The sequence below is a fragment of the Phascolarctos cinereus genome, unplaced genomic scaffold, assembly GCF_003287225.1.
Source record: "Phascolarctos cinereus isolate Bilbo 61053 unplaced genomic scaffold, phaCin_HiC Scaffold_9;HRSCAF=440, whole genome shotgun sequence".
Taxonomy (NCBI): domain Eukaryota; kingdom Metazoa; phylum Chordata; class Mammalia; order Diprotodontia; family Phascolarctidae; genus Phascolarctos; species Phascolarctos cinereus.
Genome location: NW_027556402.1, coordinates 248,660,832 through 248,732,920, shown reverse-complemented (window position 1 = coordinate 248,732,920; position 72,089 = coordinate 248,660,832). Strand labels below are relative to the sequence as shown.

The following is a 72,089-nucleotide window of genomic DNA, read 5'->3' as shown; positions in this document are numbered from 1 at the left end:
GAAAACATCTGTCCTCACTTGTTTGAAGATCTGTAACACGGTACCAGGGCTAGCCTTGTTCTGTTTGAATCTGGACGCCAAACAAGGAACAATTGGGGGAAGTTGCTGAGAAGCAGATTTCAGTTTAATTTAAGAGAAGACTTCCTAGCAAGCTGAGCTGTCCCCAAGTGTAGTCAGATATGTCAGGCAGCAGTGAATCATCTGTTACTGTAGCTCTTCAAGTAAAGCTGGATGGCTCCTTGTTAATTCAATAAATTAAATGAAAATTATTAAGCATCTTTTTTGTTCTAGGCACTGTGGGAAGCTCTGGGGAAATGAGGACAAAAAGAAAGCCAGGCACTAAGGGAGTTTATTATATGCCATAGGGGATGTCTGAGAGGATTCCTGCTTAAGTAGGAGTTGAACAAGTTGGTTTCTGAGTCTCCTTCTGACTCTGAGATTCTGTGATTCTGACCATGACTAGGACAGGCTCAGAGAGGCTAGAGGTACCTTCAAGCAGAGTAATAATTCTTAAATGGAGGGATTTGAGAGAGTCTAGTGAAGTCCTCCCACCCCACCTTGCCAAATACAGAGAGGCATTGCAGTATAGAAAGAACACTGGACTTGGAGTGAGGGTCCAGTGTTTGATTTCTGCCTCTGATGCTTCCTCACTGTGTGATTATAGGCAAGTCACAAGCTCTTTGAACCTCAGTTTGCCTATCTCTTAAATGGAAACAGTGCTTGGATTACCTACCTTTCAGGATTGTTGGGAGGATCAGATGAAATAACATATGAAGAGCACTTTTCAAAATTTAACTTGATAAAGCAAAATGGCAAGCATTTGTTAAGTGCCTACTGGTGTTAGACACTGGGTATATATCTATATCTATATGCATGTATATGTATATGTATAGGTATATATATATATATGGAGATGTCCCGAAAGTCTTAGTACACTTTTAGCTTTAATAGGTAGCTACTAAAACTTCACTAAGACTTCTGGGACATCCCATATAAAGGCAAATGGTGGAACAGCCCCTGTCCTCATCAAGGTGCTATGGGAAGAAATAAGATATGAAAAGAAAGGAAATAAGAAGACATAAAAAGTGATTTCTGGGGTGGGGTAGCATTAACAATGTGCGGGAGATAGCACTTTAGCTGGCCTTTGAAGGGAATCAAGGATTCTAAGAAGCAGTAATCAAGTGGAAACTACATTCTAGGCATGAGGGAGTCTGGGCAAAGACACAGAGATGGGGAGATGGAATGTTAAGAATCCTCTAACTATTCTTCCTCACAAAATTGTGACTGGTTCATTTCTGTTCTTGATCATGAATGTTCTTAATTATATCATTTATGCCACTTCCTGTATGTTATGTCATCATTGGTGATATATTTCAGTCTCCTTACGCCAATCTCACATCCCACCATCTTTGAGATCATCTACAACTTTGCTTCTCTTGAGATTGTGGTGTTCCACGATCCACAGTCAGAAGATGTCATCAGAAGAGTACTGGGGTCAAAACAATAAGGCTTGATGGGAGAGGGGCAGCTTGGGATTATTTAGAGTGTCACATAGTTTCCAAAAGGTGGTCCAGATGAATCTGTTTCTCTTCTGCAATTTGAGTCCAGCTCAGGGCTTTGTCCTATATCCTTTTCTGTTCTTCCTCTAAACTACTTTGCTTGGTGATGTCATTAGCTCCTATTCAGTTATTGTCTCTGTGCTCATATCTACTTGTTGTGCCCTATCCTCTCTCCTAGTCTCCAGACTCTCATCTCCAAATGCCTCTTACACATTTTGAATTGGTAGACATCTTAAACTCAAGGGATCCAAAACTGAGCTCATTATCTTTTCCTCAAACCCTTCTGCCTTTTAAACTTCGTATTACTGTTGAGCTCCCAGTTATCCAGGTTTGCAACTTCGGTGTCATCCTCAAATTCTCACTCTTCTTACCATTTATATCCAATCTGTTGCCAAATCCTGTTGATTTTTACCGTCAGAACATCTCTTGTATAGGCCTTTGTCTCTCCTTTAGGCTTCTGGTGGGTCTCTGCCTAAAGTCTTTTCTCATTCCAGTCCATTCTCCGCTCATCTGTCAAAGAGATCTTCCAAAAGAACAAAATGGACCATTCCCTCTTCTATTCAATAAACTCCAGTGGTTTCTTATCCCTTCCTGGATCAAATTTAAAGTCTTCTCTTTGGTGGTCAAAGCCCTTCATAATCTGGTACCCACCTACCTTCTTTCGAGACTTCTTATGTCTTACACCACTCCATGTACTCTATGATCCAGTAATCCTGGCCTCCTTTCTGTTCCTTGCTCAAAACACTCCATCTCTTGACTCAGCATTTTCTTTGACTGTCCTCTATGCCTGGAATGCTCTACCTTCTTACTTCTGCCTCTTAGTTTCTCTGGATTTCTTCAAGTCTCAGCTAAAATCCAACTTTCTACAGCAAGCATTTTGTGATTCCAATTAGGGCTGTGGCTAATGCCTTCCCTCCATTGATTGTTTCCATTTTACCCTGCATTTGATTTGTTTGCATATTTTTGTTTGCATGTTGTTTCCCACTTTGGGCTGTGGGATCCTTAACAGCAGAGACTGTCTTTTGACTTTCTTTAAATCCCCAGTGCTTAGGACAATCCCTAGAACATAATAGTTGCTTCAATAAATGTTGATTAACACTCTTGCTACCGACTTTTGACTCACATATGATTATTTTAAAATCTCTGTGAAATATTTAAGATGATCTACAAACACAGCGAAAGTAGCCTTGGTGAATGTATGAAAAGGGACAATGGTGGATGTGAATCAGTAAGGATTTACTGTTGTTCAGTCTTGCAGTCATGTCCTTCAAAAGGCATCATCTTTAGGTAAAAAAAAAAAAGAGGTAAATAGTAAACTTAGCCAGTGTGGGAAAAAGAATACGAAGCTATCAAGGCCTTCAACTATAAGTGAGTCTTCAGGAGTCTTGGGACATGGATAGAGGACCCAGGGAGATGAGAAGGCTTTGTTTTGATTCTCATTTGCTGGGGATATAAACCATAGAGAAGAGTGCTCACCATCTCAGCCGATTCTTCCTTTAGCTGCATTGCTAACCTACCATTTTGTCCTCTGGCTTTCAGGATGACTGATGGTTTCATCAGGAGAAAGATTCTGAGCAGAGATGGGGGAAGGGCCTAGGTCATCTCACCTCCTATCAGAGCCCAAAGAGAAGGGTTTATAGTCTGGTACCTGGGGCTATCAGGACCTGTCTTACTGTCTGTCACCAGGAAAATAGCTCTCCTCTAAGCATATAAAAATAATCACCCTGTCAGTCCTCAGGAACTTGGACTAAGTCCCATGACTTTGGAAGTTTGGTAAGAGGGGATACCTGTGGGAGGTCCCAGGAAGAGTGAGAAAAAAAAATAGACTGTGGTTATAGAGAAGCCTTGATAGCTGGTAGGTGTTATCTACATGTATTGAATCTGGTTGTACCTACAGGCTAGGGCTGGGGCTGGGAAGAGGGAGTAGCCTCCTCCAGAACTGAAAGGTTTGGCTATATTTGGTTTGCTTGAGTAAAGGCATCTCAAGTGAAAATGGGAATTATTTCTTCCCTCTTTCCTATGGGAGAGGGTTTGATGGGGAAGGTTATTTATAAGCTAATTTCTCACTTTCTTGCTGCCCTCTCAGACCACAAATGATTGCACAAAGAGTATGTTTGTGGATAAACCCTTCTGCCTGGTTGCTAGGTCATCCGGGTTTCCATGGAAACTATAAAACTGACAATGGGCGGGTGGAGGAGGTCCCTAGAAGGATTGGAGGACTCCTCCTATCTATCGAGCTGCTTTTTTTGCTAGCCAATTTCCTTTTTATCTCCCACCTCTTAATTGTGAGCATCCTTTGAGTTTTCCCCAGCACCCTTTTTCTTCTTTTTGCCCCTTGACAGTGTTACTCACTCCCATAGCTTCACTCATCATCTCTGTGCAGATGAGTTCCAAAAGTATATTTGATCTCTCCTCTGAGCTCCAGCTAAGTCTCCATCAACCTGCTGGAAATCACCTGAGTGTCTCAGCGGTGCCTCAGACTCAGTGTGTCTAAAATGGAACTCGTCATTTGCTCTCCTGAATCAGTGTCTCTTTCAGTTTTTCCGATTCTGTCGATGACGTGACTTTTCCCCCCCTTATTAAGGCTTGTTCATTTTCAACTCTTCCCTCTTCCTCATTCCCTATATTCAGTCAGTTTCTAGATGGCACAGTGGATAGAGATCCGGGCCTGGACTCAGAAAGACTCGTCTTCCTGAGTTCAAATCTGGCTTCAGACACTTATTAGTTGTGTGACCCTGGGCAAATCACTTAGTCCTGTTTGCCTCAGTTTCCTCATCTGTAAAATGACCCCGATGAGGAAATGACAAACCATTTCAGTATCCCCAGATGGGGTCCTGAAGATTTGGACATGAGTAAACACCAACAATGAGCTTTTTATTAAGCACTGTCTCATGGTATCTCTACAATCTTTTCTCCATGCATGCCACCACTCGCTTAGGTCAGGACCTTATCATTTTTTGTCTGGACTATTGCAATAGCCAACTAGTTCTCCTGAATCCGTTCTCTTGTCTCTCCAAACCATCCTCCACAAACTGTCAAAATAGTCTACCTAATGTACAAGTTTGCTGTCTCTACTCATGACTCCAATTTCCTCTCCTCTCACTCACTGCTCATCCCTTTGCAATTTGCCTTCTGACTTCATCACTCTGCTAAAACTTCCCTCTCCTAGGTTACCAACGTATCTTAGTTGCTGAATCTGATCTCAGTTGTTATCCTTCTGGACCTTTTTGTAATGTTTGAAACTCTTGATCACCCCCTTCCTCCTGGATAATTTTTCCTCCCTTGATTTTGGGAATGCTCCCCCCAGGTTCTCCTGCGAATTGATGTTCCTTTTCATTCTACTCTGCTAGATCACCATCAATGTCCTGCCCCCTACGCATGCACATCCCCCCAACTTTTGTCCCGAGTCTTCTTATTTTCTCTCTGCACCTCTTCTCTTGGTGAGCACCAGTTCCCATGGATTCCACTATCATTCTGCCAATGATCCCCAGATCCACGTATCTAACTCATCTCTCTTTTAAGTTTTAATCCTATATCACCCCTTGCTTGTTAACACCTACAGTTGAATGTTCCAGAGACATTGGACAAATTCAACATGCTCCAAATGAAATGTATTATCGTCACCCCCCCCAACTACTCCTCTTTGAAGCTATCAGCTTTTCTTGATTCTGAGGAGTCACTCAGTTACCCAGGTTTGATGTATTAGAGTCATCCCATTTCTCCTCTCCCTGAAGAGTCAGGTTCCTAGAGCAAGATGTCTCAGCTCCCCCTTGGGATTTTAAGGGCATCACCGAGGGGTTAGGGGTGTGTGTTTCTTTTGCTAATGCTACAAGCTTGAGCCCTCATTCTTGTATGCTCCTCCACTGTTAATCTGACCACTTAACATAAGTTAGCCTTTACAATGGGATATTTACCGTGAAGATACAGCAAGAACAGAAGTGCTAACAGGTCTCCCTAACTCTCGGGACTGGCAGATGGTATTCTTCACCACCTCCATCCCTGGGGATAGTAGGCAGGAGCTTAAAGCGTAGGATCCTACCACCGAGTTCAGTTCCAAATTCAGCATAGCTGCTGAATGACTCCTTATCTCAGGTACCAGGGGCTGAGTAGCTCAAATCATTCCTTGAGGTCTTGCTGCAGGGTTATGGACTCTGGCTTCAGGCCTCTGGTGGCTTACCATTCTGCCTTATGAAGCTTACAATTAGCTGTCTCCAATATTCCACTTAAAACCAGGAAGAATAGATGTAACCGGGAAAGAAGCTATAGCAAGTCCACGCGCTCACAAGCTCCTTGTCATTAGTGATCACGTTTCTCTTGACACAGAAGTTTGCACCAGTACTTGCCTCCATCTGCTACCACAGCTGGAGAAGAAAGATCCAGACCAGGAGATTCATTCAGCCTGCTTAGTGCCTTCTCAAAGTGCTTCACCAATCTAGAGTCGGGCTCTTCAATTTTGGAGTTGGCAGAATGGAACAAGTTATAGAATGACTCTTTATATTACAAGCTGGGGAACAGGACCCTTCCATTCACAGTATTGTACATTTCCAGAAGCAGGCTCCCCAGCATCCTACATTTCACCAGTCAGTCAAGAAGCATTTATTAAGCAGTTATTATGTGCCTGATGCCAACTCGTGCTAAGTGCATATGATACAAAGAAAAGAAAAAGCCAGTCCCTGCCCTCAAGGAGCCAGGCGGGGTAGACCACATGGAAAACAACTAGGTATAAGCAAGATATGTACAGGAAAAATCGGAACTAGTCTACAGAGGGAAAATACAGAATTGAAAGGGATGGTGAGAAGCTTCCTATAGAAGGTGGGGTTTTAGTTTGGACATGAAGGAAACCAGGGAAGCCAGGAGATGGAAATGGGGAGAAAAAACAACAATCTAGAAAGGCATACCTTCTCACTAGCCAGTCCCCCATCTCCCACACTTATTTTGGGAATCAGTTCCCTGATAGTCATTTTTATTCTGTCATTTCCCCTCTAAAGGCCTTTCTCCTGGGCAGAGAACACAGAAATGCAATGAGTTGAACAGCTCTGAGTTTCCTCTTTTGTTGATTATCCCCATTCTGTTTTACCCAAGTAAAGATCCTGCCCCTTCCTTGATTCTCATCTTTCTCCCAATGTAGCTAAAAGCCTTTTTATCCTCATCTTTTGCTTCTCTCACCAACCTCAACTCCTTAATTTTAGCCTCTGGGCACTATTTCTACAAGACCACGCCCATTCTAATATTCTTCTGGTGTTACCTGGTTTCGGATCCGTTTTCTGTACTTTTAAAGTCAAGTCAAGAAGCATTTATTAAGCACTAAGACCAGACACTGTGCTAAGTAAGTACTGGGAATATGAATACAAGCAGAAAGACAGCTCCTCCCCTCAAGGAGCTTGTATTCGGATGGGGGAAAGCAAAAGATAAAAGGGAGCTGAAAGGAGGAGGGGAAAGGGGAAGATGGAGGTAGCTGGCATGGGGGCATTATAGCTAAAGTCTGAGAGATTCTGGAGTGTAGCCTGGAGAGGGATGAAGGCATGGTTGCCCAAGACTCCTCCCTTAAAATGGAGGTTTGGAGAAGAACAGCCAGATAAGCGGGAGAGGCTACAGGGGCAGAGGGCACTTCCAGTGTGAATTTCAGGGTGAAGAGGTTTCTGGGGGCATTGCAGAGAAAGTCTGAGTCAGTAATGCAGCCTGGAGACAAATGAAAATTTAATTTGATCGGTGTGTTCTCATACATTCATATTGGTCTTTTCAAATAAATTCCAGGGTTGTTTTTTTTTTTTTTGGGGGGGGTGGCTAGGCAATGGGGTTAATGACTTGACCAGGGTCCCACACCTATTAAGGGTCATCTGTCTAGGGCCAGATTTGAGCTCAGGTCCTCCTGACTCCAGGTCTGGTACTCTATCCATTGGACTACCTAGCTGCTGCCCAGTTTTTTTTTTTTTACTTTTTGAAATTCTTTCCCTTTGTGTTTTCAGAATTCCATTCTTGAGTACCTTTCATCCTCCTAGGTTGACTTCCCTGAAGCATGTCAATCCATAGGATCCTCCCTGTGCTTTCTCTGAATCCTTTGAAATCCACTTTACTAAAACTCAAGTTCCATGGCACACTATGCCCAGATTTCCTCTCCTTTTCTATCACAAACTCTAGGTCGGAGCGTTCACTTTTACCTCAGGGTTCCCGTTATACTCTCCCTAGCAGCCAATTCCTCCCTGTTACTGAGAATCAGATTCAGAGCAGAATTTCCTCTTGTTGGTTTTTCAACCTTTTGAAGGATATTTTCACTAAGTGGGGAGGTGAGAGAGAGAGAGAGACAGAGAGAAAGACAGAGAGAGAGACAAGAGACAGAGAGAGAGAGAGAGAGAGAGAGAGAGAGAGAGAGAGAGAGAGAGAGAGAGAGAGAGAGAGAGAGAGAGATGAGAGACAAAGACAGAGACACAGAGACAGACAGATAAAGAGACAGAGCTCCAGAATATTCCTGGATAATTGAAGATCTCTCCCCCTCCCCCCAATCATTACCATATAACATCTCTGTGCTAGATTTGTGACTTGTTTCCAAACTTCTTATCTATTTCCTCTTTTCCGAGGTCTGTTAGAGGAACCTCTGCCCTGGGCCCTCCCCCTCCCCTCCTGATCTTTCTGAGATTGTCTCTCCCTGAGCCCTATCCATGCTTCACTTAGTAGAAAAGAGAGGAGGAGGAAGCAGTGTGCTAGGGAGATGAGCAGAAAATGCCCCGCTGGTCCTGAAACCAGGTACCAGTCAGAACCCAGGATGGGAGTCTGACTCTAGGTAGAAGAGAGAAGGTCAGAGCTGGCAGTAGCATGGCGTGTTTATGGCCAGGATGAATATAATCTGTGATTTGTCTCATTTTGTTCTCCTTGAAATAGCCCCTCAATAATGCCTCAATGATTTAAAGATCGTGTTGATTCCAACAGAATTTTTCTTTTCAGTGTTGATTTGGCTTGGGCTGGCTTTCCAAACCTTGTCCCACTTCATTAGTGTCCACAAAGCTTTTTTATCTTAGGATCATTCCCTGAAAACAGTTAGGCAAAGCTGCCTGCTAGCAACTGTGATTGATGGTGCTAATCACTCTCCATTTTTTGAGGCCTATTTGTTAACAGAAAGGAAGGATGTGTGCTTTCATTTTAATAATCTGGTATCAACATTGTCCATTTCATTTGACCCGAGTTTTGCTGCTTTTCAGTTTTGTCTTCATTGTTATCAGAGTTTATTAACTTTTGCATCATGGATCCAATTGGCAACCTGGTGAAGTATATAGATCCCTTCTCAGAATCATGATCATGTTTTTTAAATGCAAAAGATAAAATGCATAGGCCTACAAAGGAAACAAAATGTATTACAGCACAGTTATTAAAACATATTTGAAAAACGAATTCACAGGTACTAGGTTAAGAATCCTTGGTTTCTATTGTTATAAATATTACTTCTGGTGTCCCTTCGTCTCTGCTTCGAATGAGTGGATGAACATTTTTTAAACATCTATAAAGTGGCAAGCACTGTGCTAGGCACTGGGGTTACAAGCCCCAAAGTGAGATGTTCCTTTCCTGTGAAACAGCTGGGGATTGCGGGCGTTCGGCCTGGGAGTCACATATCGTGAGTGGAGCCATGTCGTTGTTGAGTCATTTCGTGATCCCACGTGGGGTTTTCTTGGAAAAGGTCCTGGAGCAGTTGGCTATTTCCTTCTCCAGCTCATTTTACAGATGAGGAAACTGAGGCAAACAGGATGAAGAGACTTGCCCACAGTCACATAGTTAGTAAGTGTCTGAGGCCCGATTTTAACTCTGGAAGTTGAGTCTTCCTGATTCCAAGCCCAGTACTCTATCTTTTTTGTTTTGTTTTCTTTTTGTTTTGCTTAGGCTATTGGGCTTAAGTGACTTACCGAAGGTCACATAGCTAATAAGTGTCAATTGTTTGAGGCCGGATTTGAACTCAGGTCCTCCTGACTCCAAGGCCAGAGCTCTATCCACTGTATCACCTAGCTGCCCTAGAGTGTAGCTGTTGCATGATGTATTATCCTGCCTTTTTAAGGAGCAACAATATTGTTTGATTACTCTCCCGAAAGCAAGAGCAAAGAGTGGAAAGTATGTTTGTGTTGGGAGTGGGAGAGGCCCTGTGAGGTAGCAGGGATGCCCATTCCAGGTAGGCTCTGATGTCCTGGAGGATGGCTGACTACATTAGGAAGCAAAGTCTAGGGATGGCTGTATAAGTGGGTGAATTAAGTTTTCCCTCATTCTTTCAGTTCTCATTCCACTCTGCCGCAGAGTAATTTTATACAATTCTTTCCACATTTCTTTGAATTCTTCATATTTGTCATTCCATAAAATGCAACCATTTTTTCATTAAAGTAGTCAAACACAATTTATTTGGCTATCACTGGATTCCTGGGTACGTGTTTTTCCTATTACAAATAGTTATGCCATAAATATGTTTGTACATATAGGCTTTTATTTTTTTAAAGTCATCAATGTGCTTGAATATTAAATCATTTGAGGATCGTGTGATTATAAGCAATTTGGGAACTCTGCTTTCAGAATCCCAAATTGTTTTATTGAATAATTGGACAAATGAATAAAGTCCCCAGCAGTGGATGATCATGGTTGCCCCTGGTGGGAAGGATTTTGTCAGCATTTACAAGCTGTTCTTTCAATTCTGTGATTTAGAGAAGCTTAGGACCAAGAACAAAGTGTGGGGAAGATTGTAGGGCAGCCTCTAAGAGTGGATAAGAGCATGAGAAGATTGACCAAAAGCACTGGGAATGTTTAGTCCAGAGAAGAGAAGATGGAGGTGGCATATGGTATTGGCTTTGAAGAGCAGGCATATGGAAACAGCATTAGATTCTACTTGGTCTGAGAAAGAAGAGGGGGGAACAATGGGGGGGGAGCTACATTGGGGTTGGTTCCCTGAAAGCTAGCTAGCCAGAGAAAGCCTTTTTCAGTGCTCACTATGCCCTAGAATATTGTGCTACAAATGTAAACTAGCAGGATATATAAGATATCAAGTGTAATGTGTCCTAAGTGGAACTTATCTTTTCCTGCAAATCTCATCTCATCCTTTCTATTTGAATGTTCCTGTTCCTGTTGGAGGCAGTGAGGTGGCACAGTGGATAGAGCACTGGGTCTAGAGTCAGGAAGACTCATATTCCTGAGTTCAAATCTGGCTTCAGGCACTTACTAGCTATGTGACCCTGGGCGAGTCACATAACCCTGTTTGCCTCAGTTCTTCATCTGTAAAATGAGCTGGAGAAGAAAATGACAAACCACTCCAGTATCTTTGCCAAGAAAACCCCAAAAGGGGTCATGAAGACTTGGACATGATTAAAAAATGACTGGACAAAAGCAGCAACGTGATGGTTGAGGGTGCTACTTTCTTCTCAATCACCCAGGCTCATAACCCTAGTGTGTATCTTTGACTCCTAACTCCCTCCTACCATATCCAATCTATGGTCAAGTTCAGTCAATTTTCTCTTTAAAATATCTTGTTTTATATGCCCCCTTATCCCTCTGATGCTGCCACCACTCTGGCCCAGACCCTCATCATCTAACATCTGAACTACTGAAATAGGCTTCTGGCTGCTCTTCTTGGCCCAAGTCCATCCTCTCCTAACATGCAGGTTTGACCATTTGACCCCTCTGCCTGGCTGCCTAGCTCCTTCCCTCTGCTGTTATCTCTCTGTGTGTGTGATTTCTGTACTGTAATATTCTGCTTCTTTCTTACCTCAAACGTGGCCCTTACTCCAGCTTTGACACTTACTAGTTGTGCTACCTCGGGCAAGTCATTTCACTTCTCTGGGCCTCAGTTTACTCATTTGTAAAGTGAGGTGGTTGATCTTCTACAGTCTAAGCCTATGATGACCTATAAGCTCAGGGCCAGCAAGAGGCAGTGCTGTGTAGTGGAGAGAGCTATGAAGAGATACCTGGGAGACGTCATTACTGGCTCTGATATCAAATGAGTGATCGTGTGTGTCATTTCATTTGCAGTTTCCTCATCTCTAACATGGGCATAATACTGACTATCTGACCCTATTCTTGACCTCTCAGGGCTCTAGGCAAGTTTATAAGACTATAAATTGCTGAAAAGGTGTCAACCTGAATTGGAGGAGGGAGCTTCCTCCTCTGAGTTCCCTGTGCCAATGAAATCACAGACAGAGTTCCTATCCCTGTCCTGACACTTGTACTGCCTGTCTCATAGGGTTGTTGGGAAGTAAACACTTGGTCAACCTTAAAGCACCATAGAATCATCAGTTATTGTTATTATGGGGGGGGGATGGGCTGCATGGGTCATGTCCCACATACTGGATGGTAAAGAAGGTATGAGTTGCTGCCAACAGCAGCTGGGCTCCATGGGGGCCTTCTCCAAGGCCCAGGGGTCCGAGGGCAGAAAGGAATCAGCCTCAGGCAGCCTTCTGTCAGGACATGATTGCCAGCTGCTAAGTGACCTCAGGGACTGCTTTATGTCCAACGACACAATGTCAGCTGCAACCTTTGCCCTGTCTTCACTGTTGGAAGACTGATTGTGTCCTGAAGAGGAAAACATCTTTAAAATAGAAGCTGACCTCCCTCCACCCCCACCCCCAGCCTTTCCTGGTCCTTCCCTTATACTTCTTCCTGTGCCTTCAAGGATCTGAGATGGGACTGGTATTTTTCCTCTGCTGGGATCTCTCTGGAGCATGCCTGATCTAGCTGAGCTAAAAAAGGGACTAGGTGAAAGATTTTGCAAATGGAAACTGTAGGGTCAAATTTTGTAATACTGTTGATGATATTAATGATAACAGCAGCTCACACTTTTTCACATTATTCTGAAATACATTTTTATTACTGTATATTGTTTTTATATCATCTTCATTTCCCAATGTGTCCCTGTGCCTCTTCCCTCAAGCCATCTCTTACGATAAAGAACAATAACAAAACCCAAATAGTTCAGCATAATTAATCAGCACATCAAACACATCTGACATCATATGTGGAATGCCACACCCCCAGTTCTTCTCTCTGCAATGAAGAGATGAGGTGCCTTTTTCATATTTTCTGTTTGGGGCCAAGCTTGGTCTTTATAACTTCAAGGTGGTCAGTTTCAGTTGTTTCATTGTTGGTAATTGTCATCCTTATGTTGTATGCTGTTTTTCTGGCTAATTCATTTTGCATCAGTTCATAGAAATCTTCCCACGATTTTTGAATATTCATCATATCCATGGTCTCTTATAAGACAGAAATATTCCATTGCATTCGTATGCCATTGGCCATTCCCCAGTCGACGGGTAGACATTTTATTTCTAGTTCTTTGCTACTTCAAAAAGGAGCAGTTCACATTTGGATGGGGCTTTAAGGTTTATCAAAAATTTTTATGAGCATTAAATAATTTATATCCCCCAAGCAAATGTTTCAAAAAAGGACCCCCATCTCTAACCCTTTCCTTTAATTGCAAAAGGCAAAGATCTTCAGTAGCAGGAGATTCATCTTTTCACATTTATTCTCCTGTCCCCCATTTCTGCACTGGCTGCTTAGGTAGTATACACATCTATATTGGGAAATCTTCAGGGTTTCAAGATGGTGATGGTGGGAAACTTCTTTTATCTTGTTACCAGCAATGTGGTTGATTGATAAGAACACTATATTTGGTGTTAGAAGACCTGTGTGAGCTATTATTTCCAGGCTAAGAGACTTTGGGCAAGTCACTTTGTCCTTCTGAGACTCAGTTTCCTAACTGATAAAACAGGACCAACAATACATCTGTGAATAAGGGCAGTATGGATGGAGTGGGAGCCTGGGAGTCAAGAAGTCTTGGTTTTGTATACTGTCTCTCAGATACTTGCTAACTGTTAAAGGCTCCTTTCTGTGCCTCAGTTTCCTGATCTACAAAATGAAGATAAGAACACTTTCTTTCCAGGGTTGCATGAGTATCAAATGAGTAACTATTCATAAAGTGCTTTGTAAACTTCAAAGCCCATATAAATATAAACTATTATCATCACCATTATCACAATCACAGCCACCACCATCACCACCATCATTACCATCAATCATCAGTCATTTTATTGGATTGTAGGAAAGGAGATGATGCTTTGTTGGTTTAAAAAGACCAATAGGAATGCAAGCTGCTGGATTGGGACCCTGGAGATCCAGTTCCTCATCTTGGGACAACCAGCCAGGCCCTCTGGGCATGTAGTTTTCCTTCTCTGGCCTCTGTTCCTTCACTTCTAGAATAAAATCCAGTTCTGCCCTTTTCTGTTTCATTATCTCTTTCAGTATCATGGGATTTCCTTATCTTGGAGTCCGAGTGTTCAGAACTGGAGGGGATTCCAGGAGTTATGAAACCCCCTTCCTTTGTACATGAGGAACTAGAGGCCCAGAGAGATGTGAATTGCCCAATAATTAATATAAGAACTGACATTTTTATCTTTCTCTTTAAAGTGTGTGAAGTGCTTTACATGCATTGTCTTAATAGAGCCTTGAAACAACCTCCCTAGGTGGGTAATAGAGGCATTATCATGTCGATTTTGGAGATGAGGAAACTGAGGCTCAGCTTAATTGTCTTGCCTGTGGTCACATGGCTAAATGAAAGAGGTGGGATTTGAACCTAGCTAGGTGGTGCAGTGGGTAAAAGTCTGGGCCTGGAGTCAGGAAGACTCATCTTCCTGAGTTCAAATCTGTACTCAGACACTTCCTAGCTGTGTGACCCTGGGCAAGTCATTTAACTGTATTTGCCTTAGTTTCTTCATATGTAAAATGAGCTGGAGAAGGCAATGGCAAATTATTTCAGTATCTTTGCCAAGAAAACCCCAAATGGGGTCACGAAGACTTGGAAACAACTGAACAACTACTCCTGACTCTAAATTCAGCATGGGGGCCAGTAGGCTCTGCTGCTTCTCTACTTCCTTTGTTGCCCGAAATGACAAGCAGCTGTGTTTTCAATCAGATTCCCTGACTCCAGAGCTTCTGCCCTTTTTACTCACAATATCTTCTGGGTCTGGCTACTTTCCAGATGCTTCTCCTTTTCCCCAGCCTGAAGTTAGCTTTTGATTATCTGCCTATAGATAGAGTAACCACTTTGTACATTATCCTCAGTTAATTTATGATCCCAGACTGAATCCCCCCCCCCCTTGGGGCGAAATCTGGAATTCCTACTCCTACCATTAGTCTGTGGGTGTTCTGGGACAGCAAACTCATTTTATTATTAGCTGGAGCAAAAATAATGAGGAAGGGAAATCTGTAAGAAATATTGATACATAGAATGCTTGCTGCCCAAGTAGACATTGTTTTTACATTTAATCTGCTCTTTTGCATTATTCATACCTCTGCATGCTCATCTGCATGGGAGTTCAATGCAACCTCCCCTGATGGGTTATATATTTCGTCCTTTCTATCCCTGATCAATTTTCTCCCTAGTATCACTGAGGATTCAGTGACTTCCAGATTCTTCATTGGAAGCAGTGTGATCTAATAGAAAGAACTTCAGACAAGCATAGCATATGGAAAGGGTGTTGGACCTGGAATTAGTGGAAATGTAGGCTCAGATCCTCTCTCCAGATCTTCTTAGGTGCAACCATGCCCAGTGAACCATTTTTTGGTTGTGTCTGACCCCAGTTGGAGTTTTCTTGGCAGAGATACTGGAGTGGTTTGCCATTTCCTTCTCCAGCTCATTTGACAGATGAAGAGACTGAGGCAACCTGGGTTAAGTGACTTGCCCAGGGTCACATAGCTAATAAGTGCCTAAGGCTGGATTTGAATTAGGTCCTTCTGACTCCAGGCCTGGCATTATGTTCACTGTATTACATATCTGCCCACCTATTTGCCCACCACTATGCCACCTATCTGCAACCATACCCATGGGCAAGCAACCATGGATAACTCACGTAAGTTTTCTGAGAGCCAGTTTCCTAACTCATAATATGGTGATCCCATTCAGCCCCATAGGTGTTTATTGAGTGTCATACACTGTGCTAGGTGCTGAGGATATGAAGATTAAAAGCAAATAGTTCTTAAGGATTTTATACTCAACCGGGGAAAATTAGATTTACTCAGATTGAAGAATAGAAAATACAATTAAAAAAACCCCAACTATTTTCAGGGCATGGGGGAAGGGGGGAAAAGCTAAAAACAGAAAGAAAGCAGAAAATGCCTCATGCAGGAGATGGCCCTAGAGAGCTGAGCCTTGAAGGGCCCTTGGGGTGCCAAGAGGTAGAGGTGGTGGAGGAGCATTGAAGGCAGCAATAGTGGAGAAATGAAGAGTCAGGGGTTACTTGCCTACAATGCTTACCTCCTAAGGTTGTAGTGAGCATTGGATTAGGTCAATGTTTGTAAAACGCTTTGGAAACCTAAAGCAATTTAAATGTCAAATGTGAAGGTCTAGCTCTCATCTCTGTCACTAACTGTTGAGTGAAGCAAGTCACTTGATCTCCTCCTTGCCTACAAAAGGAGGGGTTTGGGGCAGGGGTTCTCACCCTAGGGTCTATTAACTTATTTAAAAAAGATATTTTGATAACTATTTCAAAATGAAAAAAAAAGTAATTTATTTCATTTGTAATTTTATATGCTTGGTTTTATGTATTTAAAAACACAATTCTGAGAAGGGGTCCATGGGCTTCACCAAACTGCCAAAGGGGGCTATAAAGTACAAAAATTCCTTAAGAGTCTCTGGATTAGTTGACCTCTAAGGTCCTCTTTGGCTCTGACCATCTCTGATTCACTTTTGGATCTCAGGCTGGGTAACCTGTTTTCCTGGTTCTCACACTCAGTGCCCTTCTCAGTATAGGCCCTTGAACATCTGAGGGTAAGCTGGAGAAATGGGAGTCCTTATGGTCCAAGAGTGAAGAAACTCAAGAAAGCCTTTCCCAAATGTCATTGGGTAGGGTGGGAAAACAGGAGCTAAGCTGGGAGGGAGAGGACTGTAGGGATGTTTTAATGAGTTCAGGAAAGCCCAGTTGTCTCACAATAACAGACCTGACTGCTACAATAACATCCTGGTCAGAGAGGGTTCTGTCACAGGATATGTGCCGGGGACTGAGGGGCAAGTGGCAATATCCCTGCCTTCCCCCCAGCCTCCATTCCCTCTCCCTTGGCCTAGAGCCCGGCCACAGGAAACAGCGGCCGGAGATCATAGGGAGATGAATGCTTTCCCCTCCACATGCATCCGGGACAGATACTGATCCAGGAACATCGGCCCAATTTTAGGTAGACATTGCCCGGCCTGATTTATCTTTATTACTCTTTCTATGGACAGCTCCCAGAGTCCTTTTCCTTGGCCAACACAGTAAAGCACATCAAAAGAGCTATACTGACTTAACCTTGGATTTGCCTGTCTCTGAGGTCAGATGCTTCCTTCTGATACTCCTGCTCACAGTAGTAGAACCGACCACAGGAGAACATCTCCTTCCAATCATAGAATATTAGAACTAGGAGGGACCTTAGAACAGAAAACATAGAGTATCACAACTTGAATGGCATCTTAGCACATAAAACACAGAATGTTGGAGGTTTCCTTAGAGCAAAGAACATAGAATGCTAAAACTGGAAGAACAGAAGAACATGGAATGTATTGGCTATTAGAACAAAGAACATAGAGTGTCAGAGCTGGAAGGGTTCTAAGAAGATAGAATATCAGACCTGGAAGGGGATTTAAGATATAGAACATAGGACAGCAGAACTGGAATGGTTCTTAGAACACAGAATATAAGAACTAGAAGAACACTAGAATGGTGAATATCAGAGATATTAGAACAAAGAACATGGAATGTCACTGTTGGAAGAAACTTAAATGTCAGTCTTGGAAGGGGATTTAGAATAATGAACATGGGTTATCAGAGCTGGAATGGATCTTAGAACATAGCATGTTAGAAGAACCTTAGAATATTAAATGTTAGGTAGGACTTGTAGGGGCTTTTGAACATAGAACATAGAATAACAGAGTTGAAAGGGACTTTAGAATATAGAACATAGAATATTATAGCTAGAAGAGACCTTAGAACAAATAATATAGAACACTAGATCTGGAAGAACCCTAGAACGTTAGAATGGACCTTAGATCATAGAACATAGAATGTAAGAACTGGAGGAATGCTAGAACATTGACTGTCAGAGCTAGAAAGGACCATAGAACAAAAAACATGGAATGACAACATTGGAAGAGACCTTAGAATATAGATGATTAGAACTTGAAGGGACTATAATATATAGAATACAGAATATTAGATCTGGAATGGACCTTAGAACAAGGAATATAGCATTTTAGAACAGGCAGCTAGGTGAAACAGTGGATAGAGCAACGGGCCTGGAGGAAGGAGGGTGAAATTCAGGCCCAGAGGACCAGAGGATATAGGATGCAGAATCTCAAAGTTGAAAGAGACCTTAGAACAAAAAGCACGGAGTGGTAGAACAATAAGAACTCTAATATGTTCAATGTCAAGGCTAAATGGAACAATAGAATACAGAATTTTAGGGGTAGGGTGATCTTATAACATAGAAGCTGGAAGGGATCCAAACACACAGAATGTCATGATGAATTGGAAAGAATTCTGGACTATAGAATGTGAGAGCTGGAGGGAACTTTAGAACCTAGACCATTGAATATCAGAGCTTGAAGGGATTTCGAAACTAATTTGTCCAGGAATTCTTTGGCGTTTGAAATTGGTGATGCCTATAAAGGGTATTTTTGGGGATGAGGAGGTGGAGGGTAGGCTATACTTCCAAGGTACAAAAGTGGGAATTCCCTCATTTGAAGCAAAATGATGGAATCTAGTCTTCTTACAAAAAAATTATCGGTGCTTCAATCTGCCAGTGGATCTGTGCTCTTATTGATAAGGGCCCTCTCTCCAATCATGCTAAAACTGGAAGAACAGAAGAACATTGAATGTATTGGCTATTAGAACAAAGAACATAGAGTGTCAGAATTTCAACCTCCTCTCTCCAATCAGGTAGATCGAAGCTGATTCATGCCAGACCATCCTGTTTATGTCTCCTCTCTTTCCTCTCAGAAGTCTACTACTGGGGACCCACACATTTTCCTTCTTTTTCTAGATTTTCAGGTCATCCTTTTTTCAGATCATCTATTTCTCTGATGTTTATTCTTCATAGGTCTTTGTTATCTGTTGACTCCTGCCTGTGCCCACCATATCACAACAATAGATAGCGTTTATACAGCACCTTAAGGTTTGCAAAGCACTTTACAAATGTTATCTCATTTGATCTTGACAAAAGCCCTGGAAAGTAGACGCTATTATCCCCATTTTGCAGGTGAGTAAACTGAGGCTGACTTAAGTGACCTATTTAGGATCACAGAGCTAGTGAGTGTCTGAGGTTGGATTTGAACTCAAGTCTTTCTGACTCTAGGTCCATCGCTTTATCTACTGTGCCACCTAGCTGCCCCTCATCTACCCCCATCTCTCTTAATTGCTTTTGTATCATCCTCTACCAGTTCCTTATTTCAGAGAATTAACTTGTGTCTACATAGCATCACCAACAAGATGGAGAGCTTTGTTTCAGGATGAAGCTTGGGGATAGTCGACAATGAATATGTATGTATATACGTATCTATCTGTACATGCATGTACACACGTGTTTGTTTTTAACTATGTATACACACAGCACAGCTATAAGAGGAATTACACTGCCGCATATTGCTATATATTAATGCGTTTAAGTAAACATAACTTCATATTTAATATTTGGAGGGAAAATTTAGCTAGTGAGGAAATTTCTTGTAGGACCTCTATTCCTATTTTGGGGTAGGACAGCAGTCTTGTGGAATATGTTGTAGGTGCCCCTCATAAATGGCATGGCCTCTACCTTTAAAGAGGGCTTGCTAGTGGATGGAGCACTGGGTCTGGAGTCAAGAAGATCTGAGTTCAAACCCTGACTCAAACACTTACCAGCTGTGTGACCCTGGGCAAGTCACTTAACTCTGTTCGCCTCAATTCCTCCTCTGTAAAATGGGGACACTCTGGAGAAGGAAATGGCAAACCGCTCTGGTATCTTTGCCAAGAAAACTCCACATGGGGTCACAAAGAGTTGGCCCTGACTGAATGACCAAACAACAGTCTACCTTTAAGGAGCTTGCAATCTGGTCAGGAAGATAAACTGAGCACATGGGAAACAATTAGTGAACAATAGAAGACAGGATGTAATCAAATGATAAATTATGAGGCATAGGCTCCTAGTGCTGTAGGGATCCAGAGAGAGGGCGATCACCGTGGAAGGGGTATAACCAGGGAAAGTTGGCGGGGTGCAGTGTAACTGGCCTGCAAAAATAGTAGAAAGATACATGCCACCATCCAAACACCCTCTTCACAATCGGGAGCCCTTATTACCAGAGAGGCAACATGTCGTGAATAGGGAGGGTTGAAGACTTTCAGGTTTGAATCCTGCCTCTAACATTAATTAGCTTGGGTGGCCCTGAGAAAGACATTTCACTTCTCTGAGACCACACTTTCTTCATCTGTAAAATGAAGGGATGAAACTTTGATGTCCTCTAAGGTCCCTTCCAATTCTAAATCTATGATCCTATGGTGAATAAGGGGCCCAGCTTCTTGTACCTCTGATGGGAGATTTATTAAAAAAAAATGTCCTTGTTGTCCCTACTGTCATTCCCCCCACCACAACACACACACCCAATTCCATGAGTTTGTGAATGCTTTGAGGTTCAAAACCCATTTTCTAACTGGATGGAGTCAAATGTCATAAGGAAGGAAAAACATTATAAAATTTTATTAATATTTTTTATCATTGTATCATTTGCCAATATATTCCTGCCCCAATTCCCTCCCAGATAGCTAGTTATCCCATATAACAAGCAATAAAAAGAGAAAAAAAAATACAGCACAGATAACCGTTACGGTCATAGTCTGACGTTATGTGCAACATTTTGTACCCATAGTATTTCCCCTTGGTAAAGAAAGAAGGAGGATCTTTTTTGGGGGAGGGCAAGCTTGGTTATTAAAACCAGTTTCATTGTTGTCGTTGCTTCCTTTTACATAATTGTGGTCATCTTGAGTACCGTTGATGTGGTGGTACCCTTTTCACTTTGCGGTGATTCAGAGAAGTCTAAGGAAAGACCTATTGATTGTAATACCTAGCTGCCTCTACATCTGCGGCAGCAGATGAATAGATGGAGAAATCTTATGGCGAATTTGACAAGATCTTCCAAATCTGTTCATCATAAACTTTTACAGTTGGTGACTTTAATGAGAAAGTGGGCAAAGGGAAAGATAGCTAAAGTGCATTTCATATAGTTCAGGATTGGGAATTGAAAAAGATAGGTGGTTTACAGACTAATCAGGAGCCTGATGTCTGTATTCCATGGGTACTTGCTCTACGAAGAGTACACTGGGGGTGATAAACACTGAACAGCATCACAGAAAATGAAGATAATTATGTCTTTTTTAAAATTTTTTTGGTGAGGTGATCGGGGTGAAGTGACTTGCCCAGGATCACACAGCTAGTAAACGTTACATGTCTGAGGCTGGATTTGTACTCAGGTCCTCCTGACTCCAAGGCCAAAGCTCTATTCACTGAGCCACCTACCTGCCTCGAGATAACTGTATCTTAATAGATAAAAGTACTAGTTACTCACATGGGAGTCATTTCAGAAGCAGCTGTCCTTGATGTAATCAGATCGTTGACTGGTTAGATCAAAAGTCAAAATCAACACCAAATTATAACAGAAGATATATTTAAAAGAGAACACTGTGTACATTTGAACAGCTCCAAAATGACCTATTTAAATAAGTTGTTGACTGAAAAGTAAGAAATGGGCAAAAATAAAGATGGACTTAAAGAAGATTCCTTTCCTTAGAGAAGGTTAATTGACTATTCCTTAGAGGTTAATTGACATAAAACAGTCACCTCCATGAAGTATGAAGTCAAAAGAACACAGATGCCATTTCAGCCAGAAAACACCTGCTTTTCCTGCCATGTAGAAAGATGTGACATCCTAGGACCAACACTTATTTAGGAAATGGGCTCATTAATAAAAGTTTATGGAGAAAAATGATGGAACACAATAAGTGGTATTGCCTCACAAAAAGTTAAATGCAGTCTATGGGAAAGAAGCATGTAAAAAGCTTGTTGTGAGACCCAGCAAAGCAAAAATCACCCCGAGAACATTTATAGATGAAATCAGAAGAGGGGTAACAAGTACATGTGAATTGAAACAGATCTTCTATCATTTCTGTGTCATGTGAACCAACACATTTAGACTGTGCTATATGTGGAAGTTTGCACTTGGGAATATGAAGCTAGGATGAATGGCTGGACCTGATGAAATATCTGCAGAGGAAATCTTTGATCAAAACTTTAACATCCATCTGGGATTCATTTTCTTTTAAAGATATTTTTATTAATATCTTTTTTAAATAGAAGTTTATTTTTGAAAGTGTCTGTTTCTGTCTATCTTGTTCTCTCTTCCTGTCTCTCTCTCTCTTGTTCTCTGTCTCTGTCTCCTTGTCTCTTCCTCTCTTCTTCTCCTCCACCTCCATCTCTGCTACCTTAACCAGTGGCCCATCTCAGGGACTGATTTTCAAGATATTTCAAAGAGGCAAAAATTCCAAAAGACTTGAAAAGATTATAGGTGATGTTTTTGCCCAAATAAGATAACTGAGAATCAGTCACTACGGACTCATCTCTCTTATTTCTACAAAATGTTTTGCACATATCTTAACGGTATCTTTGATGAAAACATGAAAAGAGAACACATACAGTTCTGAATACAGTTTTCTAAGGAATACCGCATCTTCACAGGAGCACAGTTCCCTTATAAGTAGAAAGAAATGTAAGGCAGAAAGAAGCAATGAGAAATAGATCTTTAATTGAGACTTGGGAAACAATGTCAGTGATTTAATACAAAATGGAGAAATAGTGACCAGTAGCTCCATTATACAGCATAAGGTCGTAGACTTAGAGAGGGAAGGCATCTTGGTGGTCATTTCATCCAACCCTCATCATTTACTGATGAGGAAATTGAAGCCTGGAGAAGACAAGTGACTTACATTCACGTGCACACAGCTAATAAGTGACAGATCTGGGATTTGAAGCCAGGGCTAATGACTCTAAAATCTGGCACTCTTTCTGCCCACCCTATCCATCATTTTGGTTTTTTTTTAGTGAGGCAATTAGGGTTAAATGACTTGCCCAGGGTCACACAGCTAGTAAGTGTCAAGTGTCTGGTCTGAAGCTGGATTTGAACTCAGATCCTCCTGACTCCAGGGCTGGTGCTCTATCCACTGCACCACCTAGCTGCCCTCACGCTATCCATTTTTAACATTAGGTTACAGTGTCCTCTAAAGGCCTCCAGGGATAGAAAGTGTTCCCCCTTTTCCTTCAGATCAAAAATAGCGTAGCGGGAACAACACTGAATTTAGAGTCAGAGAACCTGCGTTTGAATCTTTTTGCCATTACTACTTGGGTGATCTTGGCTCTCATCCGGTTGGTTTTTAGGACCTCATCTTTCAAATGCGTGAATGGTTTGGGCTAGATAATGTCTAAGATTCATTCTAGTTCTAAATCTTATGGTCCTTTGAGTTGGCTCCCCACTGTCTTTTCAGTGAACGAGTTTGAGAACTGAGTGTTTCTTTCACCCCCCTACCTCAATGGTTTGAGGTCTGTCAGTTACCCTCAACCTGATTTAGTCTTATCTGCTGAGATGGTTTTACTGCAATGTGGCCACTAACCATGTTACAGCTTCTTGGAGCCACAAGTGAGAATTGGGTGAAAGGTGGACACCAAAAGTGGATGAGCAGCCCTGAAAAGGGCTCAGCTACCCATATGCTAGAGGTGCTGGTCCTCCTGAACACCGTTTATACCCCACAACACATGCTAGTGATGTAATCAAGGGAAAGTCATTTCACTTTTAGGAGCCACAGTTTCTTTATCTGTGAAAAGAAAAGATTGTGCTAGATAATCTCCAAGGTCTCTTCCAGAGGACCAGGACCCCTTCACTCTGCACTTACTGGAATTCCAGAAATGCCTTTATGTCCCTGGGTGGTCCTTCATGCACATAGCAATACATCCAGGGTTAGGTTAGTCCAGAGGGAGCCTGGAATTCTTATTTACAGATGGATATAGGAGTGAGTTATATGAGCTTTAGGGTCCCTTCTGTCTCTGCCCTTCTTCAGGTTCTACATTCTACATTCTAAATGCCCAAAGGCCTTTTCCAGACTCAACTCTATATTCTAAGATCTCTTCTAGCTCTTATACTCCCAGTTCAAATCCTGCCCCAGAGACTTATATCTTTGTGACCCTGGACAAGTCACTGAATATCTCTGCATCTCTGTTTTCTCATTTGTAAAATTGGGATAAGTATAGCACTTACTTCACAGGGTTGTTGAGAAGATCCAATGATATCATCTATACAAATGGCTTTGGAAACTCTAAAGGGTCTATTTATAACTGCTAGCTACTATTATCATTCTATTCCTTTTAATAATGATAATAATAGCTAGCATTTGTATAGCATTTTAAAGGTTACAAAGTACTTTACAAAAATTTCATATAATCCTCACAACAGCCCTTTGGTGCCATTATTACCCCCGTTTTATAGAAGAAGAAAATAAGACAAGCCCAATGTTGTGCAACTAGTAAGTGTCTGAGGAAAGATTCTTCTTGACTCTAAGATTGGTGCCCCATCCAGCCATGTCTTCTAGTTGCCTTCATTTGTAATATTCTAGTCTTCTATACTGCAAGTTCCCTTCCAGTTCTGACATTCGATTATTCTCTACTCTAAAGTCCTTCCAGCTCTAACACAATGTTCTTCTAAGTTCCTTTCCAGGACTGATGTTCTGTGACTGAATTGTATGATTGGGTGGACTTTCTAATTGAAATTTGATTGGACTGGGGCCAGGACGCGGGAAGGAGGCAGCAGGAATTCGCCTAATGGAATCCCCAGGGGGGTGCCCTAAAGGGAGATTTGCCCCATTGCCTGGGTGTGGACACCCACCTTAGATGAAAAGACAGCTTATTTGTTACAAGGCTTTTTTTCCCCCCTTATTTTTTCTCCCAGCTTTCCAGCCGGGTCGGAGGAGGGATGGGAGAGAAAACAAACGCTTCTCATTGAAAAAAAATAGAAGTTAAGACAAAAATCCCTGAATAAAACATTTCCTCCTTCACCCTTGGGGACTAGGACTGGTGGATTGGTGTGTGAGCCAGACCAGAACTGATTCTCAATTTTCCCTACCCTGTGGACTTGGATGGCCTTGGCCAGAAGCCTTTCTAGAGCATCCTGCTTCTAACTTTCCCCAAAGGCTGTTTTCTCACTTTTTTGGACCTGGAGGAGAAAAACAGGAAGTGTCATTAGGAGAGCCCACAGAGCTCGCAAAAAAAGCCTGCTAATTCCTTCTGCAGACACCAAATGTTTTTTGTTTGTGCTTCGTGACAAAGAAGCCAGGTCTTCCTGCTGGTGAAGGGGGAGAAACAGACAGGGGTAGGCCCTGTACTGTGTGAGCTGCCCACAGGCACCTTGGGCCCCTTCCCCTCACTCTCTCTCCCCACTTACTGTCCTTCTCCCACCTCCCCATGCCTAAGACATAGAGACTCCTGGGCTTGTTCTGCTTACTCAGAGATCGTTAGAGTGGGAAAGATTTAGAGGATGCTCAGGGCAAACTCTTCATCAATGGGGAAACTGAGGCCCAGAGAGGGAACTCACCCAAGGTTACACAGCTAGTAAGTGTTCAGAGTTGAATTTGGTTTTGAGGTCATCTGACTTCTCTAGTCCATGACACCAGATACCAGATTGCCCTTCCTAATAGGAGGCTCGTGTAAGATCCGGAAGCCTCATACATGTACTGTTGTATGTCCTTGACCACCATCATTCTTCCTCCTGCCTCTTCTGCCACTCCCAATGCATCCACTTGCTGTCATGGGCAGAACCACAGGCCCCTTGAATAAATAACCCTCAACATCGAGCGTTCTTAACCTGGGTTCTGTGAACCTGTTGAGCGTATTTCAACATTATTGTCTTCCTTTGTAATTGTATGTATTTTGTTTTATGTGCTTGTTCTGGGAAGAGGGCTGTTCACTAGACCCCTATACATCTCTCATTGGAAGTCTACTCCATCCTGGAGTATTCTTCCTCTGATTGGCTGGTTCCTTCTTGAATCACCATTTTAAAGAAATAGCCCAGGCTAGCCATGTATGTCTTCATTCCTCTCCAAGCTTTACTCCTGACTCTTTGGCCTTTACCTACCATCCTCCTACCATCCTCCTAACACCCTTGGTGTGTGTGTGTGTGTGTGTGTATGTAATGGGAGAAAAAAAAAGTTAAAATGAAAAGTCCCCAAGAAAGCAATTCTTTATTCACTGTTAGCGCTGGAAGCAATTCTTTTCAATCTCCTTTTATGTGACATATTCCCTCATTAAAATGTAAGCTCTTGGGGCAGCTAGGTGACGCAGTGGGTAGAGCACCAGCCATGGATTCAGGAGGACCTGAGTTCAAATCTGGCCTCAGACACGTAACACTTACTGGCTGTGAGACCCTGGGCAAGTCACTTAACCCCATTACCTAGCCCCCCTTAAAATATCTATCTATCTATCTATCTATCTATCTATCTATCTATCTATCTATCTATCTAAGCTCTTAAGGACTGGGACTGTCTTTCTGCTTGTATCTGTATCTTCAGTGCTTAGCACAGAACCTGGCACGTAGTAAGTGCTTAAGAAATGCTAGTCAACTCTGTATTACTCACTTCAAAGAGTTCCAAGAGGGTCCAAGATGCAGAAATGGGTCAGGAACCCTGCTGTATGCCTATGGGCTAGCTTGATGTCCCTTCGACATTCTCACATCACACATCAGATTTGTAACATAAATTCTTCCTTTCCCTTTCTTCTTCCTTTTCCTCAATAGAACGTAAGCTCATTGATAACAGGGATTCTTGACCTTTTAACTTTGTCTCCTCAGCGCTTAGCATGGTTCTGGTCACATAGTAAATGCTTAAGGCAGTGCAGTGGACAGAGTGCTAGGCCTGGAGTCAGAAGGACTTGAATTCAAATCTCGTCTTAGGCATTTACCAGCTGTGTGACCCAGGACAAGTCACTTAACTTGTCTGCCTCAGTTTTCTTAATCATAAAATGGGGATAATAACAGTGTGCTTAGCTGAGAATACGGCAGGCCTTTAATAAATGTTTATTCCCTTTCCCCTGCGTATGAGTTGTGCTTATGATTTTGTTGGTGTAGGGAACTCATGGATGTTGTTCAGTTAGTCATGCCCAACTCTTTGTGACCCCATGGACTGTAGCATGCCAGGCCCTTCTATCCTGCACTATCTCTCAAAGTCTGTCCAAGTTCATGTTCGTTTTTTCCATAACACTATCTATTCATCTCATCCTCTGCCATCCCCTTTTCCTTTTGCCTTCAATCTTTCCCACCTCTTGGATGAGTAAAGTCCATTAACCAAGTTTGGATCAGCATTTTGTCCACAATTTATGGTCTTTGAGAGTTTGCTCAGAGTACTGAGAGATGAAGTGTCAGGGGTCACATAGCCCATACATGTCACATGGCATGCTTGAACCCAACTCCGGTTCCCAGGCCAGCTCTCCATCCATTTTTCCATATTGCCGCTCGATGCTTGGTACTTAATAAATAAACGCATGTTGACTTTCATTGGAAAGGACTCAGAATGTAAAATGTTAGAGTTTACTTACAGCGCCTTAGAATATAGAATGTTATAACTGCAAGGGACATAAGATTATAGACTGTTAGAGTTGAAAGGGTCCTTAGAATGTCAGAGCCGGAAGGAACCCTAGAACATGGAACACATGAATGTCAGAGCTGGAAGAGAGCCTTGGGCATGGAAATTAGAATTGTCAGAGCTTGGAGCGTCCTAAAGGTCATCTGTTCCAATCCTGTCTTTTTACACATAAGTAAACTAAGACTCATTAAAGGGGAGGGACTTGGTCACATGGTAAGTGGTAGCTCTGAAGTAAAACCCCAGGTCTTCTGAGTTCTAGCACAAGACTCTCTCCTCTGGCAGGCACATGGCTAGGGATGTGCAACATAGTGAGCCCACTCTTGCTTGGGTTTTTTTTTTTTTGAATACCCAATGAGAAAACACAAGCACACGCTAGACATATGTTCTCTGTGTACCTTTAGACACCAAAATACGCCTACAAAAAGGCGTGTGTGTATGCATGCACCCACACACGAGCCTGTGTAGACATACACATACCACACATACACATGTTCTCTCACTTCCCAGAAATAGGCTTCCTTATACCCACACATGAACTTTTCTGCCTGATGCAGAACTAATTACTCTCATCTACATCCTCCTTGCAGACATTTTGTATCTAACCTTAGTATATGGTACTCTATTCTACATATAAAAACAGAACACGTTTTCTCTCCCTCCTCTCTCCCTCTCTTTCTCTGTCTGTCTGTCTCTATGTCTCTCTTTCCCTCTACCTCTCTGCCTCTGTCTCTAAGTTTCTGTCTCTCTATATCTCCGTCTCTGTGTCTCTCTACACACATGTATATATAAATGTATGTATACATATGTATGTATGTATGTATCTATATCTTCCTTGAGAACAGAGACTTTCACCTTTGTCTTTGTACCCCTCGCATTGACCCCATATTTGCCACATAAAAAGTATTTAATAGATGTTTATGGATTGATGGTTTGGATTTGGACCAGTTAATTGGTGTAGACAATCCCTGGTGAGGAAATTCCCTCTACTGGTACAGATAGACTATTCTTTGGCAACTTATAGACTTAGTTGTCTGGGGGTGGGGTGGGATGGGGAGGACTGAAAGGTTCAGTGACTTACCCAGGGTCGCACTGAATGTGTCAAAGGGAGGACTTGAACCCAAATCGTCTTAATACATTATGCCCTGCAATCTTTTTTTTTTTTTTTTTGGTGGGGGGAGAGGAGGCAATTGGAGTTAAGTGACATGCGTAGGGTCACATAGCTAGCAGATGTCTAAAGTCAGATTTGAACTCAGGTTCTCCTGACTCCAGGGCTGGTGCTTTATCCACTGTGCCACTTAGCTGTCCTACCCTGCTACCTTACACAGGCTTTGTGATTTTTAAATCTTAAAGTGCTATAGATATGCACACAGACATTCCTTATGTTCATTCCTCCCCCTTCTGGCCTTCTTTCATACTCCTTCAGACCGTTTGTTAAACTATTCATTCTTTATTATTAACGTACATTTATGAAAATTTTTTTCACAGTTACAAAAGTTCACAGCTATAAAATTGTCTCCATACAAAGATTGGCATCTTCCCTTCCCCCCTCCCACCCACAGACATCGCACATCATAGGACAGTAATTAGAAAAGTGGAAGGCCCTACTCTCCAAAAGCCCAGCCTGATGGCCGCTAGGCAGGGGTCAAGGACAGACCTCTCATCTCGCTTTGCTCATTTCCTCTCTGTCTCTCCTGGAAGAAGGCAGTTCAATTCCTCTGGCCTTTGGAAGTCATGACCATGAGGAGTGAATGGAAGAAGGTGGTCCTGGCAAATTCCTCCTTCTTGGAGAGCTTCCGGGCTACCCTCTCCATTTCCATGAGTGTGGAAGGATGCAGGGAAGAAGGACACTAAGAGCATGGGAAAAAGGGAGTCTCTGGCTGGCCAGAATGGAGCTGCTGTGGATCTCCCCCGATTATGAAGGGGAAATTCCTGATCTGCTCAGGATCAACCTCTAAGGTGTTTTGGGTCTCCCCATCACTCGTGCTTGTCTGTTCCTGCAGGGTTCTTTCTTTCTTTCTTTCTTTCTTTCTTTCTTTCTTTCTTTCTTTCTTTCTTTCTTTCTTTCTTTCTTTCTTTCTTTCTTTCTTTCTTTCTTTCTTTCTTTCTTTCTTTCTTTCTTTCTTTCTTTCTTTCTTTCTTTCTTTCTTTCTTTCTTTCTTTCTTTCTTTCTTTCCTGTTGTAGGAATAAGTGAAAATGACCCTAGGGCTGACAGTGGACTGGTGGGGAATGGAGAATTTCCAGACCAGGCTGCTTCAGTGTCCTTCAGACCTTGCTGGCCATGCAGATCTCTGAGGTCCTCTAGTCTAAAGTGAAGGACATTTCTGCAGCCTAAACCAGTCATTGAAGGATGGGAGAAGAGAGGGAGGGAGAGAGGGAAGAAGGGGAAAGACTGTCCAAGACTTCCAGACCATGTTTTCCTCTCTCTCTCTCTCTCTCTCTCTCTCTCTCTCTCTCTCTCTCTCTTCTTTCACTCTCTCACTTTTCTTTCTCTTTCCTTTTTTCTCTCTTTCTTCTTCCTTTCTTCTCTCCCTCTTTTCCTTCCTTCCTTCCTTCCTTCCTTCCTTCCTTCCTTCCTTCCTTCCTTCCTTCCTTCCTTCCTTCCTTCCTTCCTTCCTTCCTCCCTCCCTCCTTTTTTTTCTTTCTTGCTTTCCTTCTTTTCTTCCTGAGGGCCAGTTCCACCTCATGCCAATCAGCTGAGGCCTTCAGGCCCACTTTGGCATATCAGAAAACACAGCAGCAGAGGAAGGAACATACCAGAAAACAGTGCAGGAGACCTGAGCTCAGCTCCTAGTGGGAGCTTGTCCCCATCACAGGTGGAGTCAGATACATTTTAAACCTTACATAGATAGACACATACACAGAGATACAAACAAATTAACCTGTAAAAAATTAAAATTAAGCCTTGTGGGAAGACCAAGGGTGTTTATCACCAGGGCAACGTGAACAGTTGTGACCAGGATTGCTACGTTGCCTTTAAGAGATTCCTTCTTCAATACGTTTTTGTGTTTTGGGACAGCCCCAGCAAAGAGATGGAAAGCAATTTATTGGCAAGGAAAAGGGGCTCTGGAGAGGATGGGTAAACCTCGTGCTTACTGAGGTCCACTGTTTCCTTAGAAATCCCAGAATATTAGAGTGGGAAGGGGCCTTAGCAATCATCTAGTCTTTCTTACCCCTTCATTTTATAAATGGGAAAACTGAAATCCAGAGAGGGGAAGTAATTCACTCAAGGCAACACAGCAGCAGAGCTAAGAACAGAAGCCAAGTCTCCCCTTGGCTCTGGGTCCAGTGCCCTTTCTGGTTACACTATAGTTCGTGTGTGTGTGTGTGGGGGGGCGCGCGTGCACACGCACGTGCACTTCAGAACATTTCCACAGCTGGAAAAATATCTGCTCTTTAAAGGCATCTATCCTGTTCATAAAGGTTCACTCTTTAGCTTTGCCACTGATGGAGACAGAAAAGTACAGGTGGAGAAATGCATCTGACCTCGGGTGGCGTTTGGCATCTTGTTTGGTCCTAGATCTATGCAAAATAAAATAAACTAAAAACATACATGTCTTGAAATACATTAGCCATACATAAGAAAAGGTCTCTAGGAGATGGTTATAGATTTCTATGGAGCATCCCCATTTGGGGAAGGTTTAACTGTTCTCATTAGTAGTATTGTTTGAAAAGGTCATCCCATAATACTAGAGTCTCTCAACTAGAATGTTACAGACTCTGGCAAGAGAACTAAGCAGTCAAAAGAGTTGCCTCACTGGTGGTGACAGGAAGACAGCAAGCGTGGTCCTCAGCTCTGGATGTCAGGAGCTGAGATTTAGGGATTCCAATAGAGTATGGGCTCTGTTGAGTTCATTTCTCTAAGTTCTAGGAATGTCTCTGCTGCCTCTTTTGGTTGGATAGCTCCCTGGGTAAAGCATCACTGGGGAGGATGAGCTCCTTGGGTGGGAGCTCTTCCTCCCATTACCCCCAAGTCCTCTTGAAGTGCTTGGGGGCCATCAAGATGGGGGTGGGCTGGAGGTCACTGAGAAATGGGGCTGGGCAAAAAGCCTCTTTTAGGGTGATTCCACCCAGACAGCTCTGCCAAGTCGCTGAATCTTGACAGGAGGGGCGGTTGGATGCACTGATGTGGAATCTGCCATATCTCTATTCCTCCTCCCCCCACCATATACCTAGCTTCATTTAGATCCCTCCCCAGTCTACAATGCTTCATCCCCTCCCTGGTTCCACATGCCTTCTTTCTGTCTCAACCCAAACTCTCTCAAACCCCGTCATTGTCTCTCATACCATCTTCTTCCATTTGCTAGTGACCTATTCCTTCTGAGCTTACACAACCTGTCTTGCATCTCTCTAATACACTTATCAGGTAATGCTATGCATTATAGGGGATAGAGCTGATCTCAGTCCTCTCCCCACCTGTCCCACTGGACCATCAGCTCCATGAGGGCAGAGATCATGCCTTCTCTAAGCCTTGTGTCTCCCTCGGTGTCTAACACGTTGCTTTGCTCTGCACACAGATGGTGTTTAATAATTATTTGTTGGCTGAGTGAATGAACAAACAAATCCAGGTGGTATCACTACCTCCCACTAATCATACTTTTCCTCTATATGAAAAGGTGGAGAGAGATAGTGTGATATAATGAATAGAGAACCAAGCTTGGGATCAGGAAGATCTGGGTTCAAACCCTACCTCTGAAACTGGTTTTGTGACCCTGAACAAGTCACCTTACCTCTCTAAGACTATGGGTAGTAGAAGAATTGGTGATCTGCATCATTAGAGAGATGTTTCTTATTGGCAGTTCCCTCTACTGATGAAATTGTAGGACCAGTTAAAAAAAATAGAGTGGAATCCTCTCCTAAGGCTGATGTTAGGTGGCGGAGAATGGTTCACTTCAGCTTTGCCATCGCGGGCCTTCTCAGTTGACCAAATTGTATCAGAATAGTATTGTACGTAGTTATATTGGAGGTTATAATTTTAGCTGCAACATCCCTATCTGTCCCCCTTTTTCCACTCAGCTCAGGCCTCCATCATCTCTCAGCTAGAGTATTGCAATAGCTTCCTAATTGGTTTCCCTGCCTTGAGTCTTGCCCATCTCAAATCTATTGTCTAGGCAGCTGCCAAAAGTATCTTCCTGAAGCACACAGCTATGTGCCCTACCAGACACCTTTCCCCAGACCCCCAGCTGATGCTTTCTTTCCCCTGAGATGACTTCCTATCTACTTTGTGTGTATTTTAAGAGGATGATGTATACTCTGTGTTTCTTCCAACAGAAGGCAAACTCCTTGATGTCAGGGCCTGGCTTTTTGTTTGTTTGTTTCTGTATCCCTAGCACCTGGAACAGTGCCTGGCACATAGCAAGTTCTGATTTAAATGCTCATTGAGTGAATGGCTGAATGTTTAGTATATCGGTACCTGTGCTACAACAGATTTCTTCTCTGCTTGTGATCTACCAAGTGACAACATGTTCATTGGTACTGGTGAGTATAGAACATGGGAGTGCTGGGGTGAACATTATCCTTGGCTTTCTGCACAAGAGTGGTGCCCACGCCCGAGTATGCTTATGGACACACGGCCCATTCTCTCCGCCTGCCTGTTCCCATTGTTTTAATCTCAGGGCCTTGTGACCTATCTCTCCAGTAGATAAACTAATCAGGAGATATTTGTTAAAAGCCTACAGTGTGCAGAGCACCATGGCCAGTGTTTAGGAAGGTACAGTGCCTAGCATACTGTATTTCCCAAGTACTTAGGAATTACTTGTCTTGTGGATCGGTGAGTGGATCTCCAGAATGTGCTATTCTGGTCCTACCTTCCTTAAAACAAATCTCTAAGTTTACTTCATTTGGGGTAGCCCATGTCATTTCTTTGCTCAAGAACCTTTAAGGAGTCCTATTGCCTCTAGGATCAGATACCAACTCCTCAGCTTGGCATTTAATGTTTTCCAACCTCTGGAAACCTGGCTCCAGCCTCCTTTTGCAGGTTTCCCCCTCCTTACTACGGATCTCCTCTGCCCCAGCCACTATTCCAACAAAAAGAGCCAACTTGCTCTTTTCCAGCTCCATATTCTATTTCCTGCCTCAATGCCTTTGCTCCAACTGACACCATGTCTCCCATCCCTCCCCTGTCAATTTTGCTCTCTACTCACCTTTGCCCCTTAGAAGCCTCAGCTTCCTTCAAGGATCGGCTCACACCACTTCTCATGGAAACCTTTTTGGATGACCTAAGTCTTTAGCACTTTCTCTCCCTCTCCTCAAATTAGCCTGTGTATACTTAATTGTTTACATAGTCTCATTCCAATAGAATGTAAACCCCTTGAGGGCAGGAGGTGCTTTTGTTTTATCTTTGAATCAGCACCACTGTTCTCTAAACGTAGGTTCTTAATAGTTGCTTGTTGGAGTTGACTTCTCCAATAAAGGGATTAAGTTAATCTCTAATCAAAACTAATGGAAAGTTGGATCAGCCTCAGGGTTATAACAATATTGACAAACTGGTATTACCGTAGTGGGCACCTCAGAGAGATGTACCACTTAACAAGTGAGAATAAAATAGTTAACTTTATGACCTAGACTACTGATGGTTCCTCCTTTGGCCCCCCCCATAGGTAGTTTTATTCCATGTTTTTATATCTCTATCACCCTTTACCAGAGACATAACTAGCAAGTTTGGAGACTAGGACAAACTTGGAGCAAACCTCACAAAATATATCCTCAAACTAAATTTTTGAAGATAAATTTAGTTTTGGTGAGGGAAGATAGATTGTAATATCAATAGCATATCAATGGTATATTTTAACTAATTATTCCTGTTAACTAAATGCTAAGTTCGGTTGTGTTTATGCTGCTGAAGTATAGATGCTGACTGCACCCTCTAAAATTTGGAACTCTGGGGAAATATCCTGATTGCCCCACCCTAGTTATGATTCTGTCCTCCACTGGGTTCTTTGCCCCTTACAGTTCACATGGTCAAGAGTCCCAGGATGACATGTCTCCAGCTCCCCTAGGGGTTGGGTCTCCCTATTCTGAAGTGAGCAGGACTGGAAATGGGGCCTTGAGAATGGCAATTATTCTGGGGGATTACCTTAATCTTTCAAATTGACTTCAATTGATGGAGAAATGAGGGGAGAATGGCAAAAGCGCGGAAAGTGTTTTCTGTCTTGGTGCAGTAGCCAGGTAGGAGGAAGCCTAATAGACTTGAGGGAGCTTAGTACAGGAAGGGGTTATCATTGAAGGTTTCTGAGCTTTTAGCCATCGAGAGTCAACAGAGCCAATAGTTGGAAGATTGGCATGAAGGGTATTGGCATCATCTCCTGATGACTAATCTCATTTTAACAGTGATAGTGGTTGGCAATTCCTGGGGTGGGGAGCCGTGGGGCTGGCATGGAATGGGGCCTCTGATCTCCTCATCCTTGCTGGGTTAGCATTGTTGGTGGTAGCAGCACTTAGCAAAATGGAGGGAGACCAGGGAAACTGAGTCAGATCTCTTCCTCTTCGCTTGCCTTGTTCCAGCGGTGGCAGCAGTTAGCAGTGATCCCCAGGAGAAAATTGGTGGCCACAGAAGCGATGGAGACCACAAAACCCACGAAGGCAATGAATAGGTAATCATCCAGCGTTAAGGTCAGGTGACAAGCTTTGAAGCTTTCCTCTGTGAGGGAGAAGAGTGGGGCACCCTCCACTTCCGGGGGGCCCCGGCACTCTGCCAGCTGGGAATCTGCAACAGAGAAATCGGAGAAGCCTTTTGATCCCAGGGAGAGAAGAGATCCCCTAATCTCTGTGGGCAGTGCCTGGAGGGTTGGAGTCTTGCTCTTCCAGCTCAGGCTGAATTAGGGGCTCCCTGAGGGTAAGGCCTGTGCTTGTCACGAGTCAACTAGATGTCTCATGGCCAAGTGTTGCCATCTTTAGTCAGGGAGGCAGGCACTTTCTCCTGTTAAGGAGCAAATTTTGAGTTGCCTTTGGTTTCTGCATGGGAAGGGAGTTTCCTCCTATTACTTCTGTTGCTGCATCTGAATTCTCCCACCCTAACCTGAGGTCACTTTCACAAGGGCTTTGTATGTAACTGCCATGGTGCACCATCCCCTAACTTCATCAGGTCAACTTATTTTCCCTATATGGGGGACACCCAGGCCAAGAATCCTGCCCCACAATATCAGGCCACTGTAGCCAGTGCCCCATGAAGAGGCTTCATCTTGACATCAATAACCTTAGATTAAAATAAAATCAATATAAAACAAGTCACTAGTTGATTCACATGATCCTTCTGGGAAGTGTTTTAGCATCATTATCCTTGGAGGTGGGGTAACCTCATCAAACCCATCATTGGGTCACTTGTATTTGGCAAAGCTACAACATGGCGGTAAGGTCAGGGTTTGTGACAAGTAGGAGAAATGGGAGTCCAGAAAGAAAGGGAAACAGAGTTCCAAGTTTAGTGGCAGAAGGGAGTGTGGTATAAAGAAAGATGTAGGAGCAGTAGTCCTGGAGCCTGAATTCTAATCTTATTTCTGCCACTGATTCACTGTGATCTTGCCTAAGTCGTATGAGGCTTCTGTAGTCTTTTGGCTGTCCATCTGTATTAGTCAGGCAGTGTGCCATAGTGGATAAAATATTGGATTTGGCAAAGTCAAGAAAACCTGGGTTCAAATCCCACCTTTGTTACATACTAGCTGTGTGACCCTGGCCAAGTCACTTAACTTCTCTGCCCCTCAGTTTCTTCCTCTGTAAAATGAAGAGGTTCTACTAGATGGCCTCTAGGGCCCCTTCCACGTCCAAATTGATGGTCTAACAATGAGAAGGAGGTTGAGACTTTCTAAGGACTTTCTGAGCTCTATGATTCTATGTCATGAAATAATATTTATAAAGCTCTTAGCAAGCTCCTGGCAAGTGAAGAGCACTTAAAAGCTTATTCCCTCCCCACTCTCCTCTTTGGAAGCTCTGGTGGTCAGCAAGGGCAGAAATAAAGTGAAGGGAGGAAGAAAATGTGACTTGATTACTGTCTCCAAAAAGTCCTGAACACCTGTTTTCTGTAGCTTCTCCCATGAATTTAAGAACATATTAAAGGAAAGAAACAGCCTCCTAGAGTTGTGCAGTATTTGAAATGGCTCCATCCCTCGCTTTTCTGTGCCCCATAATGCATCCCTGTTAATGCTTGGCCCAGGCACCTAAACCTCACATGTGGGTTCTCCAGCTATTTTCAGCCCTGAAAGAGTTCCTTCCCACAGCTCTGTGGAAGAAATATAGTCGTGACCCACGGCCCCCATATTTATTCTGGTCCTGGGCCCACCCACACCCACACCTCAGCTCTCCCAGTGCTCCCCTTGAATTTTCCCTACTCCTCTGCCCTTTCCCAGTGGGCTTCCTAACCCACACTGCAAGAAAGACATATCTGTGCTCATATGCCATAGCATGCTCTTTTGGTCATAGGGCAGGGTTTGGAGGAATAAAGCACTCTGCTGGGTCAAGCCTCTCTGCATAGAATTCTGCTATTTCAGAAATGTTTCAGGTTTGGTTGTGACTGGCAGCTGCATTCACAGCTAGACCCATTCTGTGGTGCCCTCTGGCTTGGCTAGTACTTCAATTAGGCATTTTATCCAGTCCCTTTCAACCCCTACCTACATCCCGGAGAAACTGGGAATCAGATTGAACTTTGTGGCCACTTTTTAACTTTCTGGGCTCCCAAATCCCAGCCCCATGTCCCATAAAATTCTACCCTTAGTCCTCTTCCAAGATCCTTCTGATGATAATACCAGCTAGCATTTGGATTGCCCTTTAAGATGGGCTAAGTGATTTATATATGTTATTAGTTGACCTTCACAACAATCCTGCGAGGTAGATGATGTTATTCTCTTGAGTGTACAGATGAGGAAACTGAGGCAAGAGAAGTTGCCTGACTTTCTCAGGCCATGCAGATATTAAGTGTGAGGAAAGATTCCAACTTAGCTCTTCCTGACTCTTAAGTCCAACATTCTATCCACCACTCAGCCTAGCTGTTCCTTGTGCCCCCAAAGCCTTAGTTAGGCAGTGGAGAGTGGGGTGGGAATAGTAGTGGTCTTCGATTTGTAGCCTCTAGATTTGATCCCAACTCCAATACTTCCTATATGTAAGACCCTTGGCAAGCTGCTTCCCTTTTCTGGATCCCAGGATCCTCCTCTTCAATAAAACGAGGACTCTAAATACACTATCCTCACTCACTGGGTTGTTTCGAGAACAGTACTCTAGAAAAATGAGCTAATATGATTATTACCCAGAAGGGAAAAACTTCTCTTTGTTTGGAGAAGAGCCTAAGTAATAATAACGGCAGTAATCCCCTAACTCGCATTTCTATAGCATTTTAACTCAGAAGCTTGGGGGAGGGTCACTTGCCTGGTCATGATTTCCTTTTCGTTGTCCTTAGTCAACAGCTGAGCAAAGGAAAAGCTGAATAAGAAGTTAAGGGGCAGAGCTGAAAGCCTGCTTCTGCCACTTACCTGCGTGACCTTGAGGAAAAAGGAACCTTGTGCCCTCTCTGGGACTCAGTTTCCTTCCTGGTAAAATGAGGAAGTTGGCCCAGATGACTTCTAAATTCCCTTCCAGCTCTCAATCTGTGCTTCTAGGACTCGGCTTGAATGGGGTGAATGGATTCTAGCCTATGGTCTGTGAGCTTGTTTTTTTTTTTTAAACCATCTTGATAGCTGTATTTTAATAGAGTTGGTTTCCTTTGTAATCCTATGTGCACTTAAGTACATTATTCCAAGAAAGTGTTAATAGACTTCCCCAGATTGTCAAGGGGGTCCACGACACACACAAAAGGCTAAGAACTAGCTGGGCCCTTTCAAGAGCGTTGGGTTTCAAATCAGAGGCTCTGTGTTTGAACTTCATCTCTGCTATTACTGATCGCTTGTATGCCTGGGCAAATCACTTTCCTTCTCTAGCCCTGTTAAATAGAAGGGCTGACTAAGATCCCTTGCAGATTAAGTCCTATGATCATATGATCTCCCCTTCCCTCTTCCTCCAAGGCATCTTGCCCTGCCGCCCCCAACCCTGATGGACCATCTCCTACCTGCTGTACAGCGCTGAATCTTATTTCTCAGCCACTTCAGGAGGGGCTCCATGGTACAGCCACATACCCAAGGGTTCCCACCAATCTGTAGGGTCACTAGCCCGGGCAGACCCTCCAGGGCCTCAAGGCTGAGAAAAGCCAATCCTCCATAGCTGAGGTCAAGTTCTCGGAGCTGGGAGAGACCCTGGAAGGCCTGAGGGTGGACTTTTCTCAGCCAGGGGTTATGGCTGAGGTCAATGCGTACCAGCCCTCGAGCCTCGAGGAACATGTCAGCAGGGATGTGGCTGAAGTTGTTGTAACTCAAGTCCAAGTGGGCCAGTCTCTTAGTGTGGAGGAAGAGCCCAGGGGGCAGCTCAACCAGGGAGTTGTTCCGAAGGTCCAGCACCCGGAGCTCCCCATAGCAGGTAAGGTAGCCCGGTGGGACAGTGGCAATGCGATTGTGGGCTAGGCTGAGGTTTCGAGTGTCCAGTGGGAGGTCAGGAGGCACAGAGAAAAGGCGCTGGCTGCTGCAGTCGACCACTTGGCTGCGGCAGGTACACAGGACTGGGCAGCTGGCGACAGCATCAGCCAGGGCCAGCCCTGCTGTAAAGAGGAGCGAGGCCAGCAGCAGGGCTGGCTTCAGAGAGCAGGGTCGGACCAGCTGGGACCAGACAGGGCCCATTTCAGTCCTCTGCCAGCAGCAGCATGGCCAAGAGGAGCCCATCACCCTGGGTCTCAGAGAAGAGTCACTGGGGCAAGAAGGCAGCTACATTGTGGCCAGGGGCTGGGGGAGGTGGGGCTCCTGTTCATGAGCTCTCATTGGCTCTGGCCAGCCTGGGAGCATGGGAAGCATGAGAGGGCTCCCCAGGTGAGAAGCACCAGCAGGGTTCCTTTGGTGGCACCTGGTGGGAATGCAGGGAGGCTCAGCCAAGGCTCCTGGGGTTCCGGGAAGATGATCAATACCGTTGAAACCAAGGGAGACGCCCAGTGGGACCAGCTGGCAGCAGTCCTTAAAGCTATGGCCAAGGATACTCTGGGCCATTGAAAGTCATCAAAGACCACAAGATATTCTCAGTTAAGTGTCTGACTGGGGTGAAAGGGGGAGGGCTGAAGGCTCTATTTAGCACCTCCCCCACCCCTACCTAAGTCCCTGCACTTACTCAAAGCCACTGAAATCTCTTAGGGGCAAATCCAGTCCTCTGGATCCTAGCACTCAGGGCTGCAGAACCCATCTCATGAAGACATTTAATAGTCAAAGAGAGACAAGGGATTAGCCTTCTGTGAAGGATACCCAGGCTGAAGGGGGTCTCCATGGGTCCCACCAGGAGGTGGCAGGACTTTTCCTGTGCTAAGGAGAACAGGACCAGAAAAACCACTCTCCTGAGAAGGGGTCTTCTGTCTGTGTGTTACTGGAAAGGTTTGGGTAGACCATGAGTCCCGAAGTTCCAGGAGAAGCCTGAAGGCTCACCAAAGGGAGGGATCGCCAGAGGGAGAATCCAAAGCTTTCGCTGTAAGCCAATTCTGTGCTCAGCTCTGAACTTGCTCCTAGTCCAATGCTCTTTTCCTTCAGTCAGCAGGGAGTGGTTAGAAGTTCCCACTGCATCATCTGCCAACAAGATTTGAAGAGCAGATGCTTAGCAGGGGGCTTAGAAAAGGAGAGACATTTGCTGCCTGGCCTTCTTCTTATGGTCTCCTTTCTCCTCCCTGCCCTTTCCATGCCCTTCACTTTATGGATACGTCTCAAAGGTGCCTCCTTGATGCTGACATCACACCCCTTAGCTCTGGACTCCTCCAACCTTGGACCCCTTCTGCAAATAGTTGCAAGAGATTCTCGCCTCCCCTCTAGTGACCCAAATCCACCTATCACAGTGAGAATCCTGTGGTACAGCTAGTCCTTTACCTCTACAGCCATCTTACCCTCCAACCTCTGCCCCCCAATCCCTATTAGTGCAAACGCACACCTGCCTATTCTGTGACACACACCCACTAGGGCTGGGCTGCCCTCATCGATCTCAGAAGAACCTTTGCATTGCCTCCCAGAATCACTTTCATTTCCTCCCCTCCTGCTCTCCCCTTTGCCTCCACCGCCAAGCTGCCTGCCTGGTACTCACCTCCTCTGACATCTTTGCCTCCAGTGGCCTCTCACACACCCAGCCGGAGCTTCCCCTACCATCTTTCACACACAGTACACACCCCTACTCCCAGCATCCTTTTCCATGAATGTTCCCCACCCCCACCCCCTGCACCTACTCCCCTCCCTCCCCCAGACAGCAATAACATAGTGCATGGGTGGCCTTGCACCACCTTTCACACCCCTTCCCCTTGAGACACATGCTTGCTGTCCCTTCTGCTCCTCCATCCTTCACTCACCCTCTACCCCAGCATCAATGCCCCCTCTCAACCTCAATTCCTGATACAAGAAAATGACCCCAGCTCCAGACTTAGTCCTGCCAGACCCAGGGTCTCCCAGGTGCTTCCCCTTACCCCTACCCTTCTTCTCACTCTGCATCCCCTAAAGCAATTACTCACTCTGGCCCAGGAACGCTGCAATCAGTGTGGAGGCAGACAAGGATTTCCCTCTTGGAATCCCAGGTTGTTTCAGGAGAACAGCTTGCCTTCCTTCCCTCCTTTTCTCTTTCCCTCCCCCTCTCTCTCCTCCTCCATGTCTCCGGGCTCCCTGGCCAGCACCTCCTGAGGCTTCCTCCTTCTGTCCCTTTCAGCCCTTCTTCCCTGAGATGGGTTGAGAGAAAGGGGAGCTCAGAGGAAAGTTTAGAGGCCCCAAATGCCTATTCTTGAAACTCAGCTGTCAGCCAAGGCTGCCGGAGTGTGTGGCTTCAGCCAGGTCTTCCTCCCCTTCCTCTCTCCCTCCTCCCCCTCCCTCCCTCCCTCTCTCTTTTTTTCCTCGAGGGCCAGGTACTGACGTTTCACTGTCTCTTAGCAACTGCCTCCACATCTCTGAGCAACAGCAGAGCTGGCTACAGACCCCACCAAGATGAGGGAGAAGGGGAAAGAAAACACAGTTGGGGAGACTCTGTAGCCACCCACAGAATCTTAATAACAGGGAGAGGGTAAGAGAAATGAGAGGCAGGGACAGACAGGGGAAGTCAGAAAAAAGAGAAGGATGAGGAGCTACTCAGGGACAACCATTAGCAAAGAACAAGAAACGTGGAAACAGGCAACCATGGGCAGAACTAGGGGTGGAGAGTCCAGTATGAGCTAGCCTATCTAGAAATGGGAATGAGCTAAAACATGTGGAAGAGGGGAAAGGGAAATGGAGGAAAGAAAAGAGAAAAGAAAGAACATCATTAAAGATGGAGAAAAAAGAAGGGAAATGCACATTCACTGAGATTTGAAAGTCTCTGTCACTTCTTATCAGGGTACTGAGTTGACACAACCAAGGTGCCATTTTTGAATAATTAAACAGACAGAGAACTCCCGATGCTTCTTTATGATTGAACAAGTGGCGAACCAGATAGTGAACTCAGAACACGTCAAATGGCTATGTGAGGAGACAAGCTCCATTTTCCTCTTGGACAATTAGTTCCACAGCCTGAGAGGCAGTGTAGTGGAATGAATAGAGGAATGGACTTGAAGTCAGTAAGATGTGGGTTCAAATCCTGCCTCTGACACAAACCAGCTCTGTGATCCTGAAAAAAAAAATCACTTAACTTCTATGGGTTTCAGTTTCCTTAGCTATAAACTGAGCAGGTGAGATTAGATATCTCATGAAGTCCCTCCTAGCTTTAAATCTATGAGCCTATGATTTATCCAGACCTCTGGGACTGAGGCCTTAAGCTTGAAGCTGGGTAGCTTCCTTCTTCATGTGGCTAGCTAACGCTTAGGAACAGTGAGTGACCAGCCACTATGTTCGGGGATATGATCAGGAAAAGTATGGATTCCTGAGGACCCTGGGGTTTCCTGCTAAGCAACTGTCCACAAATCCAGGGCCAAAGTTCAATCCATGTCAATGGTCACGTGGCAGGTGAAAAGCTAGCACCATCTTCAGCTGAATTAATCAGGCATCTATGACTAGGAAGAACAGAGGCCCACCACAGTCTGCCCTCATTGGGCAATATGTATTTGTTTCTGAGAACCACACTTTAGGAAGGGCATTGAGGAAGAAGAGAAACCTGTAAAAGATAGCAAGCAGGACAGTGAAGGCACCAGAGGCCATGATAGATGAGGATCAGATGAAGGACCAAGAGATGTTTACCTGGTGAAGAGAAGACTTAAGAAAGCTGCTTTGGCATGTTTGAAGGGCTATCAAGTAAAAGAGGGCCCTGAGTCCTTCTGCTCAGCCCCAGATAGCAGAATGAAGACCAATAGATGGGAGTTACCTAGAGGCAGATGTTAGCTTAATGTAAAGTCAAACCTCCTGAGAAATAGAGCTGTCTAAAAGGTAGAATGAGCTCCCACAGGAGGCAGTAAATTGCCCATTACTGGAGCCCTTTTGATGGAAACTGGATGACTGCTGGATGTTCTAGAGAGAATTTCTTTTGATGTGATCGCCTCTGCAGTAAAACCCTGAAATTCTTTGATTCTGATTCTAAGCAAGGCTGAAATCTTTCTTCCTTCTCCCATAATGATCATGAGAAGGTAAAATCAAGCCTCAGGGATATTTACTTTTCTTTGGGTTAAGTGAAAGGAGGCTCTATTAGGCTAATGGGCCTCACTTAACACCGGTTTGGATGGAGCAGGGTGATATTATTCATCTAATTCACCCGACATCAGATATCCCCAGAGGAGCACTTCCAGGTGGATCCCCTGGACCTGTCTAATTGCTTCCATGTTTGGCAATAGAAAGTGGGGACATTCGGTTAGAAGAGGGAAGGAAGGAAAGGAACATTTAACTGGCACCTGCTTGTTCTCTATACTTTGCTAAGTGCTTAATAAATATTATCTTATCTGAACCTTCCAACAACCCTGGGAGGGGGGTGCCATTATTATCATCCCCATTACAGTTGAGGAAACTAAGGCAGAAACAAAAGTCACTTGCCCAGGGTGACCCAGATACTAGTAAGAATCCGATGCCCTTTTTGAGCACAAGTCTTCCTGACTAAAAGCCCAGGGCTCTATCCGATGTGCTGCCAGCTTCTTCTCGGCAAATGCATTTTGGGGTTGCATGATCATAGGGTGTTAGAACTGGAAAACAGCCTCAGCACGGGGAGTAAGAGAGCTTAGAACTCAGGAAGGACTTAAGAACTCAGAATGTTAGAGTTGGAAAAAGACCTTAGATATTAGGAAGCGACCTCAGCACGTCAGTGCTGGGAGGGACCTTAGAACTCAAAATGTCAGAACTGGGAGGGTCCTAGGAACATTGAATGTCAGAACTGGGAAGGACCTTAGAACTTAAGAAGGGACCTTAGAACTCGAAATATTAGAATTGGGAAGGCCTTAGGAACATTGAATGTCAGAGCTGGGAAGGATCTTAGAACTTAGGAAGGGACCTCAGAATATCAGAGCTAGGGGGGACCTTAGAATATATAACTGCAGAGCTGGGAAGGACCTTAGAACTTAGGAAGGGACCTTAGAACTCAAAATGTTAGAAATGGGAAGGCCCCAGGAACATTGAATGTCAGAGCTGGGAGGGACCTTACAGACTCAGAATGTCAAAACTATAGGGGACTTGAGAGGTTATCTGGTCAACTCTTTCATTTCACAAATAAGAAAATTGAATTCCACAGGGGGGAAGTGACTTGTCCTAAATCTTATGAGCTGAATTGGGGGTTGAACTCGAGTTTCCTGATTCTCAGGTCAGTGTTTTCCAAACTAAATCAGTTTTCTATCAATGAAGTCAAGAATAGAGTCTGTCATAAACAGCCAAAGTATGAATGTTGCTTGATTACTGTCTGCGGCTTCTGTGGATCTCCTTTCCTGACAGTTACACAGGCCATTCGGCAGGGGCTGGGGCCTTCCTGTCTCTTCTTGGGGCTGGCCTTCCCACTTTAGCCTATTACATGGTGCTGACTTATCCCCACCTGTTTGGGGCTTTGTCCCTGCCTTTCCAGGAAGCCCAGAGCACCTTCTTTTCTGGGGGTTCTATTCAGTTCTCCTGCTCATCCTGCTGCCTAGAACCTGTTCTCTGTCTGCTTTATTCTGTTCCTTCTTGCTTATATCTGGCCTCATGACTGTTGGCCTGGATTCTGGCCTGCCCTCTGGCATCTCAGTATTCCTGGTTATTGTCTGCCTGACCAATTAGACAATTGTAAGAAGGGCAAAAGGCTAGGCTTTGTTTTTTCTTTTTCTTTTCTCTGTAGCCCTGCTGTACATCACAGTGCCTGGCACACAGTAGGCACTTAGTAATTACTTGTTGACTTATCCAGCTTCTGACCCACCATGAGTCTTGGCCCTGACTCCTCAAATATGTCCTGACAGTGGCTGACCAGCTGAGGCCTGATCCACTGCCTCTGGACTTCCAACACCTGCTTGATCCTGAGCAAGTCTCCATGTTTAGTCTCAGCTTCCTGTGGAGAATCACTTTACTGTTTTGATCCTCAGTTTCTTCATCTGTTAAATGGGAATTATAATATTAAAGAAATAAAGGACAGTTATTGTGTGGTATGTGGAAGTTTCCCACCTACAAGAAGAGAAGCCATTTGAATGTTGACAGTGAAGATAAAGAAAGAGATATAAGATCAGCAGTGGCAGCCTGGTTGCCACAGATGGGGAAGCGTTCCAGCTCTTACATTCTATGTTCTATGTTCCAAGCTTCCTTCCGGCTCTGACCATTTATGTTCTATGTTCCAAGCTTCCTTCCAGCTCTGACAGTCTATGTTCTATGTTCCAAGCTTCCTTCCAGCTCTGACAGTCTCTTCCTGTTCTGACATTCTAAGCCCCCTTCTACCTCTGATATCCCATGTTCTATGCTCTCTTCCAACTCAGATATTCTGTGTGCCAAGCTCTTTTCTGATTCTTATATTTTATGTACTAAGCTCCCTGATGGTTTCTGACTCTCATAAGGGTCTGAGTCTGGGTCACATGGCAAGTGCTTTGTCACATCTTAACTGGACCTTTCCCTGTATGTTGCAACCAGCTTACTCTCACTAATCCTTTTGCTCTTCCATCTAGAGGTTTGTAGGAACACACATTTGGAGATGAGAAGATATTGGAGGCCATCTAGCCCAACTATCTTATTTTACCGATGAAGGCTCAGGAAGTGAAGTGACTTATCCAAGGCTGCACCACCAGGAAGCATCAGAAGCAGGATTTGAATCCAGATCTTCTAACTAGGGAGTCAATGATTTTTTACCTATGCCCAGTTGCCTCCCTTCTCTTTCACCATTCAAACATAAGCTCTTCTCTTCCAACACTTTCTTCACCCATTTTGGTTGAGGGGAAGTACTGGTTATACTACTGAATGACATTACGAAACCGTCTCTTACTTCCTATAGAAGTAAAATTATTCCCATTTTATGTTAAAGAAGACTGAGGTTCAAATTTAGGCCTAATGTCAGAAGAAATTACCTCCTAAAGATTAGAGCTGTCCAAAAGGAGACTGATGGGTTCTCTCTTCTTGGAGTCCTTCAAGCAGAGACTGGATGGCTACTTGTTGGCATATTATAGTGGTAATTCATTTTACATATGAACTGGGTGGCAGCTGAGGTCTCTGCCAACTCACAATTCAGAGGCTCAAGAGCTAAAGTAACTTACCCAAGACAAAACAGGCAGTGCATTTCTGGTCTGGAACTCATACCCGTACCTTCTGATTCAAATTGGGCTTTTTCTATCACGTGCCAAGTTCTGTACTTTGCTCTTTAAAAGATACAAAAGAAATATAAGAATGTGGTTTCTTCTCTCAGAGAGTTTACCATCTGCTTGGGGATATGAGAGTATCCCACATGAAGTCATTTTTGAATAATTTGAAGTCAATAAAATTAAGTGCTAATCTGCACAGGGAAGGCTGATGTAGGGGCTCAGAAAAGTGAGCAACAAATGTGGTGTAGTGGAAAGACTTCTGGATTTGAAATAAAAGGAACAGCTACATGACTTACTGGCTGTGTACCCTTAAACTCTTGGCCTCAGTTTCTTAATTTGGGAAGAGTGGATTGAAGAGTAGATAGATCATATCCAAGGCCTCTTGGAGCTCTAACCACTTTAATCTTATGATCCCATAATGAAGGATGGTGTTGGTGGGAAAGGTTTTATGAACAATGGCAGAGGCAATTTCATGAGGTCCTGTCACTTAAAGGTATACAAGCAGAGGCAGGATAGCCATTTTTTGGGGGCTGTTGTAGAGAGGATTGATGTATCCTTAAGGTTGAAGTTGGACCAAATGCTCTCTGAGGATTCTAGGATTCAAAGGAAATTACATTTGGATTTCACTTGTGTTTGACTCTTCATGACCCCAGTTGGGGTTTTATTGGCAAAGATCCTGGAGCAGTTTGCCATTTACTTCTCCAACTCATTTTATAGATGAGGAAACTGAGGCAAACAGGGTGAAGTGACTTGCCCAGGGTCATACAGCTAGTAAGTATCTGAGGCTGGATTTGAACTCATGGAGAGGAATGTTTGTAATTCCAGGCCTGGCACCCTATCCACTATACCACCTAGCTGCCCCATATCTATCTATCTATCTATCTATCTATTACATATATACATGTATATATCACACACATAAATGTATGTATGCTTATCCATTTTTAAAAATCATTTTCTTCTGATATTCAATGGAGTTCAGACAGAGACATTCCTGGAAGAGGTCACCACCCTACCATTGTTCCTGGACTGTATCTGTGTTTAATGTTTGTTCAACAGACTGTTGTGTAGACAGATAAAATTGTTGCTCTTTATACCTCACTAAAAGTATTGGGATGTCAGTTGATTTTCTACAGGTTCACTGAAGGCATCTTTGGGACAACCACAGAAGCAGGTAAGGTGACAGGGATGATAATGGACTTCTTCCACGGTTTTGATTTCTTCTGCAAGGTCTCCATATTTTGAGAGCTTTTCATGCTACATAAACTAGAGGTGGGGAGTATTCAGTATGGCCACATTTATTAAAAACATGTTCCTTGAATTTTTATGGGTTAATGTCAAGTCCAAGAGATTGTGTTGTTGTTGCTGCTGCTGCTGTTGTGACTAGCAAGAGAGTCTGGGCACTTTAGAGGTGATCTTGCCCAACCCATGGCTGATCGTGAACTTCCTCTCTAATTGAATACCTGGGGCTGAGGAGGCCGCTCCACAGCCACCCAAGGCAGCTCATTCTCCTTGGCAACTTTTGTTGGTAGGCTATTTTGCCCCATATATCAAGACAAACTCTGCTTCCCAATAGCTTTCCCTCATTGCTACCAGTTCTATGCCTTGGGGCCAAGAAGAACAATTCTGATTCCTCTTCCGCATGACAGCCCTTCAAATACTTGGGGACAGCTGTCCTGAGGTAGTGGTGAGTGTTGGATTCTCCTCAGTGTAACTTGGTTGCTCAGAGTTGCGTCTGTTGGGTTTAGCATTCTTGAAAGGGAGGGGTATGATTATGGCCCACTGGGTGAGGTCTTCTTCATTCCCAGCACTGGGCGTGGGTAATAACAAATAAGAATGAACACACAGATTTGGACAAAGAAATGTTATTATGCAATAACTATCTCTGTGAACTTGATTAAGCCTCTTCCCTTTCCTGTGAAGTAAATGAATTGAATATCTACTCTCTACGGTCCTTTCCAGATTGATCATTTTATATTCTAAGGTCCCTTCCATCTCTGACATTCTATTTTCTATATTCTAAAGTCCTTTCCAGCCTAAATTTCCTGCATTCTATGCTCTAAGACACCTCTTAGTTCTGGCATTCTATGTTACGTGTTCTAGGGTCACTTCCAGTCCTAATATCCTATGTTCTGTGTTCCAAGGCACCTCCCAGTTCTGTATTCTATGTTCCAGGTTCTAAATACCCTTTAAACTCTGACATTCTACGTTCTAAGGTCCCTTTTAGCCATAATAGTCTGTGTTTTATGCTCTAAGCTAAATACCAGCCCTGACATTTTATGTTCTCTGTCTTAGGGTGCCTCCTACGTTCTAAGGTCCTTTCCTACTCTGATATTCTATGTTCCAATGAGCTAAGGTCCAATTTAGCTCTAATATAATGTGTTCTAGGGTCCCTTCCCACTCTGATCTGTGTTATGTTCTATCTCTCTCTGAGCTTTGGCATTCTATAGTCTAATGTCCCTTCTAGGTCTAAAGATCCTATTGCAGAAAACGCCTACTGTTGGAAGGCAGTTTTTCAGGCTAAAAGGTTTTGCTGACTAGAAACTCTCCCTGACTTTCATACCATGATCTCTTTGGCATATTTCAGTGTGTGCTTCTTGGTTCTGACCCTTGCACTGTGCAGGCTAAATGCTCCCCCGTCATCAGGTGTTTGCACCTTTCAAATATTTCCCCGCTGATATCATCTTCCAATTTAGTCACTGCTCAGGGAAGCTGCACACATTTAGCTCCTTTTATCTCTTGCAAAGCCTTCTCTCTGGTCCCTGACAGTATTTTCATCACTCATCACTGTACTCCCTGATTCTGCTGCATCCTTCCTCTTGGGCTGTCCAAAGCCAGTGCAGGACTCAGCCTCCTCTCCCCAGCTAGCTGCTTTGGCACTGAAATAGTAGGCTCGTTAGACACTGCTGTGCAAAGGCCTCAGTGACTCCAGAAGTGGGTTTTTCATCTTCTGGGAACTCTGGAGCGAGGGGGCACTAGCCTCCGCTTCCTCCTTCTTCTGACACATCTGCCTCTGCCCACGGCCTGGAATAGCAGCAGCCTTTGTGTTTGCCATCAAGAACTGCAAACACAGCCAACTTGCCTCTCATCCATACTCCAGGTCTGTCAACATCAATGCTTTCCAGGTTTCTGTAGCCACTGAAGGAAGAATGGGTGGTTTTGGGCAGGCAACAAGAGGCGGGCTGACTCCTCCAAAAGGGTGTGTGAGCCTGTCTCTAAGGCCACGACTTTTTGCTTTAGGGATGAAAGGCATTTGTGATGCAGAGTATGAAGAGGGGCCATTAGGCTGCTGTCAGCAGTGGTAGTGATGGCTCTTTCTCTGGGGGCACGGAAGTACAGGACCATGGAAGCATCAGTGCTCCAACCATATCGAACACTTGTCACCCATCTTCTCTGTGTGTCTGTCGCCTCATCTGCAGAATGAGGGGATTATATGCAGTTGTCTCAGAGGTCCTTTCCAGGTCTAAAACTGGAATCCATTACATCCCTCCTACTCCAACCTTATTTAGTTTTGAGGCTCAGAGGAACCAGAGGTTTTGAAGCTTGGAGGAACCTTAGAGATGATTTGGTCTGTACCTAATTAAACCTTTTTGTGTGTCATGGATGGATGGACCCCTTTAGCAGTCTAGGGAAACCTATGGGCCCCTTTTCAGAATAATAGTCTTAAAATCATAAAATAAACTATATAGGATTACAAAGGAAACCAATTATATTGAAATGAACATGTATGTGTTTTTATCTCTATATCAATATCTATCTATCTAATCTGGTTCACATGCTTAAGGACCTCCATTTAGTCCCACTCCCTACCTTATAGATGAAGAAACCAAGTCACAGAGATGGGAGGCTGATCATATGGTAGGGTGTGGCTGGCCTAGAAGTTGGGAGACCTAGGTATTAGACAAGATTAACTTGTTTTGTGATCTTGGGCAAGTTATTTGCCCTCTCTAGGGTCTCAATTTATCATTTATAAAAGGAGAAAGATGGAATGGGGTATCCTTTTGGAGTTTTTCCCTCAACTCTGACATTCTGAGTTTTAAGTTTAATTTCAGCTCTGACATTCAGATTTCTAAGTTTCCTTCAAGCTTTAAGAATTTTATGGCTGTATGGAGAAGGTATGGAAGTTTCAGTGTACCTATAGTTTGATGTGGATGTCATGGCTGAGAAAAAAGAGCATGCAGTAAGAAAGGCAAAATGTCCCAAGTGAGGGAATGTCCAACAGCACTGCTTCAGCTTGCTCTGGTCGGATCATACCTGGAATGTCATGCTCAGTTTGGGGTGTCATGTTTTAGGCTGAACACTTACAAGGTGGAGCACATCAAGTTCCACAAAGTCAACAAAGTGACCCGGATGGTAAGAGGACTGGAGACCGTGATACGAGACAATGGACTGAAGGACATGGAGAAGACTAAGGTGTGTATGTGAGGTCACCATGGTAACCTTCAAATATTTGAAGGGCATATTGTTCTACCTGGCCCTAGAGAGGGGCATTAGGAGCAAAGGGGGGAATTGCAGATGTAGAAGTGAGGTCAGGAAGAACTTCCTAATAGAACAAATCAAAAGTCAATTGGCTTGCCTCAATAGGGAAGGAGTTCCCTGTAACTAAAGGTTGGACGACTACTCTTTGGAAATTCTTGGTCAAGGATGGCTTGAATTAAATGGCTTCTAAGGCTCCAATTCTGTGATTCTATGTTTTTATGATCTGTTCTATGTTCTAAGGTCTTGCCCAGCCCCAACATTTTCTATTCAATTTTCTAAGGTTCTTCTCAGTTCTGACATTCTCTGTTCCACATTCTAAGGGTCCTCTCAGATCTGATGTTCCATATTCTAAGGCCACCTTCCAATTTTGAAATTCTCTGCTCTATATCCTAAGACCCCCCCCCCCCCAGCTCTGACATTCTCTGTTTGATGTTTCAAGATCCTTTCCAGCTTGGTTATTCTCTTCTATGTTCTAAGTTCACTCCCAGTTCTGATGCTCCCTGTTCTATGTTCTAGAGTCTGCCCCAGCTTTGACATTCTTTGTTATGTGTTCTAAGCTCCCTCTCACATCTGGAATTTTACTGTATATTCTAAAATCATTTCTCCTCATAGAATTTTATGTATCTATTACACAGGGTCAAATTTGAGGGCATCTGGTTAGCTGTTGATCTATTTTCCTAATTAGCTTTTCACTGCATACAGCAGCCAGCTGGCAGTCTCCCAAGTCTTAATGCATTTTTTTCTAGTTCCATGTTCTGCTACTCTTGGTCATCTGGTATTATTCCTCTCTTTTTGCCAGTGTGGCTAATAGTTCTCATTTTAGTACTTTTTTCTGATGTTTACCATCTTGTAGCATTTGTTCCTCAATGGAAGTGGTATGAGTCCTACTCTTTCTCCTCTGATGACCACAAGGTGTTTCTCTCCATTCTCTCCTTCCCATCTTGTCCCTGCATTTCTCCCCTCTCCTCCCCATTTTTTCTCATTACTTCCAATTTTTTTCTTTCCTTCCCTCTTCTTAGTTCCTTCCTGGGCACAGGGAGGTCCCCAGGCCTTACTTCTCAGTCAGTTTGTTGTGCACCAATTTGAGTTCTTCTATGATTGTGTCAAAGGAAATTTGGGGATGCTCTGAAGAGCAGGAATGCCTGTAGCAGTGACAGAGAAGCCCCCAGGGGAGAGAGACAAGCCAGAGTCACTGCCTGTCATGCAAAGGGGAAAGCTATGGAATTCCTTGGGGTTGGTAGAGCTGAGTCATCCATACTCAAGATGCTGTGCATTCAGCCTCTGGCATTCATCAACAATGACTCTCTGGCTGGCAAAACACTATGCCTGAAAGAAGTGAACCACACTCGTGAAAAGATGGTTGTTGGGACCAATATACTCAACATTGATGCTATGTTTGTTCTTTAGATAGGTGCCAATAGGGGAAAAGTATTGCTAATTTAGGAAAGATTAAACCTGGTGGATAGCCCCAAATGTCTTTTCTCAAGATAAGAGTATCTGCTTTTACTTCTTAATTTGAATTTACTTTTTAAAAGTAAGTTTTATTAATATCTTTTGTTTTCTTTTTCATGCTCATCATTTCTGGTGGTACAGTAAAAAAAATGAAAGACTTGCCTTTGAAATCAGAGGATTGGGTTCAAATATTGCCCCTGACCCTTACCTACCTATGTGACCTTGGACAAGTCACTTAATTTTTCTGGTCTTCAGTTTCTTCATCTGTAAAATGATAGGGTTCAACTAGATTGTTTCTGAGATCCCTTCCAACTGTAGATCTGTGATTCTGTGAGTACCCCTGTATGGAATTGAACCCATCCTTGTAACAAAGAAAAACAGCTGAACAAAAACAACAGATTCAGTAATGATGTTTGACAGTGCATGCAATGCTCTGCCCTGGTAGGCCCTTGACTCTCTTATGCCCTATTTTCTTTTCCTCACAGATCTGAGCCTTGGTGAATGTCTTCTTCCTTCTATAGTATGATTTATAAAGGTCCCAAATCCCATTTTCTTCTTAATATTTACAAATCACTGAACAAAATAGAATATGTTTAAAGAAAGACTTTACAATGTTATTCATAGTCACCACAGGAGACTTATTTTTTTTGTTTCTATTGGTGATCTTGGCTTAGTTGAATACTCGGCACCACTGAAGAACTGCCAGCCCTCCTGGGTTATATCCAGTCTTTATCAGGAAATTATGAACAAGAGAGAAAACTGGGAGGCAGAAAGAATGACTAGAAAGGAAAGGAAGAGTGAGAGCTAGACATATCAGCAAACAGTCTATCCCTAAAATTGGGTATGATAGTAAGAGATCTTTTCTCTTTCACAGAATGGGTCTCTCACTTTTCCAGGCCTTACTTTCCTCATACATAAAATGGGAGAGTTGGTTTTTAAGGCTTATTTCAGCTATTGTACATTCTAAGATACCTCCCAGTTCTGGCATTCTATGTCATGAGTTTTCTTCCAGTTCTGACGTTTTGTGTTCTAATATCATTTTTAGATCAAACATCCTATGCTCTATGTCTTTTGGCTTTGATATTCTTTGAATCCAATTTATGATTCTATAATGACACTATGATGTCCCCTGGAAGGAGAGAAAGATATATCCCAAACATTACCATCATCTGGGTAAGGAAAAAAATAACATAAAATTCCTGTTTTCATCCTCACTGGCTGTGTGGCTTGTGGGGCTGCCACTCTAGATACTGCCTACTCTCCTCTTGATTGATGGCCCTCTCCTAGCAGAGATATTGAACTGGATTGAGATGGCATAGATCAGTGGATCCATGCTAGGTATGAAGCTAGAAAACGTCAATACCAGTCCTTCCATTGATTTAGCGAATATAGGCAAGCAGTTTAATAACCTCTTGTCTCAGCTTCCTTAGCTTCAGAGTGATTCTAAAGTCTGTCCAGTGTCCCTGGAAAAAAGCTGCTGATAAAAGCAACTGGAACACCCTTTGCAGATTTAAAGCATTTGCTGTGCCTGGCATGGCTATTATTAACAACAGCAGAGTGGGAAATGGTCTGGATGCAACTGGAGGAAAGAGCAGCAATGGCTCGAGGGCCCCTGTGATGATATGATGTTCATCAAAAAAGGAAAAAAAAAGGTAAAATGTCAGCAAGAGGAAAACCAGGGTGTCCTCAATGAGCCTGAACTTTATAGTAAGCATCACTATTTATCCGATGACAAAAGTCGTTCTCGTTACAGGGCTGGATGGGAATCAGGAGGGCCTGGGGTGACTAGCTGTGCGTCACTGAGCATGTCACTTCCCTTCTCCAATCCTCTGTTTCTTCAGCAAATCAATTAATTGTTATTAAGCACCTATTGCATGCAGAACACACTGCCCAAGGTTCTGGAAATAATACAAAGTTTAGGTAAGACATGGTTGGTCTCTGTCTTTCCAGAGTACAGAGCTCCCACTCCAGTAGGGAGTTAAGATTCTAATCAATTAATCAATAAACATTTATTAAGTCCCTACTATGTGCCAGGCACTGTGTTAACACCAGCACAGATAATGACAAAACACTATGTTATATAATAATTACATTAGACTTACCAAAATTAGTGCTATGTGAGGAGGGAAAGGGTGTTACCAAATGGTGTTAACAAAGTTGTGCCTTTAAGGATGAGGAGGAGTTCAGCAGCAGAAGATAGGAAAAAGGTCATTCTAGAGATGGTCATTTTAGAAAATCACTTTAAGGTTATTCTAGCTGGGCAAAAGCCTAGAGATAGGAGAGCATGGTGAACAGGGAGTTTTCAGGTTTGGTTAGCTTAGATCTTCACCACCTTTTGCCTGGACTACTTCAGTAACCTCTTAATTGTTTTCTCTACCTTCAGTCCTTCCCCTCTCCAATCTATCTTCCACACAGCAGCAAAAGTGATTTTCCCAAACACAGGTCTGACCATGTTTCTCCCCTGCCTAATGAGATCCAGTGGCTCCCTATACCCCAGGACAAAAGAAACATATAAACAAATGTCTCCTCTGCTTGCCATTTAAAGTCCTTCTCAATCTGACATTAGCCTTCTTTTCTAGGCAGAAGACACATTATCTTCCTTTATATACTATCTACAATCCAGAAAAATTACTCTTCTTTGGGCAATTCCATCTCCCATCTTCATGGCTTTACATAGCTCTTCTCCATGCTTAGAATGCACTTCCTTCTCACCTATGTCTTTTGCAATATTAAGCTTTCTTCAGAGCTCAGTTTCTGTCACCTTCTGTAATATTTCCTGATTTCAGTGAAGCTTCTGGGGTCTCTGAAATTATCTTGCATTTGTTTTTTAAATATTTGTATATATATGCACATAGCTAAATGTTACATCCCCAGTAGAATGTAATCTCTTTGAGGGCAGGAGTTGTTTCATTTTTGTCTTTGTGCCCCATCACTTTGCACAGTGCCAAGCACCTTGTAGGCACTTAATAAATACCTGTTGATTAAAGGACTTTTGCATAGTGTATGTGACCATTAGCAAGTCCTTTAATCTCTCAGAGCCTCAGTTTCCTCATCTGCAAAATGAGGATAATAATTTTTTTTTGCTCAGTCTAGCTTATAAGACTATTGTAATTATTTATCAACTATATATACATATATATATATATATGTATATATATAATATGTGTGTGTGTGTGTGTGTGTGTGTGTGTGTGTCCTGCATGCAGTTCCTATTTCAAGAATCATTTCTGTTTCTAAGCTTAGCACTTTTCTCAAAGGCATTTGTTTTTTTTTTTTTTTTATCATTGTGTCTTTTTTAAAGGTTGGCTGCTAAGATCACTAGTATTATCTTTCTGCTCATCAGACCTCTCTAGTTCAGCCAGGATGGCTCTTATCTCATAGTTTTAGATAGCATAGCAAATGTCACATCTTTGGGATAGAAGCTTGAGCTTTTCAGTCAGGATTCAAGATAGTGGTTTACAAAGTATTTTGGTCTGGGAGTTAGAACTGCAGCTCTGTTCTCTGAAGAAATCTTAGTGTGGATCACCAGCTTGAATACAGTTTGAGTAACAGCCAATTTAAGTCTGGCTATCTGCCCTAAAAAGTTGAACAGACTACCTTTTGGATAACTCTAGAACACAGGCTAACTTGGCATCCGTGAACAGGCTTCACTAAGTTGTGAACTTAATTGGGAAAACATGATATCTTTATTTTTACTAACCTTGAACCGAAAATGACCACTTCTTTTAATTATTAAAGTAAACAGGGCATCATTATTCTGAGAAGGGATTCATAACCTTCATCGGATTATCAAAGTTGTCTATGAAAGAAAAAAGGTTAGGGACTCATGCTTTACAATGAGTTGCCATGTTTCCAACTTGGTGGTACAAGAAGTCCAGTTAAATTCCTAGGTTGCTCCTTTGAGGAAGGAATGTCCTAATGGTTAGATGTAGGGGGTAGGCAGAAAATAGGCCTTTAGGAAAGACTATGGAGTGTAATTAGGACAGAATAAGACAAGGAGGAAGAATCCCTGGGTTCTAGTATACTTTTGCTTCTTTATGGCCTTGGGCAGATCCCTTAGCTTTTCTGGGCCCCAGTTTTTCAGTCTGTAAAGTGGGTGACTTAGATTAGATAATTTCCAAGGTCTCTTCCATCTCTGACATTCTATGCTCTACATTCCAAGGTTATTTTTTCACAAAATCACAGAATTTGAGAGTTGGAGGGAACCTCAGTGGTCATTGAACCCAACCCATACACAGAAGGAATCTTCACTATCACACAATGGACAAGTTGTCACCCAGCCTTTGCTTGAAGACTTCCAAGGATGGGAATGACAAGTGGTCATCTACTTTAGGTTTGATATTAAATGTTTTAAGGTCCCTCTCAGTTATGATTTTCTATTTTCTAAGGTCCCTCTAAACTCTGAATTCTCGATTCTAAGGTCCTTCCCAGTTCTGAAGTTCTATGTTTTAGAGCTCTTCCCAGTTCTGAAATTCTATATCTTAGCATCACTTGCCTTCTGAAATATTCTATGGAGAAAGAGAGAAAGGGAGAGAGATAGAGAGATAGATAGACAGAAAGAGAGAGTGCTGAGGCTCAGTAAGATGTTTTGATAATGTTCACACAAATGCAATTTCATTCTTAAAGTGGAGTAGTGGGGAAAAAGCCCAAGGAACTTGGGATGAACTCTGCTAGAGAGAGAGAGGGCATGACTAAGAAACAGGAAGGGAGGAACTCCAAGATTTTTGAGGAGGAACAGAAGTAAGCCTCAGTGACAGAAAGACAATCTGGGCAACTTGAGGTTTTTCTACCAAATCTGTGAAAGTTCCCAGAGGATGTTGGTGAGGCATCACTTTCAGGAAAGACCCTGAGTCACAGCAGGTGGCCAGATGGTAAGAATAGCAACCTGAGATATCCTCTGTGTTCAGGAAGGGCCACAGTGGGGGAGAATCATGGATTCAGAGGCCCTTCAGAGAGAGTTAGTCCGGGCAAGTGGGACAGGGGGTGGGGATGGAATTGAATTGCAACTAGATAGAAGGCAGCCTCACGGACTCTTGGTGAGAGCATTGGTGGAAGGGCTGCTCTAGGCATAACCAGTGTCTATTACTCATCCTTCTAAACTTGTCCTCAACTAACTTTGCTCTTCCAAAGCCTGCCACCCCTCTATCAACCCATGCTCACTTTCTGGCTTTTCAACCTTGTCTCCCACTGCTCTGCAACATGACTCTCTCAGCTCTGCTCATGTTCCTCTTGTCCGCACATATAATCATAGATGTCAGAGCTGGGAGGAGCTTTGAAACGGAGAACCCAGACTGTTAGACATCAGTTAGCTTCAGGCCCCTCATCTGACCCAGAACAAAAATTTCTAGCAAGATGGCTTGCCCAAGGTCATGCAGTGGATTATTATCAGAGCCAATATTAAAATACAGGTCTCCTGACCCCTAAGCTCACACTCTTTCCAGAACACTATACTGCATTTTGCCATGAATCCAAAGTTGTTTTTGGAAGTGGTCAAGTGGAAGAGGACTTTGTGGATGAGAAGAATTTTCAAAAGTGATATGAAGGATGGGGAGGAATGTGGTTTGGAAGGTAGATAGGGGGATACTATCATGTTCAAATGGGAAGGGAAGTTTTCTTGTGCTTGTCTTCTTCTCTTCTTCTTCTTCTTCTTCTTCTTCTTCTTCTTCTTCTTCTTCTTCTTCTTTCTCTCTGCCTTCTCTCTCCTGTCTCTTACATTTCCTTTCTCTTTTTTCCTGTTGTCATTCTTCCTTCCCCTCCAAGATATCTGCCCTTGATAGCCTTGGGAAGATTTTCATGCACATTTCTCTGTCTTGCAACTCAGACTGCCCCCAGATTAGTATTGTGGATTGAAACAACATCTCTCTTCCAATAAAAGAGTAGAGAGCAGGAAATGAGAATATCTAGTCTACCCTTCCCTTCTCACTAAATAGAGGAAGAAACCAAGGCCTAAAGAAAGGAAGGAACTAGCTGAAGGTCACACAGCTAGGGGGTTACCAAGGCAGACCAAGATCCTGAGTTCCCTGGCTTCTGCTGCAGGGTAATGATGGTGATGATGATAACAATAATAATCATCACATGTAATACTTTAATGTTTGCAGAGTACTTTAGATCTTTCATTTCATTTGAGGTCATAAGATGTACTATGCTGCCTCTTTGAAATGGATGAAGTCTATCTTCATTGTATCTTCTGACCTCCAGTCTCCCATTCTACATCTCTCTTTTTTTCTGAAGTGCTCCTAAACTGTCTGGGGCCCTTCTGGTTTGGCTGATACCATCTTAGTCTGGTTGGATATCTATAGGCAGTACCTCTTTTAAAGGTCTAACTGCTTTTGCATTCAAAATTCCATTGGTCACAAATGCCAACACAAATGATAGTAATTCCTTAAAGCATAATTCACTATAGTTTGAAGTATGGTGAAACATGATAGCTTAATGACTACCCCTTCCAGAAATATGTTTAGCTGGAGAGATCAGTTAGTTATTCAGTCAATAAATAGTTATTAATTGCCTGCTATAAGTGCTGGGGACACAAAAATCTGTGTTCTCAAGGAATTCACAGCCTAATAGAGGAGACAAGATATGAAGAAATCCATATAGAGAAGCTACAGAATATAAGCTAGATACAAGCTATTATATAAGCAACATATGTTGGAGATACTCAACAGAGGGAAGGCATTAGAATTAAGGGAGATTGGGAAATGCTTCTTGGAGAAGGTGGGATTTTATTTGGGATTCAAAGAAGCCAGGAAAAGGAGGGAGAGCATTCCAGATCACTGGAGGGAATGACTTTAATGGTGTGAATTCAGGCAGTGTGGTAAAGTGATTAGACTTGTTTTGCTGGGCCCCAGAGTGCAGAACTAGATGCAGTAGGCAAAAGTGTGGTACAAAGGGAAGCTCACTCACTTTGGAGTCAGAAGACAATGGTTCGAATACTGCCTCTGAAACTTATTACTCATGCAACTTTGGGAAAATCATCTGATTTCTCTACGCCTCTCTTCATTGATGAAATGAGAGTTGGACTCTGAAGGTCCCTTTCTAGTTTAACCTGTGATCCTATGATTTTAAATCACTGAATGGAACATATTTAAACAATCAAGGAAAACTTCTTAACAATCAGAGCCATCCCAAAGTGGTGGTAGTGAGCTCCTCATAACTAGAAGTCTCCAAAGGGAGGGTGGAAGGCAGAATTGTAGAAGGCAGACAATTTTGATGAAGTAGAGTGAGTACTACATCTTGGGTCAAAGGACCTGGGTTCAAATGCTGGCCTCAGCTAAGGTGCAATTGTAAAGTACTTAGCACTGACCATGTAGTAAGAGTTGTATTAATGGGTATTACTAACTTCATGAGCTTGGGCAAACCACTTCACCTCAGTTTCCTTATCTGTAAAATGAGGGGACTGGAGTAGATGGCCTTCTGACTCCAAATCTGTGTTGTTGTTCAGTCATTTCAGTCTGTCTGACTCTTTGTGACCCTATTTGGGGTTTTCTTGGCAAAGACATTGGAGTGGTTTGTCATTTCCTTCCCCACTCATTTTACACATGAGGAAACCGAAGCAAACAGAGTTAAATGACTTGCCCAGGGTCACACAGCTAGTGTCTGAGTCCAGATTTGAACTCAGGTCTTCCTGACTCCAGGACTGGTACTCTATCCACTGTGCCATCTAGCTGCCCTCCAAATCTTTGGTCCTATGATGTCTGAGGTCCTTTTAAACTCAGATTAATGTGAACAGTTAGTAGAGACATGTTGGGGTAAGGGGCTTTCTCAGTGACCCTCAAAGACCCCTACCTAAACACCCATCCACTTTACCTATTTGGTGTCCTTAACTTCTAACATTGTCCCCTGTAATTATGACTTTAGTTGTGTGGAGGGGAGAATGCAGCCAGGACAGACTCTAAGGAACAGCTTGGCTGTAGCCTGGCCACTGGATTTTCCTCTTCCATGCTTCTGGATTTCACCCCAGGCCCCCTGGAGTCCCGTGTTGTGCCTGAGCCTGGGAACAGGAGGGATTCTCCCTGAATGTTGAGCACCAAGTAGACCCCACGAGCCACACATGCGAGTTGAGAGATGGTTTCCTTCCTTTTCTTGTTTTCCCCTCCTCATCTCCTGCCTCTGCCATGGGTTACCCTCCATTTCACAAGGGACCACCGTTCCCACTCTTTCAGAGGCTTTTTCTACAAGGTTATCCTAATTAATTTAATTTTCCTTGATGTTCTTAGTTCTAGGGCCTATTGGCCTTCAATAACTAAAATCAGTCTTTGCGCTGGAACTCAAGTGAAAAACAGGTCAGCCATCCTGCTTCTTTCCCTGTGTTCTTCTTATCTTGTCTCCTCTTCATGGCCCTCCTCTTCTCTCTTCCCCGACTTGCTTCCTCTCTCTCCTTTGTCTTCTGCTCCGCCCCCTCCCATTTCCTTCTGTTTCTCTCCTGTTTGAGAGGCAGTGTGGTCCACTAGAAAGCACACTGGATGTGAAGTCGTATGACCTGTGTTCAAGTGTCACTTACCAGCCGTCAGTATCTAGGTCTCCATCTGTAAAATGATTTTTTCCCCCACTAAATTGCCTCCCTCAGCATTCTAGATTTTTGAGCCTATTTTTTTTTCTCCTGATTGCTTCTTTGTATATTCTATCTGTCTTGCTCTCCTCCCCATGATACAATGGAGTGAGCTCTGGACTTAGAGTAAGGAAACTGAGTTTGCATACAACTCAGGCCCCTACCAGTGGTGTCATTGTGGGCAATGATGGTACTAGTACTGTCTTGGCCTCAATTTCTGGTGGGGTGGGCATAGATCTCAGGGAAAAGAGCTGGCAGAGGGCAGGGACAGCTCTTCCTCTCTCCTCATTCACAAAGACCTGGCCTCTGGATTCCAGTTCACCTCTTACCATTTATGAAACCTTGAGCAAGTCACGAACTCTTGTTGGCCTCAGTTTCTTCCCATGTAAAATGAGGGAATTGGGCTAGATGTCCTCTAAGGTTTCTTTTATTTGTAAATCTCTAATCCTATGCTCTCTAATGGTTGCTTACAGTTCTATCACATCTTCCTCCCTCAGCAGGGAGCAAGGACCATTCAGGGTTTCTGATCTCTGTTCATGGTGGATTAGCCTCATGCTGCCAGAAACTGGCTGTGTTCTAGGAAAGCCCTTAATAGCCCTTGAACTTGTGGAAGTTTTTAGGGGATGGAAGCCATGTCCCATAGCCCTGGCTTGGGGGTGTGGAGGAAGGGATGGGTGTCATAGCCAAACCTATAAGCATTTATTGAAAGCCTACTATGTTAGACATATTTTAGACACTTTAAGGAAGGCACAGATGAGTAAGTCCTGTTTCCTGCCTGCAGAAAGTATATAGCCTAGGATAGCAATTAACCTAAAATGCTCACAGGAGGGCCCAAGTATTGCTCTTTTCCTAAATCCTCCGCAGTGGCTCTAACCAAAGTGCTGGAGGCCTTCTAGGTCTTTAAATATTCTGTGATATATGGTGTATTGTTCACCTTTCATCCTTCCATTGGTCCATCTTTAGACACATAACTGGGCCAACTCGTTTCCCAGTCATGTCTTTCCTCAAGTAAAATGCCTTATACCAATTCCCGCATGCACATTATGGTTAATAGGGTTCCCCCATCCTGCTTATATTCCCTATTCCTTTCTCCATCGCTCTTTGGGTCATTGATGTTTTCTACTCTTTGAAGGTTGTTGTGTTCCATCACTGGCAATCATATGACATCCCTGGGAGAATGTTGATGATTAAAGGATGAGTTTTTTCCCATCAGGTACAGGTTGGGAGTATTGAAAGTGATATAATTTTCCAAACACAATCCAGCTTGCTTTCCTTCTCTTGGTCAATATAGGGCCCAGTTCATTGTCAGTCTCCAGTGCCTGTCCAATGGTGATGGGCCAAGGGACCACCAGCCCATTGTCCGTGATGAGGTACTAGATTAGGATTTGTGTGAAGCATAGAAAGATATAGGCTTGCACACTTCAGTAGATCTGTGGGCCCGTCTATATAGGTACTCCCTTCTATGCTGCAGACTGCAGCCCATCTCCACTGGCCAATCTTGTATAACTTGCCTTTGCCATAGAGTAAACCTTCCCCAGGGAGTTCATCCAAAGTGACAGAGGCTTACTTTGAGAATTTATAATAGTGTATGTCATCAAGGCAGCACTTGGGCTGTCCAGTTTTCATCCATCCATTGCCATAGATTAATGGCCTACCTTTTTTTTTTCTTTTCATACATCTCTCTGATAATACCTTGTATGTCATTTCTCCTATGCAATTCATCAGTGGTAACAAGTTGTAGCTTACCAGCAACCTACCACATGCTTCTATGTTGTCCTTTGTTTGCCTTTATTCGTTTATCCATTTAATAAAAATTTATTAAATCTTTGCTATGTGCCAGAAACTAGGAAAGGTATGGGGAATATGAAGACAAAAATGAAACATCTTTCTATCTTGAGAAAGTTATATTCTATTTTGAGGGGGTGGGAGGGAACATATTCATAGAAAATGAAATATAAATTTGGCCCAAAGGAATTTCTGAGGGGAATGCATTAGCAAACCAGGATAATCAAGAGAGACTTCCTGTAGGAGGTAGCACTTGAGATTTCTTCCGTTTTATTTTTTGATTCTGAATTAAACACCAAATAAAATTAGAATTTCTGTATACACAATAGAATTCAAAAAAGGATTGTGAATAAAACTGAGAATCTCTATTATGCAGAGCAGCCTTTCTTTTTAAGTATATGGTAAAATCAATGTGTTTCTTGCAAAGGTGTCCTGATTGGATCACCTTCTAAACTTCCTTACATTCTTTTCTGTTCATTAAAAATGCATCGATGATCTTCTTTTCTTTTTCTCTTTTTGTTGACATATCCCTAGTTCCCTCCCTCCCACTCATCTCCTATTTTTGATTAAAAAAAGAAAAACACAACCTTTTAAACAAAAAAATGAAGCAAAACAAATTGCTACATTAGCCACATCCAAAAAATATGATGTCTCGTTCTGCACCCTGTATCCATCACTGTCCATATCTGTCAGGGGCTGAAATTGGGTGAGGGTCAGAATTAGGCGTAGTGTCAGAGTCAGAGCCGGAGGTTCAGAGGTAGCTTCCTTCATCGTTGAACCTCTGGAGTTGTGTTTGGGCATTGCGTTGATTGTACTTAAGTATTTCAGAGTTCTTTCTCTTGACAATATTATTGCACAAATTGTTCTCCTGGCTCTGCTCACTTCACTATATATCAGTTCATACAAATCTTCCCATGTTTCTTTGGTAATTTCTTATGGCATAAGAATATTCTATTGTAACTGTATGCTACAATCTGTTGTTCGGCCATTCCCCAATTGATGGGCACCCTCTTCATTTCCAGTTCCTTGCTATAACAACAATAAAAAAGAGTGACTAGAAATATTTTATGCATACGTGTCCTTTTCTTCTTTCTTTTACGTCTTTGGGGTATGGGCCTGCCAGTAGGACTGATAGATGAAAGAGTATGCCCAGTTTAGTGACTTTTGGGGGGCACAGTTCCAACTTGCTTTCTGGAATGTCTGGCCCAATCCACAACCTCACTAGTCAGTTAATATGCATTTATTAAGTACTTACCACGTGCCAGACACAGAGCTAAGGACAGATAATATAACTGCCACTTTTTTTTTGGTGTCATCCCTTTTTGATGAGTGGGAAGTAGAACTTTAGAGTTGCCTTCCTTTTTATTTCTCTCATTATTAGTGGCTCAGAGCATTTTTATATGTTTGTTAATGGTTTGGATTTTGTTATTTTAGAAATGCCTGTTAATATGCTCTGGGCATTTATCAGTTCAGGGATGACTTGTTCTTATAAACCTGAATTCGTTCCCTATACATTTTGCATATGAGGCCCTTTTCAGAGAAAGTTGTTGCAAAGATTCCCCCCCCCCCCGCCCCGCCCCAGTTATGTGTTTCCCTTCTACTTTGAATTACATTAGTTTTGTTCATGGAGAAAAAAAACAACTTTAATTTTATGTAACCAAATTTGGGCATTTGGTATTTGGCGATGCCTTGTTTGGTTATATATTCTTCCCTTGTCCTTGTTCCTCTATACCCAGAATTGTGAGAAGCAGTTTTTATTCTTGCTCCTTTAATTTATAATGTGACCTTTTATATATAAGAGGCACCACCTGAACTGAGGTTGAAGGAAGCTAGGAAATCTGTGAAGGGAGGTGAGAAGAAAGTGTGCTCCAGGCATAGAAGAGAGCCTATGCAAAGCTATGGAGATGGAATATTGAGGATGGGAACAGGAAGCAGGCTTGTTTACCTGTAAGCAGAGTACCTGAAGGATAGTAATATGAGATGATCTTGGAAAAGTAGCTTGGCTCCAGATGATGAAGAGTTTTTAAAGGAAAGACAGAGCAATTTGTATTTTATTCTGGAGGGTAAAGGGAGCCATAGAAGTTTCTTGAGTAAGGGAGTGATATAGTCTGTGCTTTAGAGATTTTGACAGCTGTGACCTGTAACTTTAATTTTTCAGAACTGTGATAACCAGAATTACACAGTTAGTAAGTGCAGAGGCAGGATTCAAACCCAGATCCGACTCCAAGGCTAGAATTGTGCCATATTGTGTCTATTGGGAGAGGAAAGTTGTATTATGGAATATTATGCTCCTGGGAATTATGAGCTTGGGCTGTTCACCACTCTGTTGGTCTGCCCTGAGTATCTTTCTGAACAGAGGACACTTTCTGATCAGGGAGGACCAAAGTGAATTTACAATGTGAGTGCCATGCTCTTCTACCTGTTCAGTTATTATTATTATTGCCTATGTGTTCATTTAATTCTTATTTATTAGACTGTAAGTTCCGTGAGGATAGGTAATATGTCTTGCCTAAACTTTGTGCTTCCCTCAGTGCTTACCACAATCACACACAGCAAATATTCAATGAAGTGATCAGCCAATCAACAATCATTAAACACTTGCTATATACCTGAAACAGTGATAGATGCTAGAGATACAAAGATAAAAGAAACAGTTCCTACGTAGCTCCAGGAGGCTACATTGGAATAGGGGAGGCAACATACATACACATATACAGACAGACAGACACATGTATGTATGTTTATGTGGTGTGTGTTTGTGTGTATACAGCACATACAAAGCAGAGAGCCACCATGAGGAGCTGGGTGGATGGTAGGAGAGAAAACCTTAGCAATGGAGGAGGGGGCCAGGGAAGACTTCATGCAGAAAGTGGTACATGATCTGAATCTTAAAAGGAACTAAGGATTCCCAGAGGTGGAGGGATGCATTCCATGCCTGGGGGTCAGCCAGCTCAGTGGCAAAGAGGCTGGAGATGGGGTATTGGGTTTGAGGAACAGTAAGGAGGCTGGTTCGGCTGGATCACAGAGTGCAGGAAGGGAAGAATATGTGGAAGGATGGAGAGGTAGTTTGGGGACCAGGTTTGAAGAGCTTTAAATGTCAAACTGAGAAGGATTAAATTGGATTTTCAGGCGGTGTGAGGTAGAGAGCCCTGAAAGAAGGCAAGAAACTCAGATGTCATTTAGTTTAACCCCCTCATTCCAGAGATGGGGATACAGAGGCCCCAGAGAAATTAAATGACTTATCCAAGGCCACACAGGTAGTAAGAAAACTCGGGTCCTTCAACTCCAAAGCAGTGCACTTTCCACCATGCAGCACTGTCTCTATAGGAGCCTTGACTGAGAGCCGGTAGATTCTGGTCTTACTCCTAACTTGTCACTAATTTGCTCTGTTACTTTGTGCAAATTGCTTGTCAGTTTCTTCCTGGCTCTGGGCCTTAGTTTCTTCAAACTGTAAAACAAGAAGGTGTCTTTCAACTCGGAGATTCTGTTTCTGGGATCAGAGCCCTGTTTTCCTCCACTTCCCCAGCCATCCGTCCCCTTCCCCCACACCCCTGAGCTCCCTTAGCTGTGGCTGCTTGGTTCATGCATAATTCAGGGACATCACACTTCCATCCTCATCCTAGTCAGCTATTCCTCGAGTTGTCAGTTGGGCAGCAGCTGGGACTGTGTTGAGCAGGGTCTGGGCTGGTCCCTGCCTCCCAGAGCAGGTGTGCGAAATGCTGCTGGTGTGACTTTCTGTAGCAACACCCAGTCAGCACCCCTGGTAAATGTAACAAAAGGAGAGAAGGGGAGGGGAGGTTTTCAAGGGTGTGAACAAATGATTAACACCTGGAAGCAGTCCATGTGGGGCTGCAGAACTCACATCCTGGTCTCCTGGAGGCAAGGTTGGGGTCCCTCCCTCTTCCTCTTTTTACAGAGGATATTTCCTTTTCACTCCTACCCTTTGTCTAGGGACCTAAAACCAGAGTGAGAAGGGGCCTTTCAGTCCACACCCCCTAATTTTACAGATGAAGATGCTGAGCTCTCAGGAGGCTAGATAACTTAACCCAGTTCACACAGGTAGCAATTGTGAAAGGTGGGATTTGAATCCAAGTCCTCTATACCACATATAGGATGGGAGGCCCAAGAGGGAATGGTGTCTCCTTCCTGGAGGAGCATAAAGTAAACAAGGAGTGAGCTCCTGGCTCATGGGAGCTTAGCTTTGTGGCTGGAAGGAACTCAGATTTGTAGCTTAGAGGTTTTCAATTCTGCTACTCATTTTTCAAATAACAAAACTGAGGCCTGAAGTTAGATGACCTGAGGTCATTTGCAAAAAATATGACAGAGCAAAAGTTTGAGCCCTTCCTTGTCTTCTGGGTCCAAATTGTGCAACGGCTAGAGTGTTGAATCTGGAGTCAGAAAGACCTGAGTTCAAATCCTGTTTCAGACACTTGCTATGTGACTTTGGGAAAATAACCTAAAGTCCTCTCTGCCTCAGTTTCTTCATCTGCAAACAGGGATAATATCAGCACCTACCTCCCATGGTTGTTGGGAGTTTCAGGTGAGATAATATATGTAACATTCTTTGTGAACCTTAAAGCTTTATATAAATGCCAGCTGTCACTGAAGGTATAGATGATATGTTTATCAAATTGGTGGACAATGTGAAACAACAGAGGGGCGGCTGACATGTTCGATGACAGCATCAACATTTGCAAAGATTAGCACCACCTACTATGATGAAATGTGACTTCGAGAAAGGTAGAGCCCTATCAGGCTGGCAGAGGTCTGGCTAGACAACAGTTGGCATGAAGAAAGCCCTTGGGGTTTGAGTGGACTGTGAGCCAACAGTGTATGGTCGAAGTAGAAAATGCTAATGTGGTCTTTGGCTGCATTAACGGAACCATAGCATTCAGCTTTAGGGAGTTGACAAGCCTATTCCATCGGCTGCTTGTAGAGGAAGGTTATTGTTGTTTGTCCTTCATTTTCTAAGGACCGGTAACATCCCAGGTGATGTCTTGACTTGCAGGTGAATTGGATTTAAGGGGGGCAGAGTTGCACAAAGTTGCCAGTCTCACACTCTCTTTCAGAGTCAATGAAGTCCAATGGTAAGACACAAGTGGAGACCACTGGCGGTGGCCTGGGATACAGTGGATGACCTCAGCACCTTCAATGTCTGACCAAGCTCTAAGCACTCCACAGTGCCTGCTTCAGCTGCCTTGATGGCCATTGGAACAAACTGTTCTCATCCTCCCCTTCCACTGCGGGTAGGGTTTTCAGTTCTGGGGGTCCCAATTTAGGAAGGATATTGACAAGCTGGGGATCAGCCAGAGAAGGGTGAACAGGAAGGTGAGAGGACTGGACACCTGGCTGTCCCATGATTGGTTGGAGGAACTGGGGATATTTAACCTTGAAAAGAGGACTCAGGAGGATCACAGAACCACAGAGGTAAAAGGGATTTCAGATGCCATCTAGTCTAAGCTATACTGGCCAAACATCCTTTGTATAAAATCTCCAACAAGTGGTCATTCAGTATTCACTTAAAGACCTTAGGTGAGGTGGGGAGCCCATCCCCTCCTGAGACAACCTATTCTAATTTTGATATAGATCTGGCGTTAGAAATGTTTTCCCAACACAGGGATGGCATCTCCCTCTTTACGAAACACTTCCATTATTGCTGTTCATTCTGCTCTCTAGGGCTCAACAAAAAAAGTCTAATCACCCCACAGGGAGGCTAGGTGGCACTGCAGTGGATAGAATGCTGGGCCTGGAGTAAGGAAAACTCATCTTCCTGAGTTCAAATCTGGCCTCAGACACTCACTTACTAGCTGTGTGACCCTGGGCAAGTCACTTAACCCTGTTTACCTCAGTTGCTCCTCGGTAAAATGAGCTGGAGAAGGAAATGGCAAACCACTCCAGTATCTTTGCCAACAAAACTCCCAAAGGGGTCATGAAGAGTTGGACACAACTGAAAATGACTAAACAATGATTGTTGATTAATCAGTTCATTGAGCTGTCTTCAGGCAGCTAGGTGGTACAGTGGATAGAGTGCCTGGCATGAAGTCAGGAAAACTCATCTTCCTGAGTTCAAATCTGGCCTCAGATACTTGCTAGCTTGTAACCCTGATCAAGTCACTTAACTCTTAGTTGCCTCATTTTCCACATCTGTAAAAGGAACTGGAGAAGGAAATGGCAAACCACTCCAATATATTTGCCAAGAAAACCCCAAATAGGGTCATAAAGAATTGAATGTGACTGAAATGACTCACCACTATCACCACTACCTCCACCACCAACATGACACAGCCCTTCAAATACTTGAATACATCTGTGATTCCTCCACCCTCAACCCTGAGTCTTCTCTTTTCCTGGTGAAACAAGCCCATTACCTTTAGCTGGGTCATTGTATGGAATAACCCTCACTAGCCTAGTTTCCTTTCTCTGGATGGTCACCAGCATGCCAATTTCCTTCTTAAAATGTGGCTCCAGGCATAGTTCAACCAAAGTAAAATATGGCAAGACCTTCTTTCATGTGGTCACTCTATAACTCTTTGGCAACCTTATCACACTGTTGACCCACACTGAGCTTGAGGTCTACCAAGACTCTCATGTCCTTTTCACATAAGCTATTGTCTAAACACGATTCCACTACTTGTGAAATTTATTGTTTGGTTGTATAGAACACTGTATTTATCCCTATGAATGGCTTCCTTTTTTCTTTTCTTTTTCTTTTATTACATCAGGGCTGTTGTCCTAACACGTTGAACAACCTTTTGGATTCTGACTCTAACATCCAAAGTGTTAGTGTAAGGGAAGCAGTGTGGTCTAATGGAAAGAGTTCTGAACTGACCTACTGAAATCGTAGCCATGAGATCTGAGTTCATACCCCAACTCTGCTACTGGGTTAGTCACTGAACTAATCCTTTTCTCATCCATAAAATGAGGAGGTTGGAATAGGTGACCTCTCAGGTTCCTCCTAGCTCCAGATCTTCAAAGCTATACCTGAAAATCTGAGGAGTACCATCCTCCTTCATCCAGATGTTAAATAGCCCCAATCCAAAAGCAGATCCCTATGGCACTCCACTGGGGACCTCCCTCCCACTTGAAATTACTCATTGAATACTCTTTGTGCCCAACCATTTAATCAGTTCTGTATCTACCCAACTATGCCCTTCATTGTCTAGTAAACTGTTTTTCATCTTTTACAAGAGAGACTTTGTTGAGTTTTTTGATGAAGTCCAGGAAAAACATGCCTTCAGCAGTCAGCTGATCTACCAGTCTGATACTCCTGTCCAAAAAGGAAATGAAACTTCTCTTTCCATATCCATTCTTGATGAACCCATGCTGCGGCTTAGTGATCAGTAAAGCTGTAATTAGTTCTCTCTCTCTCTCTCTTTTAACCTGAGGCAAAAAATATGTGTGTGACAATAGGTAGAAAAGAGTCTGATTGTATTTACAATCTCATTGGGAGAGGGGGGAGCCAATCTCCTAGTGTCCAATGCACACATCTTTCATATCCTTCTCTGATCTGGGTTTTAGTTTTTTCCTCTGTATGATGAGAGCTTGGGTCTATTGGATTCAGTTTTTAATTTTCTATTTTCTAAGGTTCCTTGTAGCTCTAATGTTCTGTGTCCTACGTTTGAGATATCTCCTGCTCTGTTTTAGGTTTGTATGTTTTGAAATCTTTTACAACTCTGACATTCTATGTTCTAAGTTTTCTCTAGCTCTGACATTCTGTTTTAGGTTGGATGTTCTAAGATTCCTTGAAACTCTGATATTTTATATTGCGTTCTAAGCATTCTCCCAGCTCTGACATTCCATGTCCTAGGTTGAATATTTGAACATTCTAAGATTCTTTCCACATCTAACATTCTACATTTCTTTTTTGTTTTATGATCTCTTCTACAACTGACATTTGATATTCTGAGGTTCTATTTGGCACTGGTATTCTCTGTTCTAGTTTGCATGTGCTAAGGTCCCTTTTAGATCTAACATTCTATAATCCTAAGATTTATTCTACTTTAGATGTAGGTGGAGACCCTAATGACACTGGTAGTATTATGTAGGTGAGTCAGGTTGGGTCTTCTCAATATTGTGATTTTCCCTATTGCCCTTGTTTTAAAGGTTTTGATCCCATTCCATGTATCCCAGATGGAGAAATCAGAATTTTGTCAAAGCACCCAATGGTTCAAGACAGTTGGCTAAAATTCAAGGATAGGAGATGTTTTCGGGTGAACTCAGAAGTCTGAGAGACGACTCAGACATTTACAATGTTCTTCCAAATTGAATTTTTTATGGTTCAGAGGCTAACCTCTGTTGGTTCCACACCAAGAAAGCAGCTGTTGTGTCTGGGGATTGGGTGGGGGGACCTGAAGAGAAGGGTGGCTGCTCTGACCACTCATCGCTTCTGGGAATCAGTTCTGTGCAGGAGGCAGCTGTCCTCTTCCAAACTGTTGCTGGGTGGAGTGGCCTGGAGTCTAGGAAGGCAGCCCCTCTCAGCAAACTCAGTGGGAAAACCAGAAAGAGATTTCCAATGAGATTGAAATCTAGCCATCATGACTTCTGCAGACCCAAATCTAGGCATCTCATCCACCCACACATGAGGCTTAGAAATGTATTATGCCTAAGGCTTCCAGACCCCAGGAAGTCAGTTGGGATTTGGACACCCTGAACTGGAAGGGGTCCCAGAGGCCTTTTAATCCAGCTGCATCATGAAATAATCTTCCTCCAAGATTCCCAACAAGACTGGGGAAGAGGCATAGAAAGAACACTGGGTTTGGAGTCAAAGGGAATTCTAGCCTGGAATCCTCTGTTAATAATCAGCTCTGTGAACTCGGGCTGGTGGGAGCATCTGTTTCCTCCCCTGTAAAATGAGAGGGCTGGGTTAAATGGACTCCAAGGGCCCTTATAACTCCAATATCCTGTGATCCCAAGTTCTTTTCATTCTCTGGGCCTCAGCTTTCTCATCTGTGAAATGGGAGGAGTGTTAGATGAACTCCAGAGTCCCTTCCAGCTCTGACATCCTATGATCCTAAATCTGTTGCCCTAAGTGAACCTCAGTTTTCTCATCTGTGAAAAGAACAAGTTGAACTAGCTTATCCCCAAGTTCCCTTTCACTCTTAGCACACTGGTGTTGTGGTAAAGCCATCTTCACTTCCTGAAGATGTCATGAGTAGTGAAGGTCAGGTTGTTCAGGACCTGAGTTGCCTGGCACGGAAGTTATAGAGCTGTTGATTTTTGAGCTGCAAGGGGTCTTAGTGATTAGCTCATGGGCTCTGCTCCCAGGTTCCTTATCCCATTTCAAGGCCCTGCTAGTCAGTCAGCCAGTCACCTTGGATTCCTCAACTCCAGGCTTGCTGATGTTTGTTTTGGCCTTTCAGCAAGAAAAAAAGAACTCTCTCTCTCTCTCTCTCTCTCTCTCTCTCTCTCTCTCTCTCTCTCTCTCTCTCTCTCTCTCTCTCTCTCTCTCCTCTCTCTCTCTCTCTCTCTCTCTCTCTCTCTCTCTCTCTCTCTCTCTCTCTCTCTCTCTCTTTCTCTCTCTGTGTGGCACACAGATGAATGGATAAGGGGAATGATGGAGTGGGGAGAGGGCTGATAACAGACACTGCAGAAGAGAGAGAGAAAGAGAGGAAGAAGATATGGGCCAGCAGAGAGTCAGATAAGGACATTAAAAAGATGAAAGAGAGAAGCCTGCTAATAGGAGGCAAGAGAGGACTCTGATAAGAGGGAGTGGGTGGCCATGGAGGATAAGGGGGCCATTAAAGTAGAGACATAGACAGATAAGAAAAGTGATTGGGATTGAAGAGAGGTACAAGCTACCAAGGTTTCTTCTTGCAGCCATCTAGTGGTGATTACTGAATTTTGAGCCAGGCTACAACATCACTTTGAAGGAGGCATAATAGATTTTAAGCTT

At 43.3% G+C, this 72,089-nt stretch overlaps 1 protein-coding gene across 1 annotated transcript; it reads right to left on the bottom strand.

The window, feature by feature from the left end:
* Positions 1 to 28,661: 28,661 nt before the first annotated feature.
* On the bottom strand, positions 28,662 to 41,081 carry LRRC55 (leucine rich repeat containing 55). Its single transcript, XM_020974558.2, has 3 exons — positions 40,768 to 41,081; positions 38,260 to 39,844; positions 28,662 to 34,938 (listed from the first exon to the last, which is right to left on the bottom strand). Exons 2-3 carry the CDS (start codon positions 38,960 to 38,962, stop codon positions 34,703 to 34,705), a joined length of 939 nt encoding a protein of 312 aa, XP_020830217.1. The 5' UTR covers positions 38,963 to 39,844; positions 40,768 to 41,081; the 3' UTR covers positions 28,662 to 34,702.
* Between the last annotated feature and the right edge of the window lie 31,008 nt (positions 41,082 to 72,089).

Excerpts from the sequence above, each read along its gene's own strand:
- LRRC55 (XM_020974558.2), bottom strand. The coding sequence starts at position 38,962 with ATGGGCTCCTCTTGGCCATGCTGCTGCTGGCAGAGGACTGAAATGGGC. Across the intron at positions 34,939-38,259 it reads GATTCAGCGCTGTACAGCAG|ATTCCCAGCTGGCAGAGTGC; the intron begins GTAGGAGATGGT and ends TCTCTGTTGCAG.